Source organism: Apium graveolens, chromosome 1 (genome assembly GCF_009905375.1).
Source record: "Apium graveolens cultivar Ventura chromosome 1, ASM990537v1, whole genome shotgun sequence".
Classification (NCBI taxonomy): Eukaryota; Viridiplantae; Streptophyta; class Magnoliopsida; order Apiales; family Apiaceae; genus Apium; species Apium graveolens.
The window spans coordinates 74,891,958-74,964,046 of record NC_133647.1 but is presented as its reverse complement, the minus strand read 5'-3'; the positions used below and the strand labels follow the sequence as shown (position 1 = coordinate 74,964,046).

Sequence of the window (72,089 nt, the reverse complement as noted above, 5' to 3'; positions counted from 1 at the left end):
AAACAAGCCAACCAAGCCAAGCAAAATCATTTTTCATCAAAATCAAAAAGCAACCAAGGCATGGTTCATCTTTGCTCTCGGCTTTTTACTATTCAAAAGAGCAAGAAATTCAAAATCAAAGATCCAAGCTTCCTAAATTGGTGAGTTAATTCCCTAATCATCTTCATGCTTAGTTAGGGCTATATCATGAGTTTAAGCCATTAATTCCTTCTCAATCTTCTTCATTTAATCAAAGAAGAAGACTATGAATAGTGTTTTCAAGTTTTTAACTTGAAGTTTTTCTTGTTTTTCTTGAAGATCCAAGCTTTCCTAAGACTTCTCAAAGCTTCTTAAGGCTTCCTAGCTCCTCCCACCACTTCAAGGAAGGTATACCATCTCCAAACCCTAGATTCCTATGTATTATAAGATGATTTTGATTAATAGGATGATATTGTAGCTTGATGTTGTGATTTGGAGTTTGGGATTTGAAATGGTATTGAATTGGAATGGTAAATGTTGTTGTTTTGATTAAAAGAACTTAAGAATGGTTAAAGTTAAGCTTAGGCATAAGTATGAATGTTAAAATTGAATTGGTTGGGGTTGTTATGATGTGATAAGGATGGATGTTGGTTGTATGTTGGATTTGAGGTTGAATTGGGAGGGTTTTGAATGGTTTAAAATATTGGAAATCGCGTAAACATAGCCGTCGTAACGTCCGATTTTCTTTAGACTGTTTTTGTGCATAACATTAGGACCCGAGAACCCCCTGCTAGATTATGACCATTGTCATGTCTAGATAGCTCATGTTACGAGCTTCGTTTTGATATGTAGTTCGTTCGATTCCGATGCACGGTTTAGGAGAAACGACCGTTTCAAGTAACGGTGTTTCGCGAACGAAACTTTTCCCCTCGCCTTACTTTGAAACATAGGTTAAAGACCAAAAAGGGTTAATTATTGTATGAAACATTTATGGTAAGTGTTCTAGGCAGTTAGTAAGACACTCGCGAAGGAATCGCCTTAAAACTCGTAAAGGTTAAATTATTAAAAATGGTGGAGCCGAGGGTACCCGGGTGACTTAAGCAAATCAGTAAGCGCAAAACAAGCGTTAGAGTCTAAGTTAGTTAAAGTATAGATTTTCAAGTGACTTTGGTTTAATTCCAACTTACTTGTTGTTTATAGGTTACCAGACTCGTCCCGAGCCTTTTATCACCCCAAGTCGCTCAGGCAAGTTTTCTACCCGATATACTGTTGTTGTGATGTAAATATATGTATATGCATTATCTTGTGATAGTGCATGATTGTTATTAGCAAATTTTGCGATATATTGGAGCATGCTGATATGGTATATATGCATGTCTGTTTCGTAATCTGGTTATCTATCTGTTGATTTCAATGCTTATAGTTGCATAATACCTATGCTAGAAATAAGCAAGTAGTTGCGTATACCCTTAATATAGGGGATAAAAGGTGAACATATTTCTAAACCGGGAGTTGATGTTCCCGAGTATATTATATATATATATATATATTTATATATATATGGATATAGTTTTTAAAACTATGGATCGAATAAGGTTTATTCGATACCTTTATTTTACTTAATTGAATATTAATTTGAGTATTCATTCGAGGGCTTATGACTCAGTTTATATTATTATTGAATATTACTTGGATATTCATTTGAGGATGTATGACTCCTTTATTTTATGAATATTATTTATAGTATTCATTCGAGGTATTATGACTCCGCTTATTAATTAATAATATTCTTTATTGTATTAAAGAATAAGGTGTCGATAATCAAACTTATTTTTGATTATTCAAATAAAGATATTACTTTCGTATAAGTATATCTTTGATTATTTGCTATTCATTTCAAGTATAAGTTTTAATACTTCTACTTCAATTATTTTATAAAGATTATTCTTTATGGGAATATTATTTAAATAATAATATTCAGACATTTTCTAAATATTCTGGGGACTGATTTACTTCATTAAATCAGCTTCACTCCAAACATTCTTAAAAATGTTTTGCGAGTCTTCAAAATGATTTTTTTTAAAGTTAGAGCGGATCCCAAAACTCATTTTTTTAAGATCCTCCTTTCGAAGGGGATTTAAATACTCGCTCAAAACCTGAGAGATCCGACTCTGTGGTGTGTTTTATATTCGCAACAAGGTTGCTGTTTTGATAAATGAATTGATTACTTACCCAACACTCGGGAAGTAAAATTCTTGGAACAAGTTAATCCATTAACAGGCATCGCCTGGGAAATATCGGTGAGTTCTCCTTTCCAAATAGATACGACTTCTTGGTGGATCCTTATCAACAAGTTTCTACTTGGGGAAAGTGGGGACGAGCTTTACGTTTCAGAGTCATGGATTTCATCTGAACTAGGAGTGGCGTAAGTGGTCGAGTAGCGCCGGCCCAGCCTTATTATATTGGCCCAAATGGCCTGGAAGTTCCGCTAAGGCGGTCCATTCCTTAGGAGTTCAGTGTTCGGTTGACAAGTAAATCCGACAGGTTCTCCTCTACATGTAGAAAATGGTGGGGTTTTACTACTACGACTGATCATCGTAAGTGGTCTTCCTGGCGCGGCAAACTCCCGTAATGAGTTCATCATCCAATTGGATAATTTCTGCAACACTACCTAGAGCACTTCGATAGAAAGGCTACGGTTGGGCGATTGTTGAGTGTTGGCAGGGTCAAGTTTTCAAAATGATGTTTACATCAAATGAAGTATCTCGTAACTTCATTTTATTTTGATAATATTTTAAAGATTTAATCTATTCAAATCTTGTCTTATAGTCTCATCTATGTGATGAACTTTTGAAGCTAATTATAACTTGAACGGTGGTAGTTCAAGTAGTATTTGGGAAAGATATAAGTATATTGGGGTATCTTGTAACTTCATCTTTTAAACTTATATCTAATTAATAATTGTCTTATGAATGACAAAGATTTTCAGAAAAACGTTGAGACAAGGTTAGATATATGAGATCACCTTGTAACGATATTTTTTTTATATATACAGTTATACACTGAGACTTTGTGTATATTATGCATGGAAGAGGACTTCCAATATTTTGAAAAGTATATATGTATATATATATACTGAATATTTTGCGACTTCATCGCATTAAGATATCAACTTGGTTCATTTCTTTTGACCAAGACTTTCATGAGTACTAAGAGAAGGCTCATATACTATTAATCATTATACATATTATTTTGGTGGGCTTGCTGCTCACCCTTGCTTTCTTCTTTCATCACACAACAACAAATAGAAAGGATGAACAGGACCAAGCTCCCAATTCGCGAGCGGATAGGAAACATTCCGCAGTTTCCTATAGGCGTTGATGTCGCTGTAGCTGAGGTAGGAGCTACCAATAGGCTAGGCTTTCAACTTTTGATGTACCAGATTTATGTATATCTATGAATTGTAATAATGGCAAAGAAATGTAAATTTATTCAGAAAACCTTTTAAGGTGTATTGTCATATAATTGTGGAATAAAACGACTTGTGATTATTTTTGGATGTTCATCTCTGAGACTATAACGTGTGGTGTGTGTGTTTATTGTGGGGTCACAGTAAAGAGTAGTTGAGTAATTATTAAGATTGGGTGTTATTAAGGGAAATGGAACTCGTGACAACCCGGATCCCCGACCCCGGATTTGGGGGTGTTACAGAAGTGGTATCAGAGCTAAGCGTTATAAACCTCAGAGATGATGGGACGTTAAGATAATAAGTTCACAAAGATAATAAGAACTCTTGCCAAGTTCATAGTCGGGCTACCTAACATAGTACTGACAGTTAAAACCCTTATGGGAACCCTTATAAATATCGTAATAGGAGCGTAGTTCGTTATCGTATATGGTAGCGGGACTCCGAACCCTGAGGTTGAGGAGCAACAGCGTGATGATGTTTTATTACTAATTGGAGATCGGATTGTGGATCCGATAGAGTGTCCTAATGCAGGACCGGATGATGTTGATATTGAGGATGTAGCGGTTGAGGATGTTGTCCTAGAAGGGATAGTTGTTGAGGAGGATCCCATGGAGGATCCTGACAAGATTGGATAAAGGACCACTGATGAATTGATGACCATGGTTAGGTCGACTACCAGAGGTAGGATTGGCCGGTCACTACCGGAGGTTCGTTCAAGTTGTAAAGATAGTAGCCCTTTAACGCGGCTTACTCGTAAGACTGAGAAGTTCGAATGGACAGAGAAATGCGAGAACAGCTTTCAAGAACTGAAGCAGAGGTTGGTGATGGCCCCTATACTGGCGTTGCCGGATGGAAAAAGGAGATTTTGTGATTTGTAAGTGACGCTTCGCACAAGGGCTTAGGGTGCGTGCTTATGCAACACGGTAAGGTAATCGCGTACATGTCAAGACAATTAAGGTAATATGAAATTCGATATCCCCGCTCATGAGCTTAGGCTCGTGGCAATAGTTTTACCCTAAGGATTGGAGGCACTACTTGTATGGAGAGAAGTGCGAGAATTACCTAAGCCATAAGTGCTCTAGTACATTTTCACGTAGAAAGAGCTCAACATATGCCAGAGGAGGCAGTTAGAGCTAATCAAGAATAATGATTGGGAGATTCTTTATCATTCGGGGAAAGCCAATATGGTGGCTGATGCCCTTAGTAAAAAGGAGAGACTCAAGATGATAATGTCTTTTGGAGAGTTTATAAGAGATTTTGAGAAAATGGAAATAGAAGTGAAGGTAACCGGAGCCGGTACCGAAAAGCTGTTTGAGATAGCAATACAGCCCGAATTATTGGAAAAGAACATATTGTGCCAGTAAAAGTGATGAATGAAGGCAGAGAGCCAACAAATAAATATAAGATTAATATCGAGAAAGATGATAAGGGAATAATGAGGTATTCCTACAGAATTTGGGTTCCAAATGTTCAAGAGCTTAAAGATGAGATCTTAGATGAAAGCTAGTTTGAGGAATAAGATTTAGAGCAAACCCTGAACGTGATAGTCAGGGAGGTCGCCATCAAGATAGAAAGAACCCATAACATAATGAAGTGGAAAATGAGGATTTAAAACATGAAGGATGACCCCGATTACGGGGAGGAGGAGGAAACGTTCATACTAAGGAAATAGAAGTCGAGTAAGGAAAGGAGAACCGAGACGGTACTCCTATACGATAATTTATGGACCTTCCTAGACAGAACTTAGACTATTATCCCCAACCACCACCCTGAGGAATCAATGCGGTGAGAAATTCTTTCAGGACCTTTAAGTTGCTAAGCCCTTAGAGTTCCAAGGAACAAGCTGAACCAGTCGAGGCAAGAGTCTGGCTAAAGGAAATATAGGAATCATTTGAGATTCTAAATGATTGACGAATCTCAAAAGGACTGTTTTTGTCACTTACCCTCCTAAGAGAGAGACCACCCGCTGGTGAAAGACCAAGAAAGGCACGGAGCAAGAGATTATAATAAACTGATTTAAGTCCAGTCAATTGTTTTCGGGAAAGTAATTCCCAAAGATAAGGAGATAGTGTAAAAGCTTTAGAGCCAGAACAAAGGCAGACAAGTATGATAAATTATGAATCTAAGTTGTAAAAGTTATCAAGATTCGTTCTGAGGACACGAATCCAGAATGACGGGATGTTTGAAATCAATGCTTAAGTTGTGTTGGTTCAAGAAATAATGATAAGAGAAAGGAAAATAAAAAGAAACTGAAGTGGAAAGGAATATAAAGGCAATAGAGTTTGAGGAATGATAAGGGAGTTGGGTATGAGGAAACCCTAAAGACTCATAGCAATAGAAATAGAAAAGTATGTAATCGTCAGGATGATGATGATCCACCATGAGTTAAAATTGATGGTTGAAGGCATAAGAGATACATATATTGTACCCCCTTTAAGTTGGGAGGATTCGAGGAAACCTTGAGATAGTTCGAAGGATAAATATTGAGACACGGATAGACTGAGGAGACAAGAAAGTCAGAAATCAGGAAAAATTGGATGAAGGAAGTGACCTTCAATAATGTGAAATGTAAGACAGGTGGCTCGATACCCAGAAAGGGAGACGCCAGGTATGAGAAATATCCCAACATTGAGATGACTGTTGAGATAAACAACAAAAGTAAATAAGGATTTATTAAGAAGAAGTTCACGTTGAACACGACCAATATCTTCCAGATCATCCATGTGATCATTACCAAATCAGGAAAGAAAAGCGGATGACCATTGTTATCTTTTGGAAGCCATATGGATTGACCCCAATTTGAATAAGGATGCTATTATGAAGTTAGGCATAGACTATCGAGGTGGGAATGATGAATAAAATAATCTATCAAGGATATATGACTTGGTTTATCCATGGATGGATGCATGTACCTTTTCAAAGGTGGAATTAAGGACAGAACATCGGTAACTTAAAATGAATCCTAGGGGACTGCATAAAGGTTGGCATGTCACCCTTAATAGGGACAGTATGAGTTTTGACAGTATGATTGGGAAAGGGTTAAGGTAATAACAACCTTTAAGAATCAGTGGAGAAATTTTTCAGAAGTATATAGACAATGGTTCTAGTAATAGTGAATGGTATTTTGATATGCCCTGTATCTAGGGAATACAGGAGGAACGATTGAAGGATAACCTTAGAGGTTTTACAAGGAGAAAGGTAATATTCAAAATTCTCAAGAATAAAAATGTTGATAAAAGAAATATGACGTAATTATATTGATGCCACGTGAGGCACGTGTTAAACCACGAGAAGGTATGGATCGAACCAGTAATGGTCGAAATTGTTCAGGGCAATTAGGACTTAAGATAAAAGATGCTCTAAGTATAATTGAGAGTCAGTCATGACAGTGATTAACCTCTAAAGATTGAGGCAATAACTTATGGAAAAATGGTGATATTTTTTTTATTTATTCATCAGATATTAAAGAAAAGCATTTTCACATAAGCTGTGATTGAAATAAGGTAGAAAATTTATTTGGAGGTGGTTAAAATGACATTGACTGTAAGGAAATTTTACTATCAGGAAAGGCCAAAGAGGTGGCCGACACTTTAAAGGTAAGAGGATAATTATAGGCGCTTGTGCCAAAAGAATACAGTGATGATGGTTAAAACTGTGAAGGTTGTATTATGGTTTGGAAGATTGACATTCCTTCTGATGACTGTGCAATACCCAACCGTAATAGTAGTTGGTAAAGGTTTAATTCGTGTAATCGCCATGAACGGGCTATCTATCTTAGAAGGTCCTATCTTGAGATAAGCCAGAACCATGTTTCAAAAAGGACTAGATGAACCCTTGAGTTAATTCTTCTATTTAGGGCATATGATTAAGAATGGTATTAACCTGCTATCGTTGCTTTGATTGAAACTCTTCTGCACTTTTATCTGCTTCATGTCATGTATGTATGTCAGGATCAGGAGTGTTCTTCGTGAATCATGAATGGTGATTATGTTACCTCCTTAGAAGAATTCGATACGATATGTATGGACTCCCTATGGTTAGCTATTAAGACTTCAAGGAAAATGAATGACTACAATAGGTCAGTGGTGGACCATAGTAAGGCAGCAATGATTCTGCGAGTATTGAGCTGAATACAACCGTGAGAGTTGTATTGGAATGGGTGTTGAGATTGAGTACCACTAATCGGGTCGTGGTAGTGTATAAGTTATCATTGATAGACTAATTAAGTAGAGTATCTACCTAGTGAATAATTATTCTTTCTTATCAATAGAGAGTCGTATTATTATACGAGGAAGGTTGCGGTGCAAGCATAGAATTCTAGTAACGATGATGTATAGAATGAGATCCCAGATTCGATTTTTGATGTCGAGGGAGTTTCAAAGGTGATTATGTATAAGCTCGAGGAAGAGTGTGGGTCCATAGAATGATGGACGGGATAGCGAAAATATTTAGGCATGGGAAATACGAGGCTATAATGCTTGATGCTGATATAAATACGTATATGTTTTGTTCTCCTATGATAAACCTTTATAGTTCAGAGGTAGATTCCAAGCCAGATATTTTGTGGCAGTATATTTTTTCATATATACAATTCTCTTCAGTTCGTTCTTTTCTCTTCTTTTCATTTCATGTAAGCTGAGAAGAACAACCCTTCCAGAAGGGGAGGTATTGCCGAATGACTATCTATCTTTGTGATAGAAGCCTAGTAGGATACCACATGTTGTTTAATTGCTTGTCAAGTACTAAAGGCTGGCCACCTTCTGTACTAACTATGCGATATAACAAGTGTTCATGATCATAGTGATCTCTCAACAAATTCCTTTACTTCTATTTGATTGATCAAATTTTGGAAAATAGAAACAACTGAAAAAGGAGTAATAAAGTGGTGGTAGTATGCGGAATGGGAACACATTCGTGATACTAAGGTTGACGTGGTTATTAAAAGGTTATAGAACGCTAGCGAGCAAAAGTATAACCCGTATAATATTAGGAACGGAAGGTAGTAGCGATTACGAACTGGAAAAGAATGGGTGTTGAGAAGCAGAAGCTCTAATGCTAAAAGCAATAATGAGAGTCTGTGCAATAGACTTGAAAGAATTTGGAATGATCACTTAACGCGGATTTAGTTATATCACGACAATAGATCATATGTCATTATCGAGATGTCGCCTTATGAGATCCTTGAGGGAAGACAATGTTGATCTCCCTTATATTAGGATGAAGTTGTAGAGCGCAAGATGCTCGGACCCGCAGTAGTCCAAAGGACCAAGGATATGATAGATCTAATCAGAGGACGGCTGGTAGTAGCCCAAGATGGACATGATAAGTATGTTGATTTGACACGAAAGGATAAAGAGTATGAAATAGGGGACCTAGTAATGTTATAGGTATCCCTTGGAAAGGATTGATGAGGTTCGGAAAGAAAGGAAAGCTAAGTCTACAATTTGTTGGACCCTTGGATATATTAAGATGTTTGGGAAGTTAGCATATGAGCTAGCCCTAACCCCGAACATGTAGCAGGTCGTAACGTGTTTCACGTATCAATGATAAGGAAGTGTAATTCAGATGCCAGATAAATAGAGGCATATAAGCGCATAGATATGCAACCCGACGTAACCTATATGGAGCAACCAGGAAGGGTTATAGAGTGAAAAGGAACAAGTGCTTAGGAGAAGGATTATCAAACTAGGCAGAGTTTGGTGGTAGAACCACAATGTGGGAAAATTGATTCGAGAGTTAGAAAGTGTAATGCTAAGAAAGTATCCCCATTTGTTTTCTATCTGATTCCGGGACGGAATCCTTTTAAGGAGGGGAGACTGTAATAACCCCAATTTTTGAGAAATTTTGAAACCCTTATGAATAGTGTTTTTGCTGAACGAGAAAACTTTTCATGCCGCACTATGTAGGGGTTCTGTTATGGATATTCTGAGATTTTATTAGTACTCTATATGGTATATAAGTGTATGTAAAGATCGTCAGAATCCAATTCCGAACACTTTGATTTTTCCCGGAAATCCACAAGATACGGAGAGAATTGAGTATAAGGTAACAGGATAAAAAGGATTTAAATTAAAGGATTATAAGAGAGGATCATAGAAGGAATACAATATATTGAGAAAGGTTAAGGGAACCTAAGTAATAAGATCCCGGGTATGATCCCTCAAACGATAAACGAGAACGAAAGATAAGCGAATCGTAAAACAAATAAGTGACCAAGAGACAAGCTTGTACAAGAAGCCAGGGGTTGTGACATCATCAAACCACAGGGTGTGGACAAGTGGGAGCATTATGACATGTGCAAGGTGACATAGGCATGACAAAAAAGGAAGGAGGTGTGGTGGCTTTGTAACCACACAAATTCAAGGGCAACAAGGTAATTAACTAAATCAAACACAAAAACAAGCCAACCAAGCCAAGCAAAATCATTTTTCATCAAAATCAAAAAGCAACCAAGGCATGGTTCATCTTTGCTCTCGGCTTTTTACTATTCAAAAGAGCAAGAAATTCAAAATCAAAGATCCAAGCTTCCTAAATTGGTGAGTTAATTCCCTAATCATCTTCATGCTTAGTTAGGGCTATATCATGAGTTTAAGCCATTAATTCCTTCTCAATCTTCTTCATTTAATCAAAGAAGAAGACTATGAATAGTGTTTTCAAGTTTTTAACTTGAAGTTTTTCTTGTTTTTCTTGAAGATCCAAGCTTTCCTAAGACTTCTCAAAGCTTCTTAAGGCTTCCTAGCTCCTCCCACCACTTCAAGGAAGGTATACCATCTCCAAACCCTAGATTCCTATGTATTATAAGATGATTTTGATTAATAGGATGATATTGTAGCTTGATGTTGTGATTTAGAGTTTGGGATTTGAAATGGTATTGAATTGGAATGGTAAATGTTGTTGTTTTGATTAAAAGAACTTAAGAATGGTTAAAGTTAAGCTTAGGCATAAGTATGAATGTTAAAATTGAATTGGTTGGGGTTGTTATGATGTGATAAGGATGGATGTTGGTTGTATGTTGGATTTGAGGTTGAATTGGGAGGGTTTTGAATGGTTTAAAATATTGGAAATCGCGTAAACATAGCCGTCGTAACGTCCGATTTTCTTTAGACTGTTTTTGTGCATAACATTAGGACCCGAGAACCCCCTGCTAGATTATGACCATTGTCATGTCTAGATAGCTCATGTTACGAGCTTCGTTTTGATATGTAGTTCGTTCGATTCCGATGCACGGTTTAGGAGAAACGACCGTTTCAAGTAATGGTGTTTCGCGAACGAAACTTTTCCCCTCGCCTTACTTTGAAACATAGGTTAAAGACCAAAAAGGGTTAATTATTGTATGAAACATTTATGGTAAGTGTGCTAGGCAGTTAGTAAGACACTCGCGAAGGAATCGCCTTAAAACTCGTAAAGGTTAAATTATTAAAAATGGTGGAGCCGAGGGTACCCGGGTGACTTAAGCAAATCAGTAAGCGCAAAACAAGCGTTAGAGTCTAAGTTAGTTAAAGTATAGATTTACAAGTGACTTTGGTTTAATTCCAACTTACTTGTTGTTTATAGGTTACCAGACTCGTTCCGAGCCTTTTATCACCCCAAGTCGCTCAGGCAAGTTTTCTACCCGATATATTGTTGTTGTGATGTAAATATATGTATATGCATTATCTTGTGATAGTGCATGATTGTTATTAGCAAATTTTGCGATATATTGGAGCATGCTGATATGGTATATATGCATGTCTGTTTCGTAATCTGGTTATCTATCTGTTGATTTCAATGCTTATAGTTGCATAATACCTATGCTAGAAATAAGCAAGTAGTTGCGTATACCCTTAATATAGGGGATAAAAGGTGAACATATTTCTAAACCGGGAGTCGATGTTCCCGAGTATATTATATATATATATTTATATATATATGGATATAGTTTTTAAAACTATGGATCGAATAAGGTTTATTCGATACCTTTATTTTACTTAATTGAATATTAATTTGAGTATTCATTCGAGGGCTTATGACTCAGTTTATATTATTATTGAATATTACTTGGATATTCATTTGAGGATGTATGACTCCTTTATTTTATGAATATTATTTATAGTATTCATTCGAGGTATTATGACTCCGCTTATTAATTAATAATATTCTTTATTGTATTAAAGAATAAGGTGTCGATAATCAAACTTATTTTTGATTATTCAAATAAAGATATTACTTTCGTATAAGTATATCTTTGATTATTTGCTATTCATTTCAAGTATAAGTTTTAATACTTCTACTTCAATTATTTTATAAAGATTATTCTTTATGGGAATATTATTTAAATAATAATATTCAGACATTTTCTAAATATTCTGGGGACTGATTTACTTCATTAAATCAGCTTCACTCCAAACATTCTTAAAAATGTTTTGCGAGTCTTCAAAATGATTTTTTTTTAAGTTAGAGCGGATCCCAAAACTCATTTTTTTAAGATCCTCCTTTCGAAGGGGATTTAAATACTCGCTCAAAACCTGAGGGATCCGACTCTGTGGTGTGTTTTATATTCGCAACAAGGTTGCTGTTTTGATAAATGAATTGATTACTTACCCAACACTCGGGAAGTAAAATTCTTGGAACAAGTTAATCCATTAACAGGCATCGCCTGGGAAATATCGGTGAGTTCTCCTTTCCAAATAGATACGACTTCTTGGTGGAGCCTTATCAACAAGTTTCTACTTGGGGAAAGTGGGGACGAGCTTTACGTTTCAGAGTCATGGATTTCATCTGAACTAGGAGTGGCGTAAGTGGTCGAGTAGCGCCGGCCCAGCCTTATTATATTGGCCCAAATGGCCTGGAAGTTCCGCTAAGGCGGTCCATTCCTTAGGAGTTCAGTGTTCGGTTGACAAGTAAATCCGATAGGTTCTCCTCTACATGTAGAAAATGGTGGGGTTTTACTACTACGACTGATCATCGTAAGTGGTCTTCCTGGCGCGGCAAACTCCCGTAATGAGTTCATCATCCAATTGGATAATTTCTGCAACACTACCTAGAGCACTTCGATAGAAAGGCTACGGTTGGGCGATTGTTGAGTGTTGGCAGGGTCAAGTTTTCAAAATGATGTTTACATCAAATGAAGTATCTCGTAACTTCATTTTATTTTGATAATATTTTAAAGATTTAATCTATTCAAATCTTGTCTTATAGTCTCATCTATGTGATGAACTTTTGAAGCTAATTATAACTTGAACGGTGGTAGTTCAAGTAGTATTTGGGAAAGATATAAGTATATTGGGGTATCTTGTAACTTCATCTTTTAAACTTATATCTAATTAATAATTGTCTTATGAATGACAAAGATTTTCAGAAAAACGTTGAGACAAGGTTAGATATATGAGATCACCTTGTAACGATATTTTTTTTATATATACAGTTATACACTGAGACTTTGTGTATATTATGCATGGAAGAGGACTTCCAATATTTTGAAAAGTATATATGTATATATATATACTGAATATTTTGTGACTTCATCGCATTAAGATATCAACTTGGTTAATTTCTTTTGACCAAGACTTTCATGAGTACTAAGAGAAGGCTCATATACTATTAATCATTATACATATTATTTTGGTGGGCTTGCTGCTCACCCTTGCTTTCTTCTTTCATCACACAACAACAAATAGAAAGGATGAACAGGACCAAGCTCCCAATTCGCGAGCGGATAGGAAACATTCCGCAGTTTCCTATAGGCGTTGATGTCGCTGTAGCTGAGGTAGGAGCTACCAATAGGCTAGGCTTTCAACTTTTGATGTACCAGATTTATGTATATCTATGAATTGTAATAATGGCAAAGAAATGTAAATTTATTCAGAAAACCTTTTAAGGTGTATTGTCATATAATTATGGAATAAAACGACTTGTGATTATTTTTGGATGTTCATCTCTGAGACTATAACGTGTGGTGTGTGTGTTTATTGTGGGGTCACAGTACAGAGTAGTTGAGTAATTATTAAGATTGGGTGTTATTAAGGGAAATGGAACTCGTGACAACCCGGATCCCCGACCCCGGATTTGGGGGTGTTACAAATTTGATTTTTTGTTTGCTAGCAAAGTTTAGGAATATATTGATAAAATAATAAAAATTGATAGTAATTGTTAAAATTCAAAGTTAAATTTGAATTTTCACACGGTCATCTTGTCTCGTGCAAACTGTGAAACATGCCAAAAAAAAATTAGATAGCGGGTTTATCAATCTACCACCACTCAATCCGCTATTGCGGGATGAAAAGTTGCTAAAAAGACGAATCTTCCATCTATCTATATTATCCATAAATTGTATACATACAGGCATTGCATCTCATAGTCGACCGTTGTAACATACCTAGTAGGCACTAGGCAGTAATAGCAACCTAGCACTTGAAACTACAACTAAAAGAACTCTCTGTTTCATTTTCAATAGAGTAAAAATGGTAGCAAGAAGCCAGCCAAAGCACAAGAATGTGATAAACCACACTCTTCTTGCAGAAACTCTAAACAAGGTAACTTTACTACATCTCTCTTCCTTCAAAACATGCACAAGTGCATTGTATGTTATTAAGACCTCAGCTGGATAATCGCAACCATCATTTGTAATCCAAAGATAAGGATATCATTGCCAAACAACTAGTAGTTGATGTACTTGTAGATATAGATGTGTTAACTAATAATTAGGATAATCCTTATCTTTTCATAACAGTGTAAATAAACTCAAGCCCGAGTATTATAAAGGGTGAAAAGACTAATATGAAGATACTTTTGAAACCATAATCAAGATCTTATATGGTATCAGAGCTGCACCACTCAAACGAGTTCCCAGATCCTGATTGACACACAATTTTATTTATAATCACTCATGACTACATCAAACAAAAATAGCGCCCAGCTTAACAAAGAGGTTATACCTCTAAGTGCATCTGCACATTTTCCTACTAAACTCACAGAGCTTAATTTTCCAGTTTGGAAAAAACAAATAGAAACCACATTATTTGGATACAACCTTCTGTGCTATCTCACAGGAGAGCTTGAGGAACCTCCCAAAATTCTTAGTGGCCAAACTACGGTCAATCTAGACAATATTCTATGGAAAAGACAAGACCAGTTCATCTTGAGCGCATTACTAGGTTGTTGTTCAGACACAATCCAGCCATCTATCTCTACCGCCCTCACTTCTAAGGAGGCTTGGGAGAGGCTGAAAAAGCTATATGCCAACACATCACGTACGAGGGTCTTAACACTCAACACAAAACTGATGCAGAATCCGAGAGGTAACCGATCTATTGCTAAATACATGCGCGATGTGCGCTCCATTGTTGACTCGCTAGCACTTGTTGATAATCCGATTCCAGAAGAAGATATTTTTTTAAGTGTGATTACGCAACTGGGACCAGAATTTGACAACATAGCCTCGGCACTGAGAGCACGTGATTCTGCCATTGGATTTGATGATTTATTCGATCGACTTCAGGATGCTGAATCTCAAATGAAGAAAGATGTATCATTAAGCGACTCTATGACTACTCCAATGCCCGGTGAGTCCTCTTCCATTACTATACCAACAGCAAACTATGCTTCTCATAATTCTAAACCTTTCAAATCAGTCACCTCGATGACACCTAATAACCAAAACTGGCGCAACAATAATCATCAGCGTCAAAATTGGCGTTCACATGCTTCATCACAAAATCGACTGCCCTCTACTACCAATAACCGAAATTTTACACAGTTATCTCGAAATGGTTCCTTCTGTTATTATTGCAACCGTCCAAATCATCTTGCGAAGGACTGTCGACAGTTGCAGAAATTTCTTACCAACTTCGGTCTTCAGCCACAAGCAAATATGACCACCCTCGGTCATGTTCCACCTCAACCATGGTTATTTGACTCAGGAGCATCTCATCATGTGACTTCTGACCTCTCCAATCTTTCAACCTACAGTGACTATGGCGGACCAGATGTAATCAATCTTGGGGATGGCTCAGGTTTATCAATTACCCACAAGGGAAATTATAGTATTCACACACCTACTAAATCACTTATGCTTGATAATGTTTTATATGCTCCTGCATTACGTCAAAACTTAGTTTCAGTTGCTAAATTTTTTAAGTCTAATAATGTCTCACTTGAGTTCTTTCCTGATTACTTTTTGGTGAAGGACCTTCGCACGGGGGCGCATCTTCTCCACGGATAAAACCACAATGATGTCTATGTTGCTTCCTCTCTTCATCATCCTCAAATTAATATCTCTACTGTCACGCCACTTCATATTTGACATCGTCGCCTAGGTCACCCGTCTCCTCGCATCCTCAAGTCAGTTGTCATAAAGAATAAGTTATGTTCATGTCCTTCTGACCTTAACATCTCTTGTCATGATTGCCAGTGCAACAAAAGTCATAAGCTTCCATTTAGGACTAATAGTTCTCTAATAAGTACGGCACCACTACAATTAGTTTACACTGATGTATGGGGTCCGTCACAATTGTCGGTTGACAAATTTCATTATTATTTAATTTTTGTGGATCATTTTTCCAAATATATATGGTTTTATCCTATGCGACATAAATCTGATGTTGGCACTTTGTTTCCGTAATTTAAATTGCTAGTTGAAAAATATTTTCAGCTTCCTCTTATTTCTGTATATTCTGATAACGGCGGTGAATATGAATTACTTAAGCCAATATTTAAATCTTGTGGCATATCTCATTTTACCACCCCTCCTCACACGCCTGAGCTTAATGGCACAGTTGAACGACGCAATCGTCATATAACTGAATGTGGCTTAACTCTTCTTCATCAAGCGTCTTTGCCATTATCTTACTGGACATATGCCTTTCAGACGGCTGTGTATCTTATTAATCGAATGCCAACACCCATTCTGTATAATAAATCTCCTTTTGATACTTTATTTCAAAAACCAACAAATTTTCACAAATTGCGGGTATTTGGTTGCCTTTGTTACCCATGGCTTCGTCCGTATAATTCCTCTAAAATTCAACCAAAATCCAAACCATGCATTTTCTTGGGATACTCTAAACCACAGTCAGCTTATAAGTGTTATGATCATTCCACTAATCGCTTATATGTTTCTCGCCATGTCTCATTTGTAGAGAACATATTTCCATTTCAAGTTACAAATAAACAGGACCTTAATTTTTTCCCCTCTAAAGAGGAGTCTAAAAATCCATCTACATCTACCCCTACAGATATTGAACCACCCATATCAACTCTCACCACTCATACATTACCTCAACCACCTAATCTTACTCCTAATCCTCATACCATTCCCCAATCACCACCTTTGGCATCTCAAGCTGATCGCATCTTACATAGCGATAACATATCATCCCCTGCTAGCCAACATTCTTCTTCCTTGGAGTCTCAACCAGTCAGGCCTTCTAGAAATCAAAAATTAAATCCTAAATATTATGGGTCTGCTTTTGTCAACAATTCAACTTGTCACCCTTTAGCAGTGGCTAAGGAGCCTACCTGTGTAAGTCAAGCAACTAAAGATCCCTTATGGAGGTCTGCTATGTCAGAAGAGTTCACTGCCTTACTACAAAATGGCACTTGGGAGCTTGTACCTTACAATTCTCAAAATTTGATTGGCTGTAAATGGATTTTCCGTATTAAGCGTAATCCTGATGGTTCAGTAGAGAGGTATAAAGCACGCATTGTGGCTAAGGGCTTTCATCAACGCGTTGGTCTTGATTATTCGGAGACTTTTGCTCCAGTTTCAAAACCAGCTACAGTTCGAATTATTCTCTGCTTAGCCTTGTCTAATAACTGGTCATTGCGTCAATTAGATATCAACAATGCTTTTTTGAATGGCACCTTACATGAACCAGTATACATGGTTCAACCACCTGGATTTATAGACTCTAATTTTCCAAATCATGTTTGTCTTCTTCGAAAATCGATCTACGGGCTTAAACAGGCATCTCATGAATGGTATCAAGAACTTCGAAAATTCTTACTCCAATTTGGCTTTACTAATTCTGTGTCAGATTCAGCCTTATTCAGTTACAATCACCATGGTGCTGTTTTACACTTTTTGGTGTACGTTGATGATATAATTTTGACCGTAAATAATGATGATTTTATCAGCATCTTTGTTGCAAGACTTAATACCAGGTTTTCCTTAAAAGATTTAGGGGATCTTCATCAATTTCTTGGGGTGGAGGTTATCAAGACTTCAGCTGGACTTTTCTTGAGTCAACACAGGCACATAAGAGACATTTTAACTGAACATCATATGGCGAATGCTAAAGGTGTACAAACACCACTAAGCTCTTCTGAGATATTGACGTTACATGACTCTTCCCCCTCAACTGACATTCAAACATTTAGAAAAATTGTGGGAAGCCTGCAGTATTTACAGATCACAAGGCCAGATGTTTCTTTTGCTGTCAACAAATTGGCTCAGTTTATGCACAAGCCATCTGCCAAACATTTTCAAGCCTTAAAACGTATTTTGCGTTATTTGAAAGAAACTATATATTACGGTCTCTATTTTTGGCACAGTCAGCCACTTTCTTTAACTGCCTTTGCCGATGCAGATTTAGGTGGTTGCGCTGATAGTGCTCGATCTACTACTGCCTATGTCATCTATCTTGGCCCCAATGTAATTTCATGGAAGTCTGCACGTCAAAAATCCGTCTCACGTTCGTCAACTGAGGCCGAGTACAAAGCTTTAGCCCATGCCGCTGCTGAATTAATGTGGGTTCAGAACTTACTCTCTGAACTTGGCATTTCAATACCTCATGTGCCTACCTTGTTTAGTGACAACACATGGGCTACTTATGTTTGTGCAAATCCAGTTTTTCATTCAAGAATGAAACATGTTGCACTTGATTACCATTTCATTCGAGAACAGGTCCAACAAAAATTGCTCAGGGTTCATCATATCAGCACAAAGGATCAGCTAGCGGATATCTTGACAAAGCCTTTGCCTCGCATTCAGTTTCATCATCTTCGGTCCAAGATAGGTGTCAGTGATGGGTCACCTATCTTGCGGGGGCATATTAAGACCTCAGCTGGATAATCGCAACCATCATTTGTAATCCAAAGATAAGGATATCATTGCCAAACAACTAGTAGTTGATGTACTTGTAGATATAGATGTGTTAACTAATAATTAGGATAATCCTTATCTTTTCATAACAGTGTAAACAAACTCAAGCCCGAGTATTATAAAGGGTGAAAAGACTAATATGAAGATACTTTTGAAACCATAATCAAGATCTTATATATATTACACACAAGTTTGTGTTTATAAATTCTTGTAGATATGAGTAGTTTGCTGTTTTTCGTAGGTGAACAAGTGTTTAGCTAGACTACAAGAGCTTCAGTACAGAGCAAATGGTGGACCAAAAGTGGTCTCTGGGGTAAATCTTAGTCCTCAAAGTACCAGAACCTACTTGAAAACTAGTCTGAGGTGCAAACAAGAATCTGTATTTTCCAGGTACTAGTTTCCCCTTGTCGTTATTATTTAAATTTTTTTGATATTTGTATTGGTTTAATTTCTTGTCCGCTTTTTAGGATCAGAAATGCCACTCCTCTCAATTCGAAAACTACAGGTAGTGGCCTTATATGCCTACAGCTACAAGTATAAATGAAGGACAAATTAGCCTTTCTGAAATATCGAATAAGAACTTAGGACCGTAATCACCGGATTGTAGTGACAGTTTTCTGAAAATTTAGGACCGTTATCACCGGGTTGTAATGGTCGTGGCATGAATTGTGGATTTTGAATTATTGTTGTTTATGTGATATATGTATTGTGTGTATCGAATAAGAATAAGAATATGTATCGAAAGTGTTTGTTTCGTATATCGTATTTTGTTATATGTGTTCATGTTACTTGGCCTGCTAGTTGGATCGATTGGTTTCTTGCTGGGCTGTATAGCTCATTACTTACAATTTCATGTTTCGCCTAAGACTTCGAGTTGGATAGCATTGGAGTTCGAGTACTTAGAATTGGAGTAGATTGACTTTTGGACCCCGCTTTTAGCTGCGCGTTGGTAATAGTGATCTTTGTAATAGAATTTTGGATTAATAAGTTGGATTTTGTATTAGTTTTCGATTTAGAATTAATAGTCCGGAAGTGCGGATCGTTACAGTTGGTATCAAATTCTTTTTAAGGAGGGTAGTATGTAATATCCCGTAATTTTTAGAATTTGATTAATAATAAAATAATAAAATAAAAAGAATTAAAATTAGATAAGGACTAGGATTTAAAATTGAATTAGACTAATGGGCCTAAAATTTGGATCAGATACTAATATGGATAACTTGTAGGTTAAGATATAGGGTTTGGTATCGTTATAAATACACCATATTCGTCTTCCTCGTTTTTAATATAAAAATTCGTAGGGCTCTTCTCAGCAAAAATCAGCAGTCTTGTAAAATTCGTAGAAAATTTATCGTGAGTAAGAATTCAGTGATCCTGAACTTTTCGGAAAGGTCTTTTCGTTCTCTACAACTTTCGTGTTTCGTGTTTTCCAATAAAATATCGTTTAGAGGGTCAAACAGTGCAAATAAGGATCTGGTCAGAATTGGAATCATGGAGAAGATCGAGATTTTAGATATTTCATTTTTGGTGGGTTGCTAAGGATTGATTGTGTATTCTAATGTGAATTATCTGTTTGCGTGATTGAGGCAAGTAACTTTCTATTGCTCTGTATTATTTGTTTGCTTACGTGTTCTGTAAGTGACTATTCGTTGTTCCGTATAATTTGAAACATGAATTATCTGTTTGATTACGTAAGTGAATCTTTATTGCTCCGTATTATTATGTAATGTATCTTATATTATTTGATTCATGTTCTCAAATATTTGTTTTAATTGTCGTATGTATGAAATTAATATGTGATTGATAAGAAACGAATTCAAATAAATCTCAAGTCTTAATCACGTATAAGAATTAGAATCCGATCACTGGACAGTGTGATACTTAGAACTAGTTTGCGCACGTTCCGGAACACATCGATACCTTGTCAAGCTTTGGTTGCACTTGACGAGGGACGTGAACTCCATCGAATAAGAATTAGAACCCGATCACTTGGGAAGTGTGGCATAAAGTATAAGATGCCGGTCACTGGCAAAGTGTGGCATGAGGTGTGATTTAGGACTGTGGGACTAAAGATAAGAATTTGTTATTAAGATTTATTGATTGATTAAGAATTTTGATTATGTGGATTATAGAATGTGTTGTGTTCTTTGCTTTGATAATGGATGTTGATTATATCGTGTGCATCTATGTTCACCTTGTTATCGAATATATGTGTGATTTTGTGTTATGTGTCAAGTATGTTTAAATTATGTTTTCGAAAAAGATATAAAATATTATTTTGAGCCGTTGGACGGTAGTTTCTTGCTGGGCTTCGCCGCTCATTCTTACAATTTCAGGTTTCGTCTAAGTTTCAAGTTGGATAGTATTGGAGTTCGAGGACTTAGGATTGGAATAGAATGACCTTCGCACTTCCGGTTTTAGCTGCGCGTTCATATTGTCACCTTTGTAATAGAATTTTGTATTAATAATTGTATTTTGTATTTACGATTTAGAATTAATAGTCCGGAAGTGCGGGCTGTTACATCAGGGCAAAAAGAATCACGGAAAAACAGACCACATTACACTCAATTCGATCAAACATTGATAATGCCATGGTCAAAAAAGTCGGTACTATTTGGGAACCCGATGTTTCTGTCATCATCAACGATACCCAATCAGCAGAAATTCTGCAAGACAAACTCCCCTGTGATCACAAAGAACCGACAGCAGAGTCCTCATAAATTCTTGGTGAAGCCACCAGGTGCATCAGCCTCTAAGTTTCGAGTTCAGATCAAGAGCCCACCAATCTCCCTGCCACCACCAAAAAATTCTCCAAAGGTGTTGTCTACAGCAGCAAAGTTGCAAAGATCATTCTCGCCATCAAGATTGGCAAACAGATTGGTGTCTCCACTGAAGAGTACAAAATCATTTATAGAGAAAAGTAATGGAAAGAAAATAATGATGAGTGGCCCCAAGCAAAGACCATCATGTTCAACATCATTGTCGTTCCTAGCTCACAGATAATACCGATGTCAAAACTAATTTCTGTTATGTCATTTACTATTTACTTGTTTCTTTATAGAGATATCCACTCAGCGTCTCCCATCTTCTTCCCTGACAAGTTTCAAAATAAATTAAAGATTATTTCATTAGTACTTTCACACGGTCAGATTCTTACAATTGCTCATATGTGTGCCTCAAAATATTTAAATTACTTGAGGTGAAATAAAATTACTGCTAAATGGACGGAGATAATAATAAAAATAATAGGCCAAACTTGATATTCATTGACAAAATTTATATAGATAACAATAGCACTTGCCATATGACTTTGCCAACCAAGACAATTAATATTCATAATTAAAACATGGTGCTAAAATATCCCAACGGCAAAATCTAAAACTGTTAGTTAAAATAAGGTTAGCTACAATTTTATTAAACCTGCAAGCACTTTTATTTTATTAGTACTAGCTATAATCATTAACTATATTTGAAATATTATTTTTCATTAAATTCAAATATATAATTAGTGAAAATAAATTATAATATTTAATAAAATATATGTAATGCTAATATTAGAATATTTTTATATTTATGTCAATATTTTAAAGTTAACTTTATAAAATTAAATAATTATTAAGATTGATTAAAAATATATAGCATACTTAAAAATAAATGAATAAATGATTAACAAACATTACTACTACATCTGTCCCGTTGAATATTATAAGTTCAGTGTTTCTACGCATTTCGAGTCTTCTATAAAATATAGTTTCATATTTTTTTAAAATTTTTATTCTTTGAATAAAAGTTTAAATATAAAACTTTTATTCAGTAAAAAAAAATTTAAAAATATTATGGAGTTATGTTTAAAATGAGTATCGAAAAATGTGCCAAAAAGTAATGTATAAAATTGAATGAGACGGGAGTACATATAAATAGAATATATGATTACTAAAACATATCTTTTATTTTAGAATTTTTATCCTGATCGCTTGGATTATAAGTGCGCATCCAAAATATAGCGGCCGCGGTTACCTATGATAAAAAAATCTAATTAACAATAAAATAATATTTTTAAATTTAACATTACATAGTATTTATGTTCTAAATAAAAATATAAATGGTGCATCTATATATATAATATAATAATGATGAACTTATAAAGATAATTTTTATATTATAATACTATATAATATATACATACACACACTTAGGTTTCAACTACAAAACCTATTTTCATCATTGAATTACATAAAAATTAAATTATTAATACATAAAAACATCTGCAACCTAGGATCTCAACTGGTTGATGAAAAAAAATATACATACACACCTAGAATTTGAGAAAATAGATAAAAAAAAAATAAGATGTGACATGACTTCGAATAATATAAAGGACGAGAAAATATAAAACTTCAATTCCTAATAGCTATTTTTTAATAATTTTACAGTTGGAGGGTTTAAAATAAAAATAATAGTTAAAATAAGTGTACCTAACACTAACAGATCAGTGCCGAACCGACGTAGATGCTCATATGTGATTGTAATAACTGACCTAAACTAATTGCCAGGAAATTGTCCAGCCCACTTGAATACTTTGAAGTTTTTCTATTTTTATAAATGTGTTTGATAAAAAATTGGTGAATTTATTCCGACAAAGAAAACTGGTGAATTTAATTTTTAAACTTTTTCTGTTTTTTCTAACTGTTTTAGGAATAGGGGGACAGGTCTTTAGCAACCGTTTGCTGTTTAAAGTTTGTTGACAAACAATTTATCAGCCGTTGGATGGGGATTAACGGGTGAGATGGCATCCGGACCGCTGAAATTTTCCGTGGTTGGTCTGGACGGACCGCGGAAAATTTCCGCGGTTGGGTGCTGTCCCCTTATCCCCAACATCCCAACAGCACCTCATTTCACCACAAAAAACACCAAAAATTTCAAGAAAAATTCTACTCTCTCCAAGTTTACATTTTAGGCGATTTTGGGGCATTTTTATCAAGAAATTCAAGTTGTTTTATCAATTCAAGGTATATTTCTTATCTTAAATTTCACATTTTCATGGCGGATAAATTATTTGCTCGTATGTTTCGTCATAAACGTCAAAATGAAAAAAAAGAGGCTATTGATTGTAGTTTACATCTTGATAGTTTAAATAGTAGTGAAGAACCTAAAACCCCTGTATATGTTCAAGATGATGATTTTGTAGATAGAAATGAGGAATTTATTAATTTAGATGACGATTTGGTTGATGTTGAAGATGAAAGTGATGGAAATGAGGTTGAAAATGAGGTTGAAAATGATAGTGATAATGTTGAGGGTGAGGATGAAGATGATAATGTAGAGGATGCAAATTTGTATGAAAATGTTGATGGGGGGAGTTCCATATTTGAATCAAATTTTTCAAAGTGTGGATGAGGCCGGTCATTTTTTTAGGGCTTATGCTTTACGAAATGGATTTGCTATTAAAATTCAAGCTAGCCATCGTAATAAAGACAACGAGATATATGGTCGTTTATATGTTTGTAGGCTTTATGGAAAAAGTGTCGTCGCCGAGAGTAGTCAAAATAAACGGTGTAGAGAGGTTCTTCCTAAAAGCGAGTGCAAGGTGAGGATGTATGTCAATTATCAAAAGAAAAAACGTCACTGGGAGGTAACTAGCCTTGAATTGGTACACAACCACGGTCTTGTTTCCCCTAGTAAGATGAATTTGGTACAACGAGAAAGACATGTCAACACCGCGACCCGTAGTTTGATAAAAACGCTTTATGGTTCGGGGGTTCGTAATTGTCAAGTGATGAATGTGATTGGTAACATTCATGGAGGTAATGACAAAGTTGGTTTCAATGTTCAACATGTTAGGAATGTGTTAAGAGACGAGAGGAAGAAAAGATTTGAGATTAGTGACGCCCAAGCGGGGTTGGACTTGTTGCATAGGTTGAATGAAGAAAGTGGTTCTAAATATTTTATTAGGACCGAAGTCGATGAAGAGAATCGCTTGAAGTGTCTAGTATGGATTGATCTGAGATGTATAATGGCTTACCAAAATTTTGGCGATGTTATGGCTTTTGATACCACTTATCGGACAAATAGGTATGCAATGCCATTTGTCCCATTTATCGGAGTCAATCATCATTATCAATCGGTAATTTTCGGGTTTGCATTGATGCGGGATGAACACGCGTCGACTTTTGAGTGGATTCTTCGTACTTAGCTTGAAGGTGTGGGGAATAATCCTCCATTGACTATAATCACGGATCAAGATCAAGCCATGGCAAGCGCTATTGCGGTTGTACTCCCGAATACTACCCATTTATTGTGTTCTTGGCACATTAGTCAAAAATTCCCGGAGAAATTAGCTCATTATTATTCGGCTTTTCCGGAATTCAAGACGGACTTCAACAATTGCATTTATAAATCTCTCACCGAATGTATTTTTGAAGTTAGATGGGCGTCGTTTGTGGAAAAGTATCACTTGCTAGATCATAAATGGTTAAAGGGGTTATATGAGTTGAAGCACAAGTGGATTCCTGCATATACTAGAAACAAATTTTCGGCGTTTCAAAATAGTACATCGAGGAGTGAGGGGATGAATTCTTTCTTTGATAAGTATGTGAGTTCGGCAACGGGTTTGAAGGAATTCATTGAAAATGCCCAAAAAGCATTGGCAAGGCAATTCATGAGGGAGAAGGAAGAAGATTATGTCACCATTAATCTAAAATGTCCCATGAAATTGCATACCACATTGGAGTATCATGCTTCTTATATCTACACTAAGGAAATGTTTAGAAGATTTCAAGATGAATTGGTTGAGTCTTCAAAATACTTTATTGAAAAAGACCGACGAGCTAGTGAAGAAGGGGAGAGAATGGGGGATGTTTATACGTACTATAGTTGTTATAGGCCCATGTCCGAGCCTACGAGAAGAAATGTTTATTTTGTGGCATTCGAGAAAGCAAGCTCTTTGGGAATGTGTACGTGTAGAATGCTTGAACATTCGGGGCTACCTTGTAGACACCTATTGGCGGTCTTCACTAAGAAATGGGTTTCGGAAATTCCCCCGTATTACATAAACCGGAGGTGGACAATGCATGCCAATAGAGTTGATGGTGTGTTACCTTATAATTTGGATGTTGGACAAAGTCATGAGATGACTTCAACCGATCGATTTAATAGCATGACAATGTTAACCATGAGTTTTTGTCAAAGTAGCATTGCATCCAAGGAACGGTATGATTATGCCGTTGGAGTGATGAATCGAGAAATACCAATTCTCGAAAAAATGAGCGTTGATGGAATTAAATCTTACGAAAGCAATTCGCAAGCTCCAAATGCAAGTGCTCATGAAGAAACAATTCTTGACCCTATGATGTCCCAAACTAAAGGGAGGAAGAAGGATGTTCGTTTCAAAAGTCCAATAGAATCGATTGGTAAAAAGGAGAAGCCGCCAAGAAGGTGCACTTATTGTCAAATGGAAGGCCATGATAAAAGGAAGTGTGCTATTAGACTAGAAGATCTTAAAAATGTTCAAGAATCGCAATATAATTAGTGGTGTACCATTTTGTAACCGAATGTTGTAATCTTTAAATGGATTTGAATTTTAAGTGTTTAACATTGCTTTCTTTTTTGTTATGTTTTATTGTCATATAATTGCCAATTATTGTCATATAATTGTGTTTTATTGTGATAGGTAACATGACTAGCGAGTATAGTGGTGAGAACAACTCCAATCATAGTTGTGATTCGGTTTCCCACGTTAGCAACACATTCTCGGACTCCCTACCAAGCGACTCGTGGTATGAGGACAATGACGAGGAAGATGTGGTCTCACCAACCTTTAGTGAGATGGAAGATGCATGTGCCGAGTTGATGCCCCTTGTGGACAATGACGAGTCGCCCCATGTGGAGGAAGAGGAAACGGACTTGTACCCACCCGATGAGGAGGCTTATAGGGCCAAAAATTGGATCGAGGCGTGCAATTGGATGGAGGGTACTGAACCGTGGAGATTGGTGAACTCTCATCCGGATCCGTACTTCCTTCCGATCTTGAATTTGGGCAACAACACGCCCGATGGAAAATGGAAAAAATCCGGATGGAATGGCGGTAAGCTTGTTAAATGTGATCGGATTGCCGATATTATAAACTTGAGGCCTCGTGAGGGTTGTAATATGGACCAAATACGCATCGAATATGTGAAGGGTTGGGTTTCACACCTAATGGGAGGGACGGAGAGGGAACGCGGGACATGTTTTGCAAGATTTCGTCTCTACGATGGCTCGAATACGATTCCCGTTACCATTTGGAACGACTCCAACCCTTACCCTTGGAAACTTACGGAAGGCCATATCCGTGATGGTTGTGTACTTGTTCTCTACCATATTGCATGCTTCGTGGATACTACGCAAGGAGTTGCTCAACGCCGGTTATCCGGTGGTCTTTCTAATATACTAGGTATTTTTGGTTAGGACCAATATATTTCATAAAATTTAGTGGACTGTATTGATCGTGTAATTTTCATTCGAATCTATGTATTTTCATTGAATTTTATATGAATTTATATGAATTTTCTATGAATTAAAGTATGAAATTTGAGATTGAAAGTGTACCTAAAAATTTGAGATTGAAAGTGTACCTAAAAATTTGAGATTGAAAAGTAAAATTTACAAGTCGAACTATACATTACAAATTATTATGAAATGTGTTGAAAGGTTTTTTTCAATATTTGGACAAGCGTTGACTTTTGTTGACTTTTTTAAGGAATTTTCAATTTAACGTAAAAAATGAAATTTTTTTTTTCATAATCACTCTCATTACCATATTTTAAGACTTTTGAGAGTGGTTTGGATCAGTGGAAGTTAGTTTAGGACTAACTTCCAAAAAATAAGCAATTTCAATAGAAGGTTTGCATGCATGCCTCTGTTTCTGCTCTGTTTTTCTGATCAGTTTGCTGGAACAAAACCAAAGGGACGGACCGCGGACCCTAGCATCCAGTTGCTTCAACATATTAAGCCCGGCAACCATCTACAAACAAAAACAAGCAAACATTTTTTCATTAATTCCGCAAGGATATCATATCATCAAGATGAAATACGTGTGAATGCAAATTTTGTAGTGTGTGGGGGTGTAATATGAAATATGCATATTTGTAAAACACTTACAACTTCATAGCCCTCAAGGCTATCATACAACTCCCTCGTCTTGTACTGCTGCTGAGGCTGTGGATCGGGCTTCCCTATGCGCATACGAGATATATCAGCATACCACGCCATGTAATCAGCCTCCGAAGCTATGTCTACCGAGTCATCAACAAGGCCATCCAAATCTGAACAGAACCTGGCCTATTTGCCAATATCAATAAACCACCGCACCAGCCAATCCTCCCCTGCAAACGTGGCATCCTTAGCCCCCCTGTAACCAACCATGTTCACCGGTGCCCGTGGAATCTGGGGACTAGAACCAAACTGTCTCGACACCCTGTCCGGATGCTGCCACTCGACCACATCGTAACATACAAGGGGAACTCGACCGCACCCAGCTAACTGTGCCTGTATCATCTCGCTGTCCATAACATCCTCGAACCTAGCATACGGCCTCCAGACCACCTCATCACCAGCAACACCATCAAACTCACCCCTATAGAACGGTAAGCTGTGGTGAGGGCCTGACATCCTGCGCTTCTTCGAAACCCCGACATGAGTATCACTAGCATAGGCCCATCCCTCAGCAACCGGATAATCCTCCTGACCGGGAGATCATAAAGGCACGCCAATACGAGAAAATCTCTTGTAAGACCAAACCTGTAACACCCAGACACAACAAGCAATGCTCTTGCTGCCCTTTCTTACAGCAATCTCCAAACCCCGGTATATATGAGCTAACACAGCTGCACCCCAAGCATAATAAGGAATCTCCCGCATATTAATCAACGGGTACATATACCGAACATGAACAAAAGAGCGGTTGATGCTGGGGAAGAGGATACAACCCATAATGAATAGCAGATATGCCTTGGTATGTACAACCGTGGCCCTCATATTGTTCTTCTCAGGCTTCTGTGCACCATATCTCTCAAACAACCACCCCAGCTTGATGTTATTCCGATACAAAGCCTCCTTCACCTCCTCCTCGGTCAAAGGCTCAAACCAATTATTAGCAAAATACGCCGCCTTGTTCTCTATCACCCCACAAGTCAGCGCATCCCCCTGAACTGGCACCCCTAAAATAAACCCCACATCCTCCAATGTAACAGTCATCTCGCCCTGCCTCGTGAAAAAAGTGTTGGTCTCAGGTCTCCAACGCTCCACCAAAGCAGATATCAACCGAGTGTCAGTAGTCAAGACAACAGCAGGGTCTGCAAAAATCCCAAACCCAAGCATGTGTAGCAATTCCCGCTGTGGTCTCCTTAACTTCCACAAGTGCAATGACTTGTTCCCTGAATAGCTCTGCAACTCATCTCTCCCTGCACCATCCCAAACATCCTCACTGACGTGATACCGATTGTCCCAAATAATATTATGCGCGTTAGGACCCGGCAACATATTCCCGAAATCACCAAAATTATCCATACCTGAAAATATTGTCAACATAATTCATCAATCACCACAATTAAAACACCACGTACACAATTAAAACAATTACCACATATAATCACCTAAATTAACCTTAATTTCATAAATTATAAATTCTTAATTTATTTAGAATTTAACACTAATTTTACCAAATTCGAAATTAACTAAATAAAATTTAAAATTAACTAAATTAATTCAAAAAAAATTAACTAAACCCTAATTTCACACTAATTTTTATTAAATTCGAAATTAACTAAAAATTAAAAAAATAAATTAACTAAACCCTAATTTCACACTATTTTTTCATTAAATTCGAAATTAAATAAATTAATTCAAAAAAATTAAACTAAACCCTAATTTCACACTATTTTTTCATTAAATTCGAAATTAACTAAATTAATTCAAAAAATTTCGATTTTACCAAATTATGCAAATTTGATTTTACCAAATTTATAAACGTAATTCACTAATTAAATTCGATTTTAACCATTAATTAAACCACTAATTCGAAATTAATTCTTCATTAAATATATCCTAAAAAATGAATTTAACTAATCAAAATTAAATTTTAATTAAGTAAATCCTAAAAAACTAATATTTTTCAATTCCAAATTATGAACCCTAGAATTTCTCAAAAATCAAATTTAATCATACTACACTTCATATGTTAATTCATCACAAAGATTCATACATTAATTAACACTAAAAATTCGAATTATATACACAAAATCATATCTACAATAAAAAAACAAACATAAATTTATATCAATAAAACTGTAAATAACATAAAAGAATCGATTATGTACCTTAATTGCGAGAAAGAGGAATGATTTTGGCTCGCTGTGTTAGGTTGTGTTAGGTTTTTGGCTCTGCTGCTTCTGCTTCTCTGCTTCTGCGCGGCTGCTGCTGTGTTTGTATATCTGTTTGAGAGAGTTTGTGTTTGCTAGGGATAAGGCAAACAAAAAACGCCACAAACCGCTGAAATTTTCCGCGGTCCGTGGTTAGGGGTATTTTCGTAATTACCCCGGACCGCTGAAAATTTCCGCGGTCCGCCTTTAATCTCAGCCATTCAATCTCCGATCCAACGGCTGCCAATGTGTTTGTTATATACCGGTCTACAACAAACGTTTGTTGTAGACCGGCCCCCTTAGGAATAATGTTATAACAACTTTGATATACAATATTGATAATAAAACAATGCAAAATTCTTAATTCCGTCCCACCCATTTTTTTATAGTTTTTTTTATAATTGACACGCAGTTTAAGGTTATACAAAGTATAATCTTATAATTTTTTAAATTTTTTGTATAAAATTTAAACATTATATCTTTGTTTAGAATAAAAGAATTAATAAAATTAGATAATTATATTTTTATCTACCAATATAAAAAAGAATTGGGTGGAACTAAGATATTATAATTCAGAGAGGACTAATACACTCTTAAAACCGCGCACATTATGGCCTTTTATATTCTTATAAGATTTCTAGAAATATAGTTAGAGGGTCCAAACTGCTTTAGAGCATTTCCAATGGTAGTAGCTAAAATGGTTAGTTAAAATAATATATAATAATTGTTAGATAAAATTTGCTGAATGTGTAAGGGGTTGTGCTCCAATGATGTTAGCTATAATTCAAATATAGTATTTTAGTATTATTTCAAATTCCAACGGCTATATTTGCAACGCCTATATTCCAATGGCTATATTTGCAACAGCTATATTCCAACCGCTATATTTCAACCGCTATATTTTATAACGGTCATATTTTAGATGTTATAAATAGATAACAAAACTGAGAGTTAGCCAGAACATAATTTCCAGACACAACTCAAATTCAATCCCACTTCTAAACCATTCATTTGTAATGGACAACACCACACGAATGATTCTTGACATTATGCAAGCCGAAGAAGAAGAACATGAAGCAAGAATGAGAATGAATGCTGCTTACCTTCATTATCGACGACAAAGATTGAATTATGTCTCGTATCATGGTGGTTCCACTATGAATCATCGTGTACTTTATCGAAATAGAGAAGAAGATCATGATAGACTATATCGTGATTATTTTTCTACTACACCTACATACACAGAAACACAGTTTCGTCGACGATTTCGGATGCGACGATCTCTATTTTTACGAATTGAAGAAGCAGTTACAGCTCACGATAATTATTTTACGCAACGAGTTGATGCTGTGGGAGTTCGTGGATTATCATCTCTTCAAAAAGTGACTGCTGCACTAAGGATTCTTGCATACGGAACGGCAGCTGATGCTGTTAGGTCCCAATTTGTTTGTAGAAGGGGGGGTTGAATGTAAACAATACCGTTTAATCGAATAAAATGCGGAATAAAATTGTGAAACAAAATTCAAGTTAAATAAAACTTTTATTAAACTTGAAAGGTGTTACAACTACGGTATCGGTTACAAGGGATTAATCTCAAATCAATTATTACAAATCTAGAATAAATTCGACATGAACTTTTTCTATTTTTGTAATTAAAAGATCAAATGCTAAATGCGATTTGAGATTAAGTTCTAGGGATTTTAATCCGCTAGATTGATACACAAGAACAAGATAAGTATTTCTAGTTGATTGGATTTAACTTTACAATCTAGAAATTGATCTTGAAGTTGCAGATGAGATGAAATATTTTTCTGCTCCTTTTTCTTTTGTTCTTGAGTTTGTGTTTGTTTGATTGATAGTGAAATAATAGACTTCTGCTCCTTTTTATCAAACAGCCGAATGTAAACATGTACTGGCATGACAATCTTCTTTGGCCAGCAAGACTTTCGGTATGACAAAATTTACAACTAGCAAGACAATTAAAATGAGCTAGCAAGACTTTCGGTATGACTATTGATTGTCATACCGATTGTCATATTAGTTCAAATAAATTGTCTTGCTGAATTAATAACAGATTTTAATCTAAACAGAAATTCTAATAAGACAATTAAATGTATTGGCATGACTTTCGGTATGACTATCAATTGTCATACCGATTGTCATACTAGTTCAAATGAATTGTCTTGCTGAATTTAAGCAGATTTTAAACCAATTAAAATCTTGTAAATCCTTAATATTAATTCTAAATTAATTAATCAATTTAATTCAATTAATCAATAAATTAATCTTTGCAGATATAATTTATTTTCTTAATTAAATTATATGACTTAATTAATTAATAGAGAATTAATACTAACCCTGAGCAGCATCCATTCTTCTGACAATCTTCTGAAAGTCACTGAGACTTATGAATCAATTCCGCCACTTCAATGCTGACACTCGATGTACTGTCTGGTTCATGAGTGACTAACTTCGGTGACGTTTCTTCATGTCTTGACTTTGATATTCTGATTGAATCCTTGTAATAAATGATACCCTGACGAGATCTCTGTCACTTGATTAAATCCACGATCTTGATTTATATCACTGAGGCATGATCAAATTCTTGAACTTCTTCTAGTGAATCTTCAAGTCTGCAGATGAACAATGTTTCTTTATTCTTTGACAGATGTTACTTTGTGAGATCTCTCTGATGATAGATCCACTATTTACTTATTACATTCTTATTTGAGTTGAGTTAAATACTCGAATAAACGAGTAGGCTATGACATATGCCTTTCAATCTCCCCCTATTTGTTTGTTAGACAATAACAACAAATACCTAGAGGATAACTCAACTAACAAATAAGAAAAAGATATAAACAGTAATGTAAAGTAAATAGCAGAAAAGTTCTGGATTATATTTAACATTTTCCAGATTCCAAATGAAATTTACAAGTGAATACAAGATAGATGTTCCTCTAGCCTGAACATATAACTACATTAGACTATCTTGATTCATAAAGCTCTAATCATATTACATTGAGTTTTGAGCTAATTGACTTCAGTTGTCTTCTCTTCTGACTTCACCTTCTTCTAAATCTTGAAGCAATTCCTTGTCAAAGACACGATCCTTTTCTGAAGTGAAGCTTGCTGGTCTGACTGGTTGAACTCCAACTGACTTCAGCTTATTCTTGAGTTGATTGTATCTTTTAACATTTTTTTCATAATAAGCTTGAATCAAGTCAGCAGCTTGAGTCTTCAACATGGATGAATATCCAGTAGTTCTCAAATGATGTTCCATCCAGACCAGATGCTTAGCTGAGTAGTCTTTAAGAGATTGTACAACTAGCTGACAGATTTGAAGACAATCAGACTTAAAGAATCTCACCTGATGAGGATTGTTGACCACTTGAGGACTAGCCCTGCTGGCAAACTCTTTAAGCCTTTCTCGAAGAACTTCATTCAATTCTGAGCTTCTTTTGACTTTGTTTAAAAGAACCCAAATCTCTGACAAAGAACGATTCTCAAATAGATGAAGTGACACCTTGAATGATCCTTCACTCTGACAATATATAAAAATGCTCATCTCATTTAGGGATCTATCAAAAGCAGCTGTAATAACCCCAATTTTTGGAAAATTTTTGAAACCCTTATGAATAGTGTTTTTGCTGAATGAGAAAACTTTTCATGCCACACTATGTAGGGGTTCTGATATGGATATTCTGAGATTTTATTAGTACTTTATATGGGATATAAGTGTGATAGGGATAAATAAATTATGATTGTATAATTAAATACTGCATTAATTGTACAAGCTGTGGGCTGCTAGGCCCAATAATAAGATGTATAATATTCAGACCAGAAAGGTTAAGCCTGACGGACCAGATCAGGCCTGGTGGAATAAAAAAGGCCCAAAAAGCCCTGATTATTAATTAATTTCGTAATTAATTAATAAGGGAGAAATCAGATGTTGAAAAGAGTCCTGATGAGGATATAAATCCTTAGAGATTAGCCTCAAGGGGACCTAAAAGGATAAGGAATCAGCTTCCTACTTCCTAGGACTCCTAAGTCTATCCTAATTCAGAGGCTTATCCACCAAGTCTCCTATACCAAGTCCAATTCAAGGACTCCCACATCTATATAAGGGGTCTCACCCCCACCAATCAGAACTACGTTTTTTGACTTGATCCTTGGCAATCAGCAAGGTACGTAGGCATCTTGTTAAGGCAGATTGAGTCACGAAATACAAGAGCAGTCAAATCGAGCCTTGGAGCTCACGTTCCTTAGTATTAAATACAGCAATTATATATAGTAGTTTTAATCCATAACATTTGGCGCCGTCTGTGGGGAAAACGCAACAACAACCATGGCGAGAACACGGAGAACAACCAGCACTCTGGAGGAGGGAACACCATCAGGGACAACCCAGGTGATTTCATCAACCGTGGAGGTTCCTCCCCATTCAACTTATGCATCTACTCAGGGGGAAGCCCAGACAGGGGCAACTCATCCTCAGCCACAAGGGACAACTCCCCCGACTATTCAAGGTACGAATCCTCAAGTTCAACAAATACATATACCTGTGAATTCTCGACCCGTCGGGTATGAATATTCAACTATTGTTACTACTAACCCCCCTTATGGGATGCCCCTTCACCCTGAGGTTGGAGGAAGTGGATATGCTGGGCGAAGCGAAGCACGAGGGCGGTCGCCCCCCTATATACGAGGTTTGGATCCTATCCCTGAGGATCGGGAATTTTCTGGTCCATACACTGAGAGAGACTCCGAATCTTCGGATGATGAAGTGGCCCCGAGAAGGAGGCGTCCTGGAAAAGAGCCAATGGCCGATGGAAGGCAACGCCCCCAAAGCACCCCAGGGGCGAATCCCCAAGAAGTGCAGGAAAAGATCAGGGCTCATGAGGCTGAAATCCAAAGGCTGAGGCGTGATTTGGAGGCTCACCAAGCCACCAGACCCCACATACCTCCTAGGGGGAGAAATCCTCCTCCTATCATAGACCTGGATGGTCCGGTAAGAAGAAGGGCTGCTATCCCAAGAACTGATCCAAGCAATCTCCTTCCCCTTGGAGATCCTGATGATCCAACTCCACCCTTCACAGAAGAGATAATGAATGCCCATATCTCAAGAAAATTTAAGATGCCCACTATCAAAGCCTATGATGGCACGGGAGACCCCGCTAATCATGTTAGGACATTCTCTAATGCACTGCTGCTGCAACCCGTGAATGATGCTATAAAATGTCGGGCCTTCCCTCAAACCCTGTCGGGTATGGCTCAAAGATGGTACAGTCGCCTACCCCCAAATTCTATTGGATCATTCAGAGAATTAAGTCAGGCTTTTATTAAGCAATTCATCAGTGGAAGAGTCCATGAGAAAAGTTCAGCATCTCTTATGAGTCTTGTGCAGGGAGCTAAAGAATCCTTAAGAGATTACCTAAATCGTTTTACAAAGGAGGCTTTAAAAGTCCCAGACCTTGATGATAAGGTAGCCATGATAGCACTGCAACAAGGAACTAGGGATGAGTTTTTCAAGATGTCTTTGGCCAAACGACCCCCTGAGAGCATGTTGCAGCTCCAAGAGAGGGCAGGGAAGTATATCAAGGTTGAAGAAAGTATGAGGAAGACCGTAGTAAGTAATGAGCCCACTGGAGGCAAGAAACGAAAAACTGATTTGGAGTATATCGCTAAGGATAAATATCCTAGAACTGAACAAAACCCTGATTCAACCCCCAAGAAGGGAGGACCTGGGCAAAAGTTCACTGAATACGCTAAGCTGAATGCTCCCAGAAGTCATATTTTGATGGAGATTGAGAAAGACAGAGATATTCGCTGGCCTAAGCCCTTGAAGGCTGATCCCGCCAAGCTAGATAAGGGCAAGTATTGCAGGTTTCACAAAGATGTTGGCCATGACACCGATGAGTGTAGGCAGTTGAAAGATGAAATTGAGTTTTTGATTCGAAAAGGAAGGCTGAACAAGTATACTGGAGATGGAGGAGACAGAAACAATAATGGAAGGAAGAACTTTGAAGATCGTAGGAGGGACCAAGATGATCAGGGTCGGAATCCCCAACCTAGAGGACCAGTTATAAACACCATTTATGGAGGGCCGAGACCTCGAGGGCCTGTGATAAACACGATCTTTGGAGGTCCAACTGCTGCTGGATTGTCCAAAAATTCCAGAAAGGCATATACTAGAGAGGTTATGCATATTGTTGGAGAAGCCCCGAAGAGGGCCAGGACAGAAGTAACATTGGCTTTTGATGATTCCGACCTAGAGGGTGTGAAGTTTCCCCATGACGACCCGCTGGTCATAACGCCGATAATTGGAAATAGCCCGGTTAAGAGGGTCCTTGTGGATAATGGTGCTTCTGTGGATATCTTGCTCCACGACACCTTTCTAAGGATGGGGTATAACGACTCCCAGTTGACACCAACCGACATGCCGATATATGGATTTGCTGGAGTAGAATGTCCTGTGGAAGGGATAATTAAATTGCCAACCACCATAGGTACGGAGCCAAGGCAAGCAACGCAGATGCTGGATTTTGTGGTGGTAAAGGCTAGTTCAACTTATAATGCTATCATGGGGAGAACAGGGATACATGCCTTCAAGGCAGTCCCCTCTTCCTACCATTCAGTCATGAAGTTTCCCACCCGAAACGGGATTGGAGAAGAGAGGGGAGATCAAAAAATGGCTAGAAGCTGTTATGTGGCCTCTTTGAGGGCAGATGGAGTCGGGGGGCAGGTTCTTCCTATTGAAGATATGGATGTTCGAGAAAATGATGAGAATAGAGGAAGGCCAGCAGAAGAATTGGTTTCGGTTCCTTTAGATCCCAAGAATCCTGAGAGGATGACTTTCATTGGAGCTACATTAGAGGAGCCCCTTAGAGGGAAGTTAGTGAAATTTTTGCAAGAAAATAGTGATGTGTTTGCATGGTCAGCAGCTGATATGCCAGGCATAGACCCGGAGTTAATTACCCACAAGTTAAACGTGGATCCAAGCCGGAAGACAGTGAAACAAAAGAAAAGAAATTTTGCCCCGGAAAGACAAGAGGCTATAAAGCAGGAAGTGGAAAAGCTCTTAGAGGCTGGTTTCATTGAGGAGATTCAATTTCCGGAGTGGTTAGCAAACCCTGTAATGGTGAAGAAGGCTAATGGAAAGTGGAGGATGTGTATAGACTTCACCGATCTGAATGATGCATGCCCCAGAGACTGTTTTCCGCTGCCTAGAATTGATACTTTGATTGATGCCACCGCTGAACATGAGATGCTGAGTTTCATGGATGGGTTTAGCGGATACAACCAGATCAAAATGCATAAGGATGACATTCCAAAGGTATCATTTATCACTGACTTTGGTGTTTATTGTTATCTTGTTATGGCGTTTGGTCTCAAGAATGCAGGAGCCACCTATCAAAGGTTGGTGAATAAAATTTTTAAGGATCTTATTGGGAAGACTATGGAAGTCTATGTTGATGACATGCTAGTCAAGAGTCTAGTAAAGACTGATCATATAACCCATTTGAGGGAAGCTTTTGAGGTCCTGAGGTACCACAAGATGATGTTGAATCCCACGAAGTGTGCTTTCGGAGTAGGATCTGGAAAATTCTTGGGATTGATGGTCTCAAAGAGGGGAATTGAGGCTAACCCCGATAAAATAAAGGCAATCCTGGACATGGAACCCCCAAAAACTGTCAAGGATGTTCAGAAACTCACAGGAAGGGTTGCTGCGCTAGGACGATTCATCTCCAAGTCAGGAGACAAGTGCTTGTCATTCTTCAAGTCATTAAAGAACATTAAAGACTTTGTATGGAGTGAGGAAAATCAGAAGGCATTTGAAGAGTTAAAGAAGTATATGGGCCAGGCCCCGTTGTTGGCCAAGCCAGTTCTGGGTGAAGTTTTATTCTTGTACTTGGCTGTTTCAGAAAGCGCCTTGAGCGCGGTGTTGGTTAAGGAGGAACTGAAAGTCCAGAAACCCGTATACTATGTCAGCAAAATTTTGCATGGTGCTGAGTTGAATTATTCAGCCATTGAGAAATTCGCTTTAGCCTTGGTAATGGCTTCAAGAAAGCTGCGTCCTTATTTTCAAGCTCACCAAATTGAAGTGCTAACAAATCAGCCACTGAGAAATATCATTCACAGTCCCAAGGCAAGTGGGAGACTAATTAAGTGGGCAATAGAGTTGGGAGAGTTCGATCTCAAGTATAAGCCACGTATGGCCATAAAAGCCCAGGCACTAGCTGACTTCGTGGTGGAATGTACCATACCCAACCAAGAAGTCGGGGGGCAGGAAGATACCACACCTCAAGACAAGGGAGTCGACAATGGGGACAAGAAGAAAGAATATTGGGTTCTCTATTTTGATGGAGCATCAAAAACAAATTCCAGTGGAGCAGGGTTGGTTTTGCAAAGCCCTGATGGATTCTTAATTGAGTATGCCATGAAGCTAGACTTCCCAACCACAAACAATGAGGCAGAGTATGAAGCCCTGATTGCTGGCCTTGGTCTAGCTGGGACACTTAGAGTCAAAAACTTAAAGGTCCGTGGAGACTCGAAGTTGATCATATCCCAGGTAAAGGGAGAATTTGAAGCAAGGGATGATACGATGGCAAAGTATGTTCGCCTAGTAAGGGCTGTGATGACCCAATTTAATGAATGCCATGTTGAACACATTCCAAGGGAAGAAAATGCTAAAGCAGATGCGCTATCAAAGTTTGCTTCATCTGAGATTGAAGAAAGTTCAGGAAGTGTGTACTTCCGTGTTTTGAAGACACGAAGCATAGATGTTAAGCTTGTGGCTCCCGTAGGCTTGGGAACGTCATGGATTGATCCCATCAAGGCTCACATTCAGACCGGTTGGTTGCCAAGCGATACAATTGAGGCACGGAAGTTAACTGTTCGAGCACTAAGGTACTCTTTGATAGATGGGATTCTATATAAAATATCTTTCGTGGTTCCTTACTTGAGGTGTCTCAGGCCCGATGAGGCACGCTTGGCTCTTGAGGAAGTGCATGAAGGCATTTGCGGGCAGCACTTGGGGGGCAGGGCCTTGGCTCATAAGTTAACCCGTTTAGGCTTTTATTGGCCAAAAATGATGGCTGATGCCAAAGAATATGTGAAGAAGTGTGACCGCTGTCAAAAGCATGCACCAATTGTTAGACAACCCCCCGAGATGCTGACCTCTATCAACTCACCTATTCCCTTTGCCATGTGGGGGATGGATATTCTAGGGCCTTTTCCTATGGCCACGGCACAAAGGAAATTTCTGATTGTAGCCATTGATTATTTCACTAAGTGGATCGAAGCCAAACCTTTGGCCAAAATCACAACTAAGCAGGTTGCACAATTCCTGTGGGAAAACATTATGTGCCGATATGGAATTCCCCGTATCCTCGTCACTGACAATGGAACGCAATTCAATAATGAGGAATTCAAGAAGTATTGTGAAGAAAATGAAATTGAGTTACGATTCACCTCTGTGGCTCACCCGCAAGCCAATGGGCAAGCGGAGGTAGCAAATCGGATAATCCTGGATGGATTAAAGAAGAGGATCGAGAAGTCAAGAAATAATTGGGTGGACGAGATACTTCCCATATTGTGGGCCTATAGGACTACCTGTAGAGTCACGACAAATGCAACTCCTTTCATGTTGGCATATGGGGCGGAAGCAGTAGTTCCCGTGGAGATATCACATTCTTCTCCAAGGATTCAGGCTTTTGATGAAAAAGAAAATGAGGAAGGGCAGAAGTTAGCCCTGGATTTAATCGATGAAGTGCGAGATAAAGCACACGCAAAGATAGTAGAATATCAGAAAAGGGCTTCATTCTACTACAACCTAAGGGTTAAAGAGAGGTTTTTCAAACAAGGTGACCTAGTCTTGAGAAAAATAGAGGCTTCTGGTGTCGGACAGAAAGGAAAGCTTGCCCCAAATTGGGAAGGGCCGTATAGAGTCAAGAGCGTTCAGGGTAGAGGAACCTACAAGCTGGAGACTATGGATGGTTTTGAAGTCCCGAGAACCTGGCACGCACAAAACCTGAAGGTTTACTACGTGTGAGATGGTCGAAGTACGATTCTCACTCGTCAGGATGGCGAGCAGGTTGAAAAGCACCTTGAAGCTTTGCTTGCTTAGGATTTATATGTTTTAGTTTTATTACGAAATTTATTAAGACTTGTGTAAGGGACGAATCCCAGACAATTTTATGAAATTCATAAGTTCTTCAAAGTATGTTTGTGGCCTAACAAATAAAAATCAAATGCATGGATGCAAGCATAAAAGGTGATAAATGAGATAGATCTGATAGATGTTACAAAAGTTTGATAAATAAAGTCTCGAAAATAAAAAAAGCCACGCAGGGCTGAAAAAGCTCTAAGGAGCTGAAGTACCCTCGGCATCCATATCATCGTCCTCTCCACTCTCGCTGGATGTCTCTGTCGTCTCGGAGGAGGAGGAAGAGCTGTCGTCCTCAGCAGGTCTGGAAGAAGACTCGGGAGGAGGAAGGAGTGGATCCTGAGGAACATGGTCTGAGACAACTACTCGGGTATGAAACCTCTGTAGCAAAGCCTCGTCATCAGGACAGATATAGTCCGCCGGGTTAATATCAGGACAAGCCTCGTTCACGGTCCCAAGGGCCGTGTCCCAACCAGTCCTAAAAAACTCGGGAAAGACTGAATCATCCCTAATCCTCATAGATTGGGCAAACTCCTCCGAGTCCAGATAGTTGTCTATAGCCTTATCCTTATCCGCCCGAAGTACCACCAGCTCGGCGTTAGACTCTCCGAGTTCTTCCTCCTTGCGCTTGAGCTTCTTCTCCAGGGTAGCATACTACTTCTGCTGCCTCCTGAGGGCATTATCGGCCTTATCAGAAGCCCGCTTCCATGATTCGGCTTGCCTCACAGCGCCTTGAAAGTAGGCGTTAGACTGAAACAAAACAATTAACAAAGTATAAGGCAAGAAAGTGCTACAAGAACGAGAAATAAGTTTAAAAAAGAGAAGGCATACCGAAGCCAGAGATTGGGCTCCCATGAGCTTAATCCTCTCAAGGTCAGGGGTGGCCACCACATCAGTAAAGTCCTTTGGAGTCACGCTATGGTAGGACCAATCCCAAGCATGCTTCGTGGAACCAACCACGGTATCCCCTCGGCGGAATCCCCAGAGAGGCTGAAAGGCGCCTGAAGCAGCAGCAGCAGGGGCAGCAGCAGTGATAGGAGCATTATGGCCCTCGGCTCCTTCAGTTGAAGCCTCCCCCATAGGCTCCTTGTGCTTTCTCAAGAAGATAGGCTCTGTCGCCTTTCCTCGGGTGTCTAGGCCTGCTAACCGAGCTTTCTTCATCCTAGCTGTTTCCTCGACCAAGGGGACATTGTCCTCGTTAATCTCCTTAGCAGCTGAAACAAAGCAAAAGACAAAATAAGTGATGTTAATAATGCGTGAAATAAAGAAAAATTGAGAAGGGAAGAGAAATACCCTGTTGAGAAACAGAGGATAGTCCCACATGAATCAGGGAAAACTCTTCTAAAAGAGTCCAGCTGGTGGTGGTGCCATCATCCTGAGTGAGCCCATTGTAAATGATAGTTTCTTCAGGAGTTAAGTGAATGGATTTGAGGCTACCATCACTGACCTTCCCGAAGGAAGATCGAAAGAGCGTGCCCCAGTCGCCATTCTCCCAACGTAACCCAACGAAACTATTCCTCCAATTTGGATTATTATCAGGAATAGAGGCGCTATTAAAGATATGTTTGCTTTTGGGCCTTTGTTTGACATAAACCCAGCCACAAATATTGGAAGAACTATTGTAACATTGAAAGACTTTCCTAAAAACGGCTACAGAAAGAGGAAAGCCCTCCCTAAGACAACAAACCATAAAACATAGAATATTCCTCCAGGCGTTTGGAGGAAGCTGACACGGGTTGATTTGCAAGTCAGCCAAAAGATGAGGGATAAAAGGATGGAAAGGGAACCTAAGCCCAGCATTAAGGGCGTCGGTGTAGATGAAGAGAGTATCGGGCCTCCAGTGGCAAGTGCGGTCACCACCAGAGACTGGAACTAGTCTAAAGGGGGGAGGGACGTTATAACGAGCATTTAGTTTATTGAAATCTATGTTATGCCAAGTATTACAGTGATTAAAGGAGTCGAGATGTGCAGTGGAAGGATATTCATCCCCCCTAGTATTAATCATATCAATTAAAGACATATATGAAGAGCGGATCTCGATATCCTTACCTCGTTTTGAAGCCGAGGCTATCTTGGCCGCCCTCTCGGAACTCTTGTCAGCCATCTAGTAAAGACTGGAAAAGACTTGGGAGGAAGAAGGAGTGGATTTGAGAGAGGAGAAGATTAGAAAGTTCGAGATGAAGAGAAATGAAATGAGAGGTGTGAAGAATCACACTCTCATCCCACCTATATATAGGAGAAATAAATGGATAATGGACCTTAAAAAGCCCATTTGGGCCCAAAAGTTGGAAGGTTCTGGAAGTTCCTGGAAAATTCAAGAGAATTCTAGAAAAAATCAAAAGAAAAACTTGAGTTTTTTCAAGATTTTGGAAGAATCCAGAAAGATATTAGAAGAGTTTGGAATTTGGGCTTAGAAATGAGGCCCAATTCTAAAAAAACCTTGAAAAAATAAAGCCCAGCTAAGGGCCCAAGTGTTTAAAAAGCCCAGAAAAGGGCCCAGATATTTAAGGTTAACAGCCCATAACCCAAAATCCAGTCATAATGGGCCAAAAGAATGAAGGCCCAGCTAAGTGAAGGTGGCCCAAAAATAAAGTCCAGGGAGAAATGGATAAAAAGATCAGGAATATGACCCAATTCGACCAGGAATCATGGGGAAATCCTGGTCGAAATACAGGAGGTCGAAATTGCTTCGATCAAGGCACGAAATGGTACTTAAATCGGTCAAAATATTAGTTCCTGACCGAAATGGTCAGAATTCTGATCGAGCATGAATAAAATAGAAGAACTTTCGACCAGAAAGCAAGGCAAGATCCTGGTCGAATGGATCCTGCCCGAAATTGCTTCGACCAAGGCATCAAATGATGGCTAATTCGGTCAAAAAGCAGGACTCCTGACCGAAAGGGACAAAAATCCTGGTCGAAAAATTTCTGGTCGAAAATTGTAAAAAAAAAAAAAAAAAAAAAAAAAAAAGGAAGGGGTGAAAATCCTGGCCGAAATTCGACCAGGATTCCTGATCGAATAGAACCTGCTCGAAATTCAGTCGACCAGGGCATACTGAAGGTTAATTCGACTAGGATCCTGGCCGAATGGATTCCTGGTCGAAATCTGCATAAAAAAAAAATAATAATAATAATAATAAGGAAATTCCTTAAATAATTTCTGAAAAATATTAATATTTTCAGAAATTAAGGGAAAAATCCAGAAAAATTAGGATAAATCCCAGAAATTAAGGGAAAAATCCAGAAAATTAGGATAAATCCCAGAAATTAAGGGAAAAATCCAGAAAAATTAGGATAAATCCCAGAAATTAAGGGAAAAATCCAGAAAAATTAGGATAAATCCCAGAAATTAAGGGAAAAATCCAGAAAATTAGGATAAATCCCAGAAATTAAGGGAAAATCCAGAAAAATTAGGATAAATCCCAGAAATTAAGGGAAAAATCCAGAAAAATTAGGATAAATCCCAGAAATTAAGGGAAAAATCCAGAAAAATTAGGATAAATCCCAGAAATTAAGGGAAAAATCCAGAAAATTAGGATAAATCCCAGAAATTAAGGGAAAAATCCAGAAAAATTAGGATAAATCCCAGAAATTAAGGGAAAAATCCATAAATTAAGGAAAAATCCCAGAAAAATTAGGGAAAATCCCAGGAAAGTTAGGGAAAATTCCAGAAATTAGGGAAAAATCCCGGAAATAAAGGAAAAATTCCTGGAAATCAAAATAATTCCTAAATAAAAGGAAAAATTCGTTGTAAACGTGTAGGTCGCTCCACACTTTACGAAAAAACGAAACCCTGTAAGGGAACAAATAGACTTAACTTCTGCGAAACCTATTCAATGTTTCCCAAAAGTTGGGGGGCAAATGATAGGGATAAATAAATTATGATTGTATAATTAAATACTGCATTAATTGTACAAGCTGTGGGCTGCTAGGCCCAATAATAAGATGTATAATATTCAGACCAGAAAGGTTAAGCCTGACGGACCAGATCAGGCCTGGTGGAATAAAAAAGGCCCAAAAAGCCCTGATTATTAATTAATTTCGTAATTAATTAATAAGGGAGAAATCAGATGTTGAAAAGAGTCCCGATGAGGATATAAATCCTTAGAGATTAGCCTCAAGGGGACCTAAAAGGATAAGGAATCAGCTTCCTACTTCCTAGGACTCCTAAGTCTATCCTAATTCAGAGGCTTATCCACCAAGTCTCCTATACCAAGTCCAATTCAAGGACTCCCACATCTATATAAGGGGTCTCACCCCCACCAATCAGAACTACGTTTTTTGACTTGATCCTTGGCAATCAGCAAGGTACGTAGGCATCTTGTTAAGGCAGATTGAGTCACGAAATACAAGAGCAGTCAAATCGAGCCTTGGAGCTCACGTTCCTTAGTATTAAATACAGCAATTATATATAGTAGTTTTAATCCATAACAAAGTGTATGTAAAGATCGTCAGAATCCAATTCCGAACACTTTGATTTTTCCCGAAAATCCACTAGATACGGAAAGAATTGAGTATAAGGTAACATGATTAAAAGGATTTAAATTCAAGGATTATAAGAGAGGATCATAAAAGGAATATAATGTATTGAGAAAGGTTAAGGGAACCCAAGTAATAAGATCCCGGGTATGATCCCTCAAACGATAAACGAGAACGAAAGTTAAGTGAACCATATAACAGATCAGCGGTCATTAGCCAAGTAATTAAGAGCTAATCAAAGAGGTTAGTGATGATGATGTCACCACACCAACAAGAAGATGACAAGTGTGGGAAGATGACATAGGAGGATGACATAAGCATGACCAAAGGGAAGGTATTGTTGGTTGATTTCAAGCCACACAAATTTTACCATGGGTAAAAGGTAATTAACAAAACAAAAGGATATCAACCAAGCTTTTTATGCACAAAGATCAAGAAAACAAAGCAAGCTTCTCTCTCCCCCCTTTTCATCTTCTTCATTTCGAATTTTTCACCAAAATGGTGAATTAGAAATTCAAAACACAAGCTATACTCCATGGAAAATTATAAGGTTTGTTTCTTTGGATCCTATATTTCATAACTAAGAAGAGCAAGTAGTTTGAGTGCTTGAATCAAAGGTTTTCTATCTCAAACAAATCATTTTAGTTTAGGGTGAATAGTAACTTTCAAGAACAAATTTGTGATTCTTGATTTTATTTGCAAGGTCAAGGTAGCTTAAGCATATATTAAGGCTTCTATGGACATTCCAAGGATCTTTCATGGATTAAAAGCTTCAAGGAAGGTATAATCTCTTAACCAAGATTTGTTATTGAATGTTAAGAGCATAATATGAGTAATATAGTTCATGAGAGGCTTGATGGTTGTGTATGTAGAGATTAGTTGGTTTTGGGTTGTTTTTGGAGTTGTAAATCTTGGTTGTTGATTAATGAACTTAAGTGTAGTTTAAATTCATGATAAAGAATAGTATAAATTGTTAATGTTGAGTTGTTGGGGCTGTTATGATAAAGTATGGATGGAGTTTTGATTGGGTTGTGAATTGGGATTGATTGGTGGTTGAATTGGTTGGTAAAATTTTGGGAAATCGCGTAAACATAGCCGTCGTAATGTCCGATTTTCTTTGGACTGTTTTTGTGCATAACATTAGGACCCGAGAACCCACTGCTAGATTATGACCACTGCCATGTTTAGATAGCTCATGTTACGAGCTTCGTTTTGATATGTAGTTCGTTTGATTCCGATGTACGGTTTAGGAAAAACGACCGTTTTAAGTAACGGCGTTTCGCAAACGAAACATTTCCCCTCGCCTTACTTTGAAACCTTGGTTAAAGACCTTAAAGGACTAATTGGAGTATGAAACAATTATGTAAGGTGGATTAGGCAGTTGGTAAGTCACTCGCGAAGGAATCGCTTTAAAACTCGTAAAGGTTAATTTATTAAAAATGGTGGAGCCGAGAGTACTCGAGCGACTTAAGTAAACCGTTAAGCGCGAAAGCGAACATTAGGACTCTAAATGGTTAAAGTCTAGTTTCTTAAGTGACTTTGGTTTAATTCCAACTTACTGTTGCTTATAGGTTACCAGACTCGTCCCGAGCCATTCGTAACCCCCAGTCGCTCAGGCAAGTTTTCTATCCGATACACTGTTGTTGTGATGTATACATTTGTATATGCATGATCTTGCGATAAATGCCTATTGGTTATTTAGCAAATTTTTGCGATATATTGTAGCATGTGATATGATATATATGCATGCCTGTTTCATATTCTTGAAATATATATCTGCTGGTTCATTTGATAATACCTATGCTAGAGGATAGCGGTAACTTGCTTATACCCTTAGTATAGGGACCCAAAGGTGAAAATATTTTCTAAAACCGGGAGTCGAGGATCCCGAGTAATCTTGTATATATGGATATGGATATATATATATATATATATATATTTATATATATATATGGTTATAGTTTTCCAAACTATAAATCGAATAAGGTTTATTCGATAACTTTAACTTTATTTTATTATTGAATATTATTTTGAATATTCATTCGAGGACTTATGACTCCTTTTACTTTATTAATGAATATTATTTTGAATATTATTCGAAGGCGTATGACTCCTTTTATATTATTTATTGAATATTATTTGAATATTCATTCGAGGGCTTATGACTCTTTTATATTATTTATTGAATATTATTTGAATATTCATTCGAGGGCTTATGACTCTTTTATATTATTTATTGAATATTATTTGAATATTCATTCGAAGGCTTATGACTCAGTTTATATTATTTAATGAATATTATTTGAATATTCATTTGAGGATCTATGACTCCGATTATTTTCTAAAATATATTCTTTATTTTATTAAAGAATAAGGTGTTAATAATCAAACTTATTTTCGATTATTCAAATAAAGATAATACTTTCATATAAGTATATCTTTGGTTATTTAATACTCGTTTCAAGTATAAGTTTTAATACTTCTACTTCAATTATTTTTATAAAGACTATTCTTTATGGGAATATTATTTAAATAATAATATTCAGTCATTTTCTAAATATTCTGGGGACTGATTTACTTCATTAAATCAGCCTTACTCCAAACACTCTTTAAAGTGTTTTCGAGTTTTCAAAATGATTTTTAAAAGTCAGAGCGGATCCCAAAACTCATTTTTTTTATATATTTAAGATCTTCCTTTTTAAGGGGATTTAAATACTCGCTCAAAACCTGGGGAATCCGGCTCTGTGGTGTATTTTATATTCGCAACGAGGTTGCAGATTTGGTAAATGAATTGATTACTTGCCCAACGTTCGGGAAGTAAGCCCATCTCATTGAGTCGGCATAAGCGACAGGCCGGGGTACGGTCTATTATTGTGTAAGTGGCTGGGTGGCAGTCCATCAACGCGTGAGGGGCCGGGGTACGGTCTAGCGCGAGGTCCTAATGCGGCCAGGGTGATGACCGGTGAGGAATTCATCCATCTACAGTAGAAAAGGTTACTTATTGGTATCTTTGCCTGATCAGCGAGATATCGGGTTTATGCCAAAATTCTTTTCCTTTCCAAAATTCATTGGATGTTTCAAACTCTGTTCATACTTTACATAACAGAGGTTCCAGGAAATGTTGAAAGGGGTATATATATGTGGTTATATATATATCGGGACTAAATAAAGTATCTCATAACTTTTTCATTCAATAATCTTTCAAAGATTGAATCTATTCAAGTCTTAACTTGTGGTCTCATCTATGGGATGTTTTTCTTAAAACTTATAATACTTCGAACGGTGGCAGTTCAAGTAACTTTATATATGATATAAGTGTGGTGAAGTATTGGTAACTTCATTCCTTGTTTTTACTTATATCTAGTAAGTAATTATCTTGCATATGATAGAGATGCTATTAAGTATCCATTTAGATACTTATATTATTGTTATCACTATATATATTATCTTGCGAGCTGTAAGGCTCACTCTTGCTTTATTTCTTCATCACACAACAACAGTTAGGAGAGATGGCCAGACTCCAGCAGACCCAGCGCAAGCGCGTGGGAAGCGTCCCGCGTCTTCCCGATGATGTTGTAGCTGCTATAGCTGCAGAGGTAGATCCATTATAGTTCAGACCATCTACTTTTGAGAATCAAATTATGTATAATTATAACTTGTAGCAGATAATGGCAATTAACTGTAAATTTATCAAGTAATCATTTTGGGTTGTAATAACTTTTAAATGGTGGATTCAAAGACTTGTACTTATTTAAATTTCATCTCTGAGACTATAACGTGTGGTGTGTGTGTTTATGGTGGGGTCACAGTACAGAGTAGTTGAGTAATTATTAAGATTGGGTGTTATTAAGGGAAATGGAACTCGTGACGACCCGGATCTGGGGGTGTTACAGAAGTGGTATCAGAGCTAAGCGTTATAAACCTCAGAGATGATGGGACGTTAAGATAATAAGTTCACTAAGATAATAAGAACTCTTGCCAAGTTCATAGTCGGACTACCTAACGTAGTACTGACAGTTAAAACCCTTATGGGAACCCTTATAAATGTAGCGATAGAAGCGTAGTTCGTTATCGTATATGGTAGCGGGACTCCGAACCCTGAAGTTGAGGAACATCAACGCGATGATGTTTTATTACTAATTGGAGATCAGATTGTGGATCCAATAGAGCGTCCTAATGCAGGACCGGATGATGTTGATATTGAGGATGTAGCGGTTGAGGATGTTGTCCTAGAAGGGATTGTTGCTGAGGAGGATCCTGTGGAGGATCCTGACAAGAATGAATAAAGGACCACTGATGAATTGATGACCATGGTTAGGTCGACTACCAGAGGTAGGATTGGTCGGTCACTACCAGAGGTTCGTTCAAGTTTGTAAAGACAGTAGCCCCTTTAACGCGGCTTACTCATAAGACTGAGAAGTTCGAATAGGCAGAGAAATGCGAGAACAACTTTTAAGAACTGAAGCAAAGGTTGGTGACGGCCCCTATGTTGGCGTTGCCGGAGGGAAAAAGGAGATTTTGTGATTTGTAAGTGACGCTTCGCATAAGGAATTAGGGTGCTTCTTAGCACAGCAAGATAATCGCGTCTGCGTCAAGACAATTAAGGTAATATGAAATTTGATATCACCGCCCATGAGCTTAGGCTCGTGGCAATAGTTTTACCCTAAAGATTGGAGGCACTACTTGTATGGAGAGAAGTGCAAGATTTACACAAACCATAGGAGCTCTAGTACCTTTTTACGTAGAAAGAGCTCAATATATGCCAGAGGAGGCAGTTAGAGCTAATCAAGAATAATGATTGGGAGATTCTTTATCATTCGGGGAAAGCCAATATGGTGGCTGATGCCCTTAGTAAAAAGGAGAGACTCAAGATGATAATGTCTTTTGGAGAGTTTATAAGAGATTTTGAGAAAATGGAAATAAAAGTGAAGGTAACCGGAGCCGGTACCGAAAAGCTGTTTGAGATTGCAATACAGCCCGAATTATTGGAAAAGATCATATTGTGCCAGAAAAAGTTATGAATGAAGGCAGAGAGCCAACAATTAGATAAAAGATTAATATCGAGAAAGATGGTAAGGGAATAATGAGGTATTCCTATAGAATTTGAGGTTCCAAATGTTTAAGAGCTTAAAGATGAAATCTTAGATGAAAGCTAGTTTGAGGAATAAGAGTTAGAGCAAACCCTGAATGTGATAGTCAGGGAGGACGCCATCAAGATAGAAGGAACCCATAACATAATGAAGTGGAAAATGAGGATTTTAACGTATAAGATAACCCCAAGTATGGGGAGTAGGAAGAAATATTTAGACTGAGAAAACAAAAGTCGAGCGAGATAAGGAGACCCGAGACGGTACTCCTATACGGAAATTCATGGACCTGTCTAAAAAGAACTTAGACTATTATCCCCAACCACCACCTTGAGGAAACAATGCGGTAGGAAATTCTTTCATGACCTTTAAGTCGCTAAGCTCTCAGAGTTCCAAGGAACAGGTTGACCCAGTCGAGGCAAGAGCCTGGCTAAAGGAAATAGAGGAATCATTTGAGATTCTAAATGATTGACGAATCACAAAAGACTATTTTTATCACTTACCCTCCTAAGAGAGAGGCCACCCGCTGGTGAAAGGCCAAGGAAGGCACGGAGCAAGAGATTATAATAAACTGATTAAAGTTCAGTCAATTGTTTTCAGGAAGGTACTGCCCAAAGTTATGGAGATAGTGTAAAAGCTTTAGAGCCAGAACAAAGGCGGACGAGTATGATGAATTGTGAATCTAAGTTGTAAAAAGTTGTCAAGATTTGTTCTAAGGACACGAATCCAGAATGACGGGACGTTTGAAATCTATGCTTATGTTGTGTTGGTTCATGAATTAATGATAAGAGAAAGGAAAATAAAAAGGAATTGAAGTGGAAAGGAATATAAAGGCATTAGAGTTTGAGGAATGATAAGGGAGTTGGGTATGAGGAAACCCTAAAGACTCGTAGCAATAGAAATAGAAAAGTATGCCTTCGTCAGGATGAGGGTGATTCACCATGAGTTAAATTGATGGTTGAAGGAATAAGAGATACATATATTTTATCCCCTGTAAGTTGGGAGGATTTGAGGAAAACTTGAGATAGTTCGAAGGTTAAATATGAGACGTGGATAGGCTGAGGAGACAAGGAAGTAAGAAATTAGGAAAATTGGATGAAGGAAGTAACCTTCAAGAATGCGAAGTGTAAGATCGGTGGCTTGATACCCAGAAACGGAGACGCCAGATATGAGAGATATCCCAACATTGAGGTGACTGTTGAGAAACAACAAAAGTAAATAAGGAATTATTAAGAAGAAGTTCACGTTGAACACGACCAATATCTTCCAGAACATCCTTGTTATCGTTACCAAATTAGGCAAGATAAGCGGATGACCATTGTTATCTTTTGGAGGCCATATGGATTGACCTCAATTTGAATAAGGATGCTATTATGAAATTAGGTATCGACTATCGAGGTGGGAATGATGAATAAGATAATCTGTCAAGGATATATGACTTGATTTATCCATGGATGGATGCAGGTACCTTTTAAAGGTGGAATTAAGGCTAGAACATCGGTAACTTAAAATGAATCCTAGGGGAATGCATAAAGGTTTGCATTTCACCCTTAATAGGGACGGTATGAGTTTTGACAGTATGATTTGGAAAGGGTTAAGGTAACAATAACCTTTAAGAATTAGTGGAGAAATTTTCAGAAGTATATAGACAATGGTTCTAGTAATAGTAAATGGTATTTTGATATGCCCTGTATTTAGGGAACACAGGAGGAACGATTGAAGGATAACCTTAGAGGTTTCCAAGGAGAAAGGTAATATTCAAAATTCTCAGGAATAAAAATGTTGATAAAAGAAATATGACGTAATTATAATGATGCCAAGTGGGGCACGTGTTAAACCACGAGAAAGGATGGATCGAACCAGTAATGGTCGAAATTGTTCAGGGCAATTAGGACTTAAGATAAAAGATGCTCTAAGTATAATTGAGAGTCAGTCATGACAGTGATTAACCTCTAAAGACTGAGGCAATAACTTATGGAAAAATGGTGATTTTTTTTTTACTCATCAGATTTTAAGGAAAACATCTTCACATAAGCTGTGATTGAAATGAGGTAGAAAATTATTTGGAGGTGGTTAAAATGACATTGACTATAAGGAAATTGTACTATCAGGAAAGGCCAAAGAGGTGGCCGACACTTTAAAGGTAAGTGGATAATTATAGGCGCGTGTGCCAAAAGAATACAGTGATGATGGTTAAAAAAAAAAATGTGAAGGTTGAATTATGGTTTGGAAGATTGACATTCCTTCTGATGACTGTGCAATACCCAACCGTAATAGTAGTTGGTAAAGGTTTAATTCGTGTAATCGCCAGGAACGGGCTATCTATCTTAGAAGGTCCTATCTTGAGATAAGCCAGGACCATGTTTTAAAAAGGACTAGATGAACCCTTGAGTTAAGTCTTCTATTTAAGGCATATGATTAAGAATGGTATTAACCTGCTATCATTGCTTTGATTGAAACTCTTCTGCAATTTTATCTGCTTCATGTCATGAAAGTACGTCAGAGTTTGGAGTGTTCTTCATGAATTGTGATTGGTGGTTATGTTAACTCCTTAGGAGAATTAGATACGAGATGTATGGACTCCGTATGGTTAGCTATTAAGACTTCATGGAAATGAATGACTACAGTAGGTCAGTGGTGGACCATAGTAAGGCAGCAATGATTCTGCGAGTAATGAGCTGATTACAACCGTGAGGGTTGTATTGGAATGGGTGTTGAGATTGAGTATCACTAATCGGGTCGTGGTAGTGTATAAGTTATCATTGATAGACTAATTAAGTAGAGTATCTACCTAGTGAATTATTATTCTTTCTTATCAATAGAGAGTCGTATTATTATACGAGGAAGGTTGCGGTGCAAGCATAAGAATTCTAGTAACGATGATGTCTAGAATGAGATCCCAGGTTCGATTTTCGATGTCGAGGGAGTTTCAAAGGTAATTGTGTATAAGCTCGAGGAAGGGCATGGGTCCATAGAATGATGGACGGGTTAGCGAAAATATTTAGGCACGTGAAATACGATGCTATAATACTTGATGCTGATATAAATACGTCTATGTTTTGTTCTCCTATGACAAACCTCTATAATTCAGAGGTAGGTTCCAAGCCAGATATTTTGTGGCAGTATATATATATATATATATATATATATATATATATATATATATATATTTTTTATATATATACAATTCTCTTCAGTTCGTTCTTTTCTCTTCTTTTCATTTCATGTAATCTGAGAAGAACAACCCTTCCAGAAGGGGAGGTATTGCCGAATGACTATCTATCTGTGTGATAGAAGCCTAGTAGGATACCATCTATTGTTTAATTGCTTGTCAAGTACTAAAGGCTGGCCACCTTCTGTACTAACTATGCGATATAACAAGTGTTCATGATCTTAGTGATCTCTCAACAAATTCCTTTACTTCTATTTGATTGATCGAATTCCGAAAAATAGAAACAACTGAAAAAGGAGTAATAAAGTGGTGGTAGTATGCGGAATGGGAACACGTTCGTGATACTAAGGTTGACGTGGTTATTAAAAGGTTATAGAACGCTAACGAGCAAAAGTATAACCAGTATAATATTAGGAACGGAAGGTTGTAGCGATTACGAACTAGAAAAGAATGGGTATTGAGAAGCAAAAGCTCTAATGCTAAACGCTATAATGAGAGTCTGTGCAATAGACTTGAAAGAATTTGGAATGATCACTTAACGCGGATTTAGTTATATCACGACAATAGATCATATGTCATTATCGAGATGTCGCCTTATGAGATCCTTGAGGGAAGACAATGTCGATCTCCCTTATGTTAGGATGAAGTTGTAGAGCGCAAGATGCTCGGACCCGCAGTAGTCCAAAGGACCAAGGATATGATAGATCTAATCAGAGGACGGCTAGTAGTAGCCCAAGATGGACATGATAAGTATGTTGATTTGACACGAAAGGATAAAGAGTATGAAATAGGGGACCTAGTAATGTTATAGGTATCCCTTGGAAAGGATTGATGAGGTTCGGAAAGAAAGGAAAGCTAAGTCAACAATTTGTTGGACCCTTGGATATATTAAGACGTTTGGGAAGTTAGCATATGAGCTAGCCCTAACCCCGAACATGTAGCAGGTCGTAACGTGTTTCACGTATCAATGTTAAGGAAGTGAAATTCAGATGCCAGATAAATAGAGGCATATGAGCGCATAGATATGCAACCCGACGTAACCTATATGGAGCAACCAGGAAGGGTTATAGAGTGAAAAGGAACAAGTGCTTAGGAGAAGGATTATCAAACTAGTAAGAGTTTGATGGTAGAACCACAATGTGGGAAAATTTACTCGAGAGTTAGAAAGTGCAATGCTAAGAGAGTATCCCTATTCACTTTCTATCTGATTCCGGGACGGAATCCTTTTAAGGAGGGGAGACTGTAATAACCCCAATTTTTGGAAAATTTTTGAAACCCTTATGAATAGTGTTTTTGCTGAATGAGAAAACTTTTCATGCCACACTATGTAGGGGTTCTGATATGGATATTCTGAGATTTTATTAGTACTTTATATGGGATATAAGTGTATGTAAAGATCGTCAGAATCCAATTCCGAACACTTTGATTTTTCCCGAAAATCCACTAGATACGGAAAGAATTGAGTATAAGGTAACATGATTAAAAGGATTTAAATTCAAGGATTATAAGAGAGGATCATAAAAGGAATATAATGTATTGAGAAAGGTTAAGGGAACCCAAGTAATAAGATCCCGGGTATGATCCCTCAAACGATAAACGAGAACGAAAGTTAAGTGAACCATATAACAGATCAGCGGTCATTAGCCAAGTAATTAAGAGCTAATCAAAGAGGTTAGTGATGATGATGTCACCACACCAACAAGAAGATGACAAGTGTGGGAAGATGACATAGGAGGATGACATAAGCATGACCAAAGGGAAGGTATTGTTGGTTGATTTCAAGCCACACAAATTTTACCATGGTTAAAAGGTAATTAACAAAACAAAAGGATATCAACCAAGCTTTTTATGCACAAAGATCAAGAAAACAAAGCAAGCTTCTCTCTCCCCCCTTTTCATCTTCTTCATTTCGAATTTTTCACCAAAATGGTGAATTAGAAATTCAAAACACAAGCTATACTCCATGGAAAATTATAAGGTTTGTTTCTTTGGATCCTATATTTCATAACTAAGAAGAGCAAGTAGTTTGAGTGCTTGAATCAAAGGTTTTCTATCTCAAACAAATCATTTTAGTTTAGGGTGAATAGTAACTTTCAAGAACAAATTTGTGATTCTTGATTTTATTTGCAAGGTCAAGGTAGCTTAAGCATATATTAAGGCTTCCATGGACATTCCAAGGATCTTTCATGGATTAAAAGCTTCAAGGAAGGTATAATCTCTTAACCAAGATTTGTTATTGAATGTTAAGAGCATAATATGAGTAATATAGTTCATGAGAGGCTTGATGGTTGTGTATGTAGAGATTAGTTGGTTTTGGGTTGTTTTTGGAGTTGTAAATCTTGGTTGTTGATTAATGAACTTAAGTGTAGTTTAAATTCATGATAAAGAATAGTATAAATTGTTAATGTTGAGTTGTTGGGGCTGTTATGATAAAGTATGGATGGAGTTTTGATTGGGTTGTGAATTGGGATTGATTGGTGGTTGAATTGGTTGGTAAAATTTTGGGAAATCGCGTAAACATAGCCGTCGTAATGTCCGATTTTCTTTGGACTGTTTTTGTGCATAACATTAGGACCCGAGAACCCACTGCTAGATTATGACCACTGCCATGTTTAGATAGCTCATGTTACGAGCTTCGTTTTGATATGTAGTTCGTTTGATTCCGATGTACGGTTTAGGAAAAACGACCGTTTTAAGTAACGGCGTTTCGCGAACGAAACATTTCCCCTCGCCTTACTTTGAAACCTTGGTTAAAGATCTTAAAGGACTAATTGGAGTATGAAACAATTATGTAAGGTGGATTAGGCAGTTGGTAAGTCACTCGCGAAGGAATCGCTTTAAAACTCGTAAAGGTTAATTTATTAAAAATGGTGGAGCCGAGAGTACTCGAGCGACTTAAGTAAACCGTTAAGCGCGAAAGCGAACATTAGGACTCTAAATGGTTAAAGTCTAGTTTCTTAAGTGACTTTGGTTTAATTCCAACTTACTGTTGCTTATAGGTTACCAGACTCGTCCCGAGCCATTCGTAACCCCCAGTCGCTCAGGCAAGTTTTCTATCCGATACACTGTTGTTGTGATGTATACATTTGTATATGCATGATCTTGCGATAAATGCCTATTGGTTATTTAGCAAATTTTTGCGATATATTGTAGCATGTGATATGGTATATATGCATGCCTGTTTCATATTCTTGAAATATATATCTGCTGGTTCATTTGATAATACCTATGCTAGAGGATAGCGGTAACTTGCTTATACCCTTAGTATAGGGACCCAAAGGTGAAAATATTTTCTAAAACCGGGAGTCGAGGATCCCGAGTAATCTTGTATATATGGATATGGATATATATATATATATATATATATATATATATTTATATATATATATGGTTATAGTTTTCCAAACTATAAATCGAATAAGGTTTATTCGATAACTTTAACTTTATTTTATTATTGAATATTATTTTGAATATTCATTCGAGGACTTATGACTCCTTTTACTTTATTAATGAATATTATTTTGAATATTATTCGAAGGCGTATGACTCCTTTTATATTATTTATTGAATATTATTTGAATATTCATTCGAGGGCTTATGACTCTTTTATATTATTTATTGAATATTATTTGAATATTCATTCGAGGGCTTATGACTCTTTTATATTATTTATTGAATATTATTTGAATATTCATTCGAAGGCTTATGACTCAGTTTATATTATTTAATGAATATTATTTGAATATTCATTTGAGGATCTATGACTCCGATTATTTTCTAAAATATATTCTTTATTTTATTAAAGAATAAGGTGTTAATAATCAAACTTATTTTCGATTATTCAAATAAAGATAATACTTTCATATAAGTATATCTTTGGTTATTTAATACTCGTTTCAAGTATAAGTTTTAATACTTCTACTTCAATTATTTTTATAAAGACTATTCTTTATGGGAATATTATTTAAATAATAATATTCAGTCATTTTCTAAATATTCTGGGGACTGATTTACTTCATTAAATCAGCCTTACTCCAAACACTCTTTAAAGTGTTTTCGAGTTTTCAAAATGATTTTTAAAAGTCAGAGCGGATCCCAAAACTCATTTTTTTTATATATTTAAGATCTTCCTTTTTAAGGGGATTTAAATACTCGCTCAAAACCTTGGGAATCCGGCTCTGTGGTGTATTTTATATTCGCAACGAGGTTGCAGATTTGGTAAATGAATTGATTACTTGCCCAACGTTCGGGAAGTAAGCCCATCTCATTGAGTCGGCATAAGCGACAGGCCGGGGTACGGTCTATTATTGTGTAAGTGGCTGGGTGGCAGTCCATCAACGCGTGAGGGGCCGGGGTACGGTCTAGCGCGAGGTCCTAATGCGGCCAGGGTGATGACCGGTGAGGAATTCATCCATCTACAGTAGAAAAGGTTACTTATTGGTATCTTTGCCTGATCAGCGAGATATCGGGTTTATGCCAAAATTCTTTTCCTTTCCAAAATTCATTGGATGTTTCAAACTCTGTTCATACTTTACATAACAGAGGTTCCAGGAAATGTTGAAAGGGGTATATATATGTGGTTATATATATATCGGGACTAAATAAAGTATCTCATAACTTTTTCATTCAATAATCTTTCAAAGATTGAATCTATTCAAGTCTTAACTTGTGGTCTCATCTATGGGATGTTTTTCTTAAAACTTATAATACTTCGAACGGTGGCAGTTCAAGTAACTTTATATATGATATAAGTGTGGTGAAGTATTGGTAACTTCATTCCTTGTTTTTACTTATATCTAGTAAGTAATTATCTTGCATATGATAGAGATGCTATTAAGTATCCATTTAGATACTTATATTATTGTTATCACTATATATATTATCTTGCGAGCTGTAAGGCTCACTCTTGCTTTATTTCTTCATCACACAACAACAGTTAGGAGAGATGGCCAGACTCCAGCAGACCCAGCGCAAGCGCGTGGGAAGCGTCCCGCGTCTTCCCGATGATGTTGTAGCTGCTATAGCTGCAGAGGTAGATCCATTGTAGTTCAGACCATCTACTTTTGAGAATCAAATTATGTATAATTATAACTTGTGGCAGATAATGGCAATTAACTGTAAATTTATCAAGTAATCATTTTGGGTTGTAATAACTTTTAAATGGTGGATTCAAAGACTTGTACTTATTTAAATTTCATCTCTGAGACTATAACGTGTGGTGTGTGTGTTTATGGTGGGGTCACAGTACAGAGTAGTTGAGTAATTATTAAGATTGGGTGTTATTAAGGGAAATGGAACTCGTGACGACCCGGATCCCCGACCCCGGATCTGGGGGTGTTACAGCAGCTGTGATCCTTGAGACTTCAGTCTTGATAGCATTCATGTACATGTCATTGTTAGGATTTGAGATTTCCAGCTTGTCAAGAAGATGTAAGAACTGCCTATCATTGTTAGTGCTCAGCTGAGGCATATCAAGTACTCTCCTAGCTTCATCCCATTTTTCACCAATCTTTAGTCTGACATCTCTTCTCCTTTCTTGAGCCTTAATGTCATGAAGACGTTGCTTTTGAAGAGTTTCTGTTCTTTGAATGTCTTTTCTCATGTCAATGATCTGAGAGACCTTCTTGAGTTCAGCTTCTTTTCTTTTCATCTCTGACTGCTCCTTCTGAAATTCTTTCTCAAACATAGGATCCACTTGAGCTTCTTCTTCCCATTCTCCAAAATCACTTTCCTCTTCAGCTTCAAATAACCCATCTTTATCTTCCTGAACTGGTTCAGTGGGAATGTCAAAAATATCAAAGTCATCCTGTTCTCCACTGTAGTAGACATCATCAGCCTTTCCTTTGTTTTCAGCAGAGGTATCTTTTTCTTTCCCTTTGGCACTACTCCCTTTCTTCTCCCCCTTAGTTGAGGGATCCTCTACTGACTTTCCTTTGGAACCTCCATCACCTCCAGAGCCTGATCCTCCACCAGACGGTCCTTCAAAATAAGTTCTTTGTTCTTCATTAGGGCAATGAGAATTCTTGATCATGAAATATAGGTGCTTCATCCCTTCATTGAGATGTTCCATGCCCGTCTCTATCTTTAGAAATCTTGAGGAGTCCAGTGAATGATTCATCTCAACGAGGTCTTCAAGAGAAGTCATTCTTGTGTGTAGAGAACAGAAGTTGGATATGTCATCAGCTGATAAAGTTGGAGTGTCCTGAATAGAATTGAGCTTTGGTATTACAGTGGTCTTTAGATCTGAGATGTCATTCCTTATGATTGCAAGCTGATTGTTGACAGAGGTGGAAGAAGAAGACCGTTCAACCACTTGTGCTTTGAATGCTTGAGCTTCAGCTTGGCTTTTAGCAAGTTCTTCTTTTAGGGCAGCAATCTGAGCTAACAGGTTTACAGTATCAGTGTCTGTGTGTGCTCTCACCTGAATTTCACTCGTGTTTGGCTCACTCACCTCACGTGCTTGTGTTTCTCTCAATATAATTGCTCGTGAGGAGTCTTCCTGTTGCTGTTCTTCTGTACCTGCAGTAAAAATCACCCTAGCCTCTTCAAGAGAGGTCAGTGGTGGTGTAATGGGAATTCGCGAGTCCCGATCCTCAGTCAATACTATCAAATCTTTTGGAATAGATGTCTGAATTGCTTCAGGGATAGATTGACCGAGTTGCCCTCCACTTTCTCCAGATAAATCTGCGAGTGGAGAATCCCATAAGGGAGCCAGATGTGTTGGATCTGGGAGGGGAGAAAATGACTCTATTAAAGATGGCGGAGAGTCAGATTTTCCCTCTGAAGCATGTGACTGCTCTTCTGCCGTAACTATGGCAGGCACTGTAACCGACTCTACGTGCACTCCTCGCTGTGTGTCCTGAGTATGATATGGGGAAGTGTATGGTTCCATTGTGAGTAATGGAATTGTGCTTGACTCAGTACAAGATGCCATGGCCCTATGGCGAATTTCAATAGATGCATCCTGTTGAGAGAATGCCTCTAGTAACTGTTCATTGGCCATTTCAAAGTCCATGTCCTGTTGGGAGGACAAGGATGGGCTTTCAGATGCCTCAGAATATGTTCTTCTTTTCTTAGGAGGAGGCAGAGCTGAGGGTTCACTCATATTTAACAATATACTACTTCCTAGTAATCTTCTGGGTAACATTTTAGACAGTGGGGGAAAGGTTGAGATAGAATGTGACTCTGTGTTTGGCTCTATGACCTGGGATTGAAGCTGTGGTTCTACAACTTCATGGTCAGCCCTATCAACCACTGGGGGTCTTTCAACAGAAGTAGGAAGGGAGTGAGAGTGAGGAATTACTACCTGTAATGGAAGAGCATCTGATGTTGGAGGAGCCTGGGTGGCTTGAACCACTGGAGGTTGAGGTTGCTGTTCATGACCGGGAAGATTGAAAATAGGTAAAGGAATATAAGTGGCCATGAAAGCAGATACAAGTACTGGAACTTGCATGAATTTGAAGGTTGTGTCTTGGCGAGTGTAAATCTTTTTGCTAACTGGAGGGGGTTCGGTTACTGCAGAGTTAGCAAAAAGGGCTTTGTGTTCAGGTGTGAGAAGATGATCTGCTATAAGCATGAGAAAACGAGCATAGTAACATGATACCCTACGATTTGTAGAATGATCACGTAAAGCAGAAGTTAGACGTCTCAAGAGAATGGGAAAAAGTAGTTTGCCAAAATTGATCCTTTGATTGAAAACAACCGCCAGACCAATATACTGCAGAGTGGAAGTGATGTTATGAAAATTGGATTTTGTGCAGTTGGCAAACACTTTGGAAAGTGTATCGAAGAAAATATCCCATTCAGACACCAAATTTGATTTAGAAAGTTTGGTTAAATTGATCACCCCCTGATAGTGAATAGCATTGAAAAAATATGTGATATCATTTTCAGAGGGTAAATTACAGAAATTGTCTAGTGGAAAATTTAACGCACGATTGACGACTGTTTCATCAACTACATACTGTGTGTTTGCGACGGTGAATGAAAAAGATTTTGAATCATCGGCCACAGTAGAAGTTGTGCAAATCAGTCTAAGTAGATCGACGTTTAAAATCACATTTGATTTAATAGCAGAGCTAACAATCGAATGGTCATTTAAAAATCTAATCCATGGCTTAAATTTTTCAACATCACATTTTTCCGGATTAAAATAACCAACCTGATTATGCGCGACAATTTGGAAATTGAGAGCCATTTAAAATAATAATAAGACACACGCTTTCAGAATTTTAAGAATAATATTAAGAAAATTCGAATTAATTAAATTAATTTAATAATTCGAATTAAATTAATTATAATCAAAAAATTTAGACAGAAATGTATCTCGTTAAAATTCTTAACTCACAAACGCAGTTTTGAAAAGCCAAAAGACACAAATCAGAAATTAAAATAAAAATAAAAAGTTCAAAATCAACAAATACAAATTGAATTTGAAGGGGCAAACTGATATATAAAAAAAATTTGAAAATTTTGACAGCACTCCTGTATGTATATATATGTAAGTATATATCACAGGAGTGAAGATTCAGTTTGCTGAGTAAAAACTCGAGCAAGGAAGGAAGCAATTCGTTGGGTTTAGTTCGAAGAGAGAGAAGAGAGAAAACTGTTCGACTTAAACAAAATGAACTGTTGAAATGGTTTTAAAAAAAAAATAAACACACGCCTTTATATTACAGCTGGTATGACAATCCGGGATTGTCATATCGATTGTCATACCAGGCAAAAGAAGGAAAAGAAAAAAAATAGAATAAATACTAAAATTATAACTGGTATGACAATCTGATAGTCATACCGATTGTCATACCAGTATAATAATAAAAGGAAAATAATTATATATATGGTTTATAACTGGCAAGACAATTGATAGTCATACCGATTGTCTTGCCAGTATAAAACTGTACTGAATAATATAATAAACAAAATTTAAACTGAAATGACTTTCAGCAAGACAATTTCAATTGTCTTGCCGATTGTCATATCAGCTTTAAACACAGAAACACACACATATATAAATTTATAAAGACTTATATAACATAGTAAAAATATCAGAAAATATTTACAAAATAGTAAAACTGAAATACAGACTTATAATATTTACAGAAACAAAGACAATATATCAGAATTTATTATTTTTATTCTAAAAATAGATTTCTATTGAATTTTAGCAAATAAAATTCATAGTAAAATATTTTTAGAGGAAATAAAATATTCTGAGATATTTTAAATTAACAAGTAGGGAAAATAAAAATAGATAAGATAATATATATTACATAGAAATAAGCAAGAAATATGATAAAATGATAAAATAAATTTGCAAATGAATTTTTTTTTTTTTATTTAAGAAAAATTCATTTGTAAATTTATTCAAGAATAGATCACAGATATTAACTAAATTAATCACTAAAACTATTCAACATGCCCAATTTACCAACTAATCTGGTAAATGTGGATTCGTCAAGTGGTTTAGTGAAAATATCTGCTATTTGTTCTTCTGTTGGAACAAAAAATAGTTCAACAGTACCATTCATGACGTGCTCTCTAATAAAATGATACCTGATGTCAATGTGCTTTGTCCTCGAGTGCTGCACAGGGTTGTTGGTGATGGCTATTGCACTTGTATTGTCACATAAAATAGGAATCTTGTTCAATACAGAGTCATAGTCTCGGAGTTGGTTCCTAATCCACAAGATCTGAGCACAGCAGCTTCCAGCAGCAATATATTCAGCCTCGGCCGTTGAGTTGGAAACTGTTTGCTGTTTCTTGCTGTACCATGAGACTAGCCTGCTTCCTAGGAATTGACAACTTCCTGAGGTGCTTTTCCTATCAACAACACTTCCTGCGTAATCTGAATCTCTGTAGCTTGTGACATCTACCTTAATGGAGTTTTCACATGGTCCAAGCTTGACAGCTGTAGTTGATGGAGTCCTTGCTGATGCAGAATCCTCTAGATTGTACTTTTTGAGGAGTTCCTTGAGATACTTGGATTGACAAATAAATGTTCCATCTAACCTTTGATTTACTTGTAATCCTAGAAAGAACTTCAGCTCTCCCATCATGCTCATTTCAAACTTGCTGTGCATTAACTTAGCAAATCTCTTACAGAGATTATCATTAGTAGACCCAAATATTATATCATCCACATAGACTTGGACTAATATAGTATCCTTCTTATGTGTTTTAGAAAAGAGAGTTTTGTCTATGACACCTCTAATAAAGCTATTTTCAATAAGAAATTCAGAGAGAGTGTCATACCATTTTCTTGGAGACTGTTTTAGCCCATAGATAGCCTTGAAAAGAAAGAAGACAAAATCCAAATGATCTGGATCTTCAAAACCAGGAGGTTGCTCTACATATACCTCTTCATCCAGCTTTCCATTCAGAAAGGCGCTCTTGACATCCATTTGATAAACTTTAAAGTTTGAAAATGCTGCGAATGCCAGAAATATCCTGATGGCCTCAAGTCTAGCCACTGGAGCATAGGTTTCATCATAATCAATGCCTTCAGCTTGAGAATACCCTTTAGCTACCAGTCTTGCCTTGTTTCTTGTAACCACACCATCTTCATCTAGTTTATTCCTGAATACCCACCTAGTACCAACAGCTTTCTTGTGTACAGGCCTAGGTACCAGTTTCCAGACTTGTTGACTTTCAAACTGATTGAGTTCATCTTGCATAGCAATCACCCAATCTGGATCAGTCAGTGCTTCTTCAATTTTCTTAGGTTCCATCTCAGAAAGAAATCCTGAGAACAGACACTCATTTTGAGTAGCACGTCTAGTTCTGACTCCAACATCTGGATCACCAATAATCAACTCAAAAGGGTGAGCTTTATTCCAGACAGTCTGTCTTGGAAGATTTGATCTTGATGATTCGCCTTGAAATTCATTGTGATGTTGTGTCCTACTAGATGATCCTTCAGCATCTCCCCCTGAGTTGTTGCCATGTTGACTTGAAGATTCTCCGTCAGTAGCAGTGGTATCTCCATTGTTGCCAAAGTTTCCATCACTATTACCTTGAGTATCATCAGGATTAACAGGTTCTTCACCAGCAACAACCTCAGGTACTTGACCATGTTCTGATTCTGAATCTGACGTATCATCAAACTTCAGTTCCTCAGAAGGATCTTCAGTTTGAATACTAGGGAGTTTAGTGTCATCAAATGTAACATTGACACTTTCAGTTACTTTGTGTTGATCAATGATATACACTCTATATGATCTTCTTCCATATCCAACAAAAATACCCTCATATGCCTTTGCCTCGAACTTACCACGACGATCATCTCCATCCTTGAGCACGAAGCATCTGGCACCAAATACATGAAAGTATTTGATAGAAGGTTTCTGTTCATTCAAAATCTCATAAGGAGTTTTCATGAAGTCTTTGTTGATTAGAGTTCGATTCTGAGTATAACATGCAGTATTGACAGCTTCAGCCCAAAAGTACATTGGAAGACCTGATTCACTTAACATCATTCTTGCAGCTTCAATCAATGTACGATTCTTCCTTTCTACCACTCCATTTTGCTGAGGGGTTCTAGGAGCTGAAAATTGTCTGGTAATTCCTTTGTCTGTACAGAATCCATTGAGAAGTGCATTCTTGAATTCTGTCCCATTATCTGACCTTATTGCTCTAACAGGGACGTTAGAATCTAACTCAATCATCTTGATATGATCAATCACAACTTGTGGTGTTTCATCCTTAGAGTGAAGAAATAAAACCCACGTATACTTGGAATAGTCATCAACTATCACAAGACAGTAACACTTCTTTGACATAGAAAGGATATTAACTGGACCAAATAAATCCATGTGCAATAATTGTAGAACACCAGTTATGGAAGATGTGTCAGTGCCTTTGTGACTTGCTTTCTTTGACTTTCCTTTCTGGCAAGCCTCACATAGTCCTTCTAGAGAGAATTCCAGCTGAGGCAGACCTCTTACCAATTCTCTTTTGACAAGAGAATTCATTGTTTTGAAATTGAGATGAGAAAGTCTCTTGTGCCATAGCCAACTCTCATCTGACGATGCCTTTGCATAGAAACAATTGACTTCAAGATTGCTTCCAGAGTTCATGTCAGCTACGAACAGATTTCCTTTCCGGATTCCCATTAAGGAGGGTTTTTCACTTTTCTTGTGCAGAATCTGACACTTCAGCTTGTCGAATAAAACATTGTAGCCGTTGTCACAGAACTGACTAATGCTAAGCAGATTGTGTTCAAGTCCTTGCACAACATATACATTTTCAATGATAACATTTCCAGCTAGCAAACAGCCATATCCCTCCGTTAAACCTTTGATGTTATCTCCAAAGGTAACCACTGGGCCAGCTTTCTCAACCACATTTGATAGCAGGGCTCTATCTCCGGTCATATGTCTTGACGATCCGCTATCAAGAATCCACACTACCGGTTGTACCTGTTTAATGCCCTGCAATACAAATGGATTAGACCTTCTTCGGAACCCAAGCTTGGCTGGGTCCGGCATACTTGTAAAATTGGCCTTTATCAGGCAAAACAACATTCTTAATTTCAATATTCTCAACGTTCTCAATGACTGAACATTTGACCTTGTGAACAGCCTTGACAAATTTCTGTTTAGGCTTAGGCACAAATGTCTCCTTTCTAGCTTTAGGAGGACTAGCAGTCTTAGACCTATCATGCTTTCTATTATTCACATGCTGACGAGGAGTAGTCTTATCATTAGAAACATGCTTACCATTAAAATAAGCAAACAACAGATTAAAAGCACAAGACATACAATCAGGAACACCACATGCTTTATGAGAAGGATTAACAATAGGCAACTTATGCATGGTAGACATGGCATTTGTGTTATCCAACTCATGTGTGTCTGAGTTAGTCTCAGTTGCTTTCACAACCTTGACTGGAACTTTTGACACACTTGACTTGGAGACAGCTTTCCCATTAGCATTATCTTCAGCACGGATTTCTTCTTGAATAATAAAAGAGGTCTCATCAAATGGTTCAGCAATTGATTCTTTATAGAGGGGTTCATCAACACCCTTAAGCACATCTGCCTTTAGCACATACATGAGGAGGGGAGTTTATGCCTAATTTTCCAATAGAAGCATTGTAATCATAACCTATTCCATGTGTTTGATTAACAGCTTGCTTATTGTAAAACTCTTTGGACTTCGAACAAGAATTAAAGTAAGCTTTAACCTTAGCCTCAAGACCGGTGATCTTGTCTTTGAGAATAGTTTCGAGTTGTCTATAACAGTCAACTCTATTCTCTAGAAAAGATACTTGTTCTTTTAGTTTATCTTGATTAATGTGCACAAGTCTTAATTCATTGACCTCTTTCTCAAGGTCTTTGATTTGTTGATTTAACAATTCATTATCACGACGAGCACAATCTAAGGAACCTCCTAGATGATAAACTAATTCAGCATCAGTAAATTTTACCTCTTTTCTTGATGATGAGGTGCTTGCATTACTAGCCATGAGAGCAAGATTCCCAACTTCTTCATCTTCACTGTCAGTATCATCCCAGCTTCTTCCCTTTGCCAGGTACGCCCTTTCAGATTTACTCTTCTGATTAGAATCGTAAGAGTTCTTCCTAGCTTGTTTTGGCTTCCTGCATTCTGTGGCAAAGTGTCCCAACTCATTACAGTTGAAGCATCGAATGGTGCTTCGATCAACCATCCCTGTTTTATACCCACCACTGCTGGTGTTAGAGGATGAAGATCCACCTTTCTGGAATCTGTTGTAGTTGGACTTGTACTTGAACTTGGGATTCCTTTTGAATCTGACATTTGAGAATCTCTTGACAATCAGGGCCATTGACTCATCCTCCAATTGCTTCAGTTCTTCCAAGGAATAATAATCATCTCCTGATTGATTTGTAGTAGGAGAATCAAATTCTGCTACTATCACATTATCTTCAACCTTGGAAGACTGTACCATTCTTTCTGACTGTTGAGATTGTTGTTGATATTGTGGTTGTTGTTGTTGTTCATCAGCTACTAGAGCAGTAGACGTGCTGACCACTCTTCCTTTCCCGTAAACTTCCTTCTGCTGAATCTGCTCCAACTCATAAGTCTTTAACACACCATAGAGCCTTTCCAAAGAAATCTCACTCAGATCTCTTGCTTCTCTTATGGCAGTGATTCTATGTTCGAGATGAGTTGGCAGTGTTAAAAGGAACTTTTTATTGACCTCCCTGATGGAATAGTATTTACCATTAATGTTCAGGTTGTTGATCAATGCATTGTACCTCTCAAACACTTCAGTGATTCCTTCTCCTGGATTGGATTTAAAGTATTCATACTCAGAGGTTAGGATTTCTAGTTTGTTCTCCCTAACTTCCTCTGTGCCTTCATTAATAATCTCAATAGTTTCCTAGATATGTTTGGAATCTTTACAATTCATCACATGTCTATTCATCAGGGGATTAAGGGAATCTACTAAGATTAATTGAAGGCTAGCATCCAGGGAAGCTTCTTCTATTTCAGCAGGAGAGAAGTCCTCAGGATCCTTCACATAAGTTCTCGCTTTGGTGATCACCACATCATTTTCTATTACCTCTGGTTCCATAACCATAGGAATTTTTGGACCCTTCTTCAACACTTGCAAATATTTGGGATTAGCAACCTGTAAAAACAGTAACATCTTCTTCTTCCACATAACATAATTTTCTTTATCGAAAAGTGGAATTTTAACGGTTCCAACTTTTTGTGTAGTCATTATGAATTTTTTTTGAGTGAATAAAAAAATTCAAGAAGTGAAAGAAACACAAAAGTCTAGGATCTAGATTTGTACGTTAATCAGAAGGCTCTGATACCAATTGTTAGGTCCCAATTTGTTTGTAGAAGGGGGGGTTGAATGCAAACAATACCGTTTAATCGAATAAAATGCGGAATAAAATTGTGAAACAAAATTCAAGTTAAATAAAACTTTTATTAAACTTGAAAGGTGTTACAACTACGGTATCGGTTACAAGGGATTAATCTCAAATCAATTATTACAAATCTAGAATAAATTCGACATGAACTTTTTCTATTTTTGTAATTAAAAGATCAAATGCTAAATGCGATTTGAGATTAAGTTCTAGGGATTTTAATCCGCTAGATTGATACACAAGAACAAGATAAGTATTTCTAGTTGATTGGATTTAACTTTACAATCTAGAAATTGATCTTGAAGTTGCAGATGAGATGAAATATTTTTCTGCTTCTTTTTCTTTTGTTCTTGAGTTTGTGTTCTGTTTGATTGATAGTGAAATAATAGACTTCTGCTCCTTTTTATCAAATAGCCGAATGTAAACATGTACTGGCATGACAATCTTCTTTGGCCAGCAAGACTTTCGGTATGACAAAATTTACAACTAGCAAGACAATTAAAATGAGCTAGCAAGACTTTCGGTATGACTATTGATTGTCATACCGATTGTCATATTAGTTCAAATAAATTGTCTTGCTGAATTAATAACAGATTTTAATCTAAACAGAAATTCTAATAAGACAATTAAATGTATTGGCATGACTTTCGGTATGACTATCAATTGTCATACCGATTGTCATACTAGTTCAAATGAATTGTCTTGCTGAATTTAAGCAGATTTTAAACCAATTAAAATCTTGTAAATCCTTAATATTAATTCTAAATTAATTAATCAATTTAATTCAATTAATCAATAAATTAATCTTTGCAGATATAATTTATTTTCTTAATTAAATTATATGACTTAATTAATTAATAGAGAATTAATACTAACCCTGAGCAGCATCCATTCTTCTGACAATCTTCTGAAAGTCACTGAGACTTATGAATCAATTCCGCCACTTCAATGCTGACACTCGATGTACTGTCTGGTTCATGAGTGACTAACTTCGGTGACGTTTCTTCATGTCTTGACTTTGATATTCTGATTGAATCCTTGTAATAAATGATACCCTGACGAGATCTCTGTCACTTGATTAAATCCACGATCTTGATTTATATCACTGAGGCATGATCAAATTCTTGAACTTCTTCCAGTGAATCTTCAAGTCTGCAGATGAACAATGTTTCTTTATTCTTTGACAGATGTTACTTTGTGAGATCTCTCTGATGATAGATCCACTATTTACTTATTACATTCTTATTTGAGTTGAGTTAAATACTCGAATAAACGAGTAGGCTATGACATATGCCTTTCAGATGCTATCGATGATTACGTTCGAATTGGTGAGAGTATAGTAATAGAGAGTCTAAGAAGATTTGTTAAAGCAATCGTTGAAGTGTTTGGAGATGAATATTTGAGAAGACCAAATCCTAAAGATGTGTCTCGAATATTAAATGAAAATGAACGACGAGGTTTTCCTGGGATGCTTGGTAGTATTGATTATATGCACTGGAAGTGGAAAAATTGTCCAACTGTTTAGCAAGGTATGTATACAGGTCATGTTCATGAACCAACTATTATATTAGAAGCAATAGCTTCAAAAGATTTGTGGATTTGACATGCTTTTTTTGGACTACCGGGATCGTTAAATGATATTAATGTGTTAGATAGATCTCATCTATTTGAAGATTTGGCAGAAGGTTGTGGACCAGAAGTGAGGTATACCATCAATGGTCATGAATATAACATGAGATATTATCTTGCTGATGGTATATATCCTTCTTGGCCAACATTTGTCAAAACTATTTCAAAACCTCTAGGTAACAAAAAAAAATATTTTGCAACTGCACAAGAATCTGTAAGAAAAGATGTTGAGCGAGCATGTGGAGTTTTGCAATCTCGGTTTGCAATGGTACGTGGACCATTACGATTTTGGGATGCGTACACAATGAAATATATTATGACTGCTTGTATCATCTTGCACAACATGATCATTGAAGATGAAAGGGAATTACATATGGAGGAAGAACACTTTGATACAGATGTTGCAATACTAATTATTACTCCGAATCGTAGTCGTTCAAGTACCCTCAGGGAATTCATACAAGTTCATAAACAAATTCGAGACAAACAAGTCCATTTTCAGTTACAGAATGACCTTGTAGAACATCTTTGGCAGATGCATGGCAGTGACAGGTGCTAAATATTTATTTGTTATGTAATTTATTTTATGTAATTTCTATTTAACTGTTTTATGTAATTTCTATTAAAATTTTTAATGTAATGCATTTTTAAATTTTTATGTATCTCTCCCATTTGCAAAAAAGAGTCAAAATAAGTATAACACATAAACTTCAAATTAAAGTTACATATAAAACAAATTAAAGTTTAATACATAACATGTTAGGTCACACTTTCACTGTAGAGGGGGTGAATACAGTGTTTATAACAATCAAATCAAACTTCAAGAACTTATGTAACAGAAAACAAACTTTATTTAAACAATAAACTCTGTTACAATCTGGAACTGTTATCTCTCAGTGATGAACAAAATATCACGAGAGCTGCTAGGGTTATAATAAATAATATTCTCGATAATGATAACACTTATAGTGTAAACCCTATGTCTGTGTTTATATACTACACAGTTACAAGATAATCGCTAATTGATATGGAATATAATTCTGCTTCCTAAAATATATCAATCAGATATCTTCTATTCCAAGTATTCCATTCTTCACGGAATTCCTTCTTCATGCATATCTCTTCTTATGTTTATCTTGATCTTCTTAACTTTAATCAGCTACTGTCCTTATCTGATCGTCCTTCAGCACTTAAGTTCTGATATCTATCTCCTGATAACATAAGTACTGATATCCCTTAAGTTCTGACTTCCAGTATAAGTACTGATCAGTTAAGTACTGATTTGTTCTGTTCAAATAAGATCTGAAATCTAAACATAAAACATATTAGCCATGACATTATCAAATATATCTAACAATCTCCCCCAACTTGTAAATTAACAAAATATACAAGTTTAACAGATATTTGATGATGTCAAAAACATTAAGTACAAATGCATGAGAAATAGACAAGATAACTACAACTTACAGTCCTTAAAGTTTTTACCAATTCAACTTCTGATAACAACTTCAATCTGTATAAATATCAGAATTTAAGCAGTTGTAGATCTTCGACTTGGCTTCATCATTTTCTGATCTCTCTGATGTCAGGAGTTGTTCTGAGATAATTCTTCAACAAACATTTCTCAGCATATCTGAGTTCATCAATCATTCTCCGTTTGACATCTTTAAGCTCTGCAGTATCTTCACCAGTTTGAAATATTGCAGCTCTGAGATCATTAATCTTTGCTTTTCTCAACTCCCGATCTAGTCTTATGACATAAGCTTTGTTAGACTCTAGATTGAATTCAAGCCCCTTAATACCAAGATATGTTCTGATCTGTGCAGTATTAGGCTTCATATCAACAATATCACCATTGTGATTTCTGTACTTTGGAACATATCTGCTGTCAGACTTAACAGAATAAAGTCTTTTCTGTCTCTGAATCTGTTCCTTTAAGTAGTTTGCAGCAGTCTCTGTTATTCTGTCATCCACTTGAAGTAAGAATAATACATGCTCCAATTCTTCAAAATACTTCAATGGAATGGCATTTTGTCTTATATGATAAACCCTACCATCTATCATGAAATACAACATGATGTATTCTTTCAAGAAGGTATGGTAAACCATCTGTACAGATTCTAGTTGATTCAATCTCTCAGGAGTTGCTCCAATACCTGGTTCACTCAAGGAAGTTGGATCATCGGTAGTGTTGTGTACTCTTCTTTCATCAGCACTTCCCAATCCAGTTTTATCTCTAGCTTCCTTTCCAGTAACTACTCTTGCTTCAAAACCACTTGAAGTAGTCTTCAAAGATTGAGTCTGTTTTGCTTTAGTGAATCCTGGTAGGAGTGTTTTAGATTTATTTTCTGATATCAAGTTAACTTGAGCACTGTCAGAGGTTACTTGCTTCTTCTGAATATCAGAACTTACAATTTCTTGACTCTGAACAACTTGAGCCATGTCAGAGGTTGTTTTAAGAATTTTTCTTGAAGTTAGAGCAAGATTATCTTTTCCATCAGTAATTTCTTCTTCATCAGGAGGTACATAAGGCTTGATAGGTTCACCAACCTTTTCTTTACCCTTGGATCTTGGATCTATCTGTGGTTGTGATCTAGCCAAAGTTTCTTCAGTATGTATCCTTTCTTTGATCACAATGCCTTTAGGTTTTGGAAGTAACTTTTTACCAGAAGCTTCAGATTTAGATGTGACTTTCTCTGATTTAAGTCTGGCTTCTTCTTCCTTTAAACTTTCCAAGTCCATCCCTGAATTTTCTTGAAGAAATAACTGTCTTGACATTTTCTCATCAA

General features: G+C 37.1%; 4 protein-coding genes across 4 annotated transcripts; all 4 read left to right on the top strand.

The window, feature by feature from the left end:
* The first annotated feature begins 13,866 nt into the window (after positions 1-13,866).
* LOC141678698 (putative microtubule-binding protein TANGLED) lies at positions 13,867-21,583 on the top strand. Its single transcript, XM_074485097.1, has 5 exons — positions 13,867-13,938; positions 18,748-18,896; positions 18,974-19,011; positions 20,639-20,741; positions 21,008-21,583. The coding sequence occupies exons 1-5, from the start codon at positions 13,867-13,869 to the stop codon at positions 21,507-21,509; spliced, it is 864 nt and encodes a 287-aa protein (XP_074341198.1). The 3' UTR covers positions 21,510-21,583.
* A 2,267-nt stretch (positions 21,584-23,850) lies between these two features.
* LOC141678619 (protein FAR1-RELATED SEQUENCE 5-like) lies at positions 23,851-24,699 on the top strand. The gene has a single exon (XM_074484996.1). It carries the CDS (start codon positions 23,851-23,853, stop codon positions 24,697-24,699), a length of 849 nt encoding a protein of 282 aa, XP_074341097.1.
* Positions 24,700-24,756: 57 nt separating this feature from the next.
* Positions 24,757-26,034, top strand: LOC141678519 (protein FAR1-RELATED SEQUENCE 5-like). Its single transcript, XM_074484896.1, has one exon. It carries the CDS (start codon positions 24,757-24,759, stop codon positions 26,032-26,034), a length of 1,278 nt encoding a protein of 425 aa, XP_074340997.1.
* Positions 26,035-30,918: 4,884 nt separating this feature from the next.
* LOC141678368 (uncharacterized) lies at positions 30,919-69,859 on the top strand. Its single transcript, XM_074484695.1, has 3 exons — positions 30,919-31,351; positions 68,952-69,146; positions 69,324-69,859. The coding sequence occupies exons 1-3, from the start codon at positions 30,919-30,921 to the stop codon at positions 69,857-69,859; spliced, it is 1,164 nt and encodes a 387-aa protein (XP_074340796.1).
* The last annotated feature ends 2,230 nt before the right edge of the window (positions 69,860-72,089 follow it).

What these genes read in the sequence shown, in the direction of transcription:
- LOC141678698 (XM_074485097.1), top strand. Translation starts at nt 13,867, where the DNA reads ATGGTAGCAAGAAGCCAGCCAAAGCACAAGAATGTGATAAACCACACT. An exon ending in TTGCAGAAACTCTAAACAAG is followed by an intron (nt 13,939 to 18,747) that starts GTAACTTTACTA and finishes TGTTTTTCGTAG; the next exon opens with GTGAACAAGTGTTTAGCTAG. An exon ending in TCTCAATTCGAAAACTACAG is followed by an intron (nt 19,012 to 20,638) that starts GTAGTGGCCTTA and finishes TGTGGATTATAG; the next exon opens with AATGTGTTGTGTTCTTTGCT.
- LOC141678619 (XM_074484996.1), top strand. Translation starts at nt 23,851, where the DNA reads ATGTTGATGGGGGGAGTTCCATATTTGAATCAAATTTTTCAAAGTGTG.
- LOC141678519 (XM_074484896.1), top strand. Translation starts at nt 24,757, where the DNA reads ATGGCAAGCGCTATTGCGGTTGTACTCCCGAATACTACCCATTTATTG.
- LOC141678368 (XM_074484695.1), top strand. Translation starts at nt 30,919, where the DNA reads ATGGACAACACCACACGAATGATTCTTGACATTATGCAAGCCGAAGAA. An exon ending in TGTTAGGTCCCAATTTGTTT is followed by an intron (nt 31,352 to 68,951) that starts GTAGAAGGGGGG and finishes ATAAACGAGTAG; the next exon opens with GCTATGACATATGCCTTTCA. An exon ending in AGGTTTTCCTGGGATGCTTG is followed by an intron (nt 69,147 to 69,323) that starts GTAGTATTGATT and finishes TTAATGTGTTAG; the next exon opens with ATAGATCTCATCTATTTGAA.